The following is a 71,124-nucleotide window of genomic DNA, read 5'->3' as shown; positions in this document are numbered from 1 at the left end:
AAAAAGCAGTTGCTTCAAGATGCCTCAGGAAACTCTGAGTACTAGTAATATTCTAGTTACTCAACTGATGTTAGGAGCATGAGTGTTGATTTTATCATTCTTTTAATTTTACACTTGCAGTAAAAATTGTCTTTTGCATTAAGATTTACTTCACAGTGAAATCTTTTAATATTTATTTACTTGGCTGTCTCAGATCTTAGTTGCAGCACTCGGGATTTTGCTGCATCATGCAGGATCTCTCACGGAGGTGCTCAGACTCTACTTGTGGCGCACGGACTTAGTTGCTCTGAGGCAAGTAGGATTTTAGTTCCCCGACCAGGAATCGAACCCATATCTGCTGTATTGCAAGGTAGATTCTTAACCACTGGACCACCAGGAAAGTCCCCACAATGATATTTTATATATAAAAAAAAGAATAGGTAGAGGAAGAAAACCTCTCCCCCACCTCAAAACATACGGTATCAGGCTAGTCTAGAGGAGAGAATACAAGTTGCTGCTGAGAAGAAAAAAATTCCATGAGACCCTGTGCTTCTCAGTTTCACCACTGGGTCTTGTTAGAACACTTGTTAATAGGCCCACTCCAGGGCTTCAGAGCCAGCAAGTCTGGGTCGGCCTGAGAATCTGCATTTCTAACAGGGTCCTAGGTACTGCAGCAGCTGCTACTGCTCAGGGCCTCACCCTGGGACCCTGTGCCCTGAACCACTGAAGTCACCCTGCCCTACCCTCTGTATTTATTTGACTGTTTTATGAGGTCACACTGTGAGGTCCCACCAAATGCTGACTTCCACTTTCAAAAGCAGTATGCTGTTTTTCTGAACTATGAAAATAAATTTTTTTGTTTTGCTCCAATATTCTTCCCTTCATTTTCAGTTTAAGTTTCAAATGCACCCAATTTACAGGGTCAAAATCATTGGGAAATCAAAGAACTAAAAGATTTTCCTTTTCACCCAGCATACTGAAGGTATTGTATTTATTTGGCAATAACAAATATATGTAATACATCAAAATGAAAGATATTTCATTTTTAAATTTCTTCTGTGGCTTCAGTTACCTATTGAACCACCAAAACAAAGTCTGAAATAAGCCTAATTAGGACAAGTTAAAACACTACTGAATTTCATTAGAGGTCCATATTAAGTGCCCACCGTACTGGTTTACAGTAGTGCTTACTCCCAGGAAGTGAAATAGGAGGGAAGTGGTCAGAAAACACCCTTTAAAAGAATGAAGTTGCATTTGAGGATACAACATAAACTGGTTAGGTCCAAAACGGTGAACAATTCTACTTCTAGTAAACCTTGAGCCTCATTATATGCTCATTATAATATTCAGTTCAGTTCAGTTCAGTCACTGAGTCGTGTCCGAATCTTTGCGACCCCATCGACTGCAGCACGCCAGGCTTCCCTGTCCATCACCAACTCCCGGAGTTTACTCAAACTCATGTGCATTGAGTCGGTGATGCAATCCAACCAGCTCATCCTCTGTCGTCCCCTTCTCCTTCTGCCTTCAATCTTTTCCAGCATCAGGGTCTTTTCAAATGAGTCAGCTCTTCGCATCAGGTAGCCAAAGTATTGGAATTTCAGCATCAGTCCTTGCAATGAATATTCAGGACTGATCTCCTTTAGGATGGACTGGTTGGATCTCCTTGCAGTCCAAGGGACTCTCAAGAGTCTTCTCCAACACCACAGTTCAAAAGCATCAATTCTTTGGCACTCAGCTTTCCTTATAGCCCAACTCTCACATCCATACATGACTATTGGAAAAACCATAGCTTTGACTAGATGGACCTTTGTTGGCAAAGTAATGTCTCTGCTTTTTAATATGCTGTCTAGGTTGGTCATAACTTTCCTTCGAAGGAGTAAGCGTCTTTTAATTTCATGGCTGCAGTCACATTTTGCAGTGATTTTGGAGCCCAAGAAAATAAAGTCTGTCACTGTTTCCACTGTTTCCCCACCTATCTGCCATGAAGTGATGGGACCGGATGCCTTGATATTAGTTTTCTAAATACTGAGTTTTAGGCCAACTTTTTCACTCTCCTCTTTCACTTTCATCAAGAGTTTCTTTAGTTCTTCTTCACTTTCTGCCATAAGGGTGGTGTCATCTACATATCTGAGTTTAGTGATATTTCTCTCAGCAATCTTGATTCCAGCTTGTGCTTCATCCAGCCCAGCATTTCTCATGATGTACTCTGCATATAAGTTAAATAAGCAGGGTGACAATATATAGCCTTAACGTACTCCTTTCCTGATTTGGAACCAGTCTGTTGTTCCATGTCCAGTTCTAACTGTTGCTTCCTGACCTGCATATAGGTTTCTCAGGCGGCAGGTCAGGTGGTCTGGTTTTCCCATCTCTTTCAGAATTTTCCAGAGTTTGTTGTGGTCCACACAGTCAAAGGCTTTGACATAGTCAATAAAGCAGAAGTAGATGCTTTTCTGGAACTCTCTTGCTTTTTTAATGATCCAACGAATATTGGCAATTTGATCTCTGGTTCATCTGCCTTTTCTAAATCCAGCTTGAACATCCGGAAGTTCGTGGTTCACATACTGTTGAAGCCTGGCTTGGAGAATTTTGAGCATTACTTTACTAGCTTATGAGATGAGTGCAATTGTGCGGCAGTTTGAGCATTCTTTGGCATTACCTTTCTTTGGGATTGGAATGAAAACTGACCTTTTCCAGTCCTGTGGCCACTGCTGAGTTTTCCAAATTTGCTGGCATATTGAGCGCAGCACTTTCACAGCATTGTCTTTTAGGATTTGAAATAGCTCAACTGGAATTCCATCACCTTCGCTAGCTTTGTTCATAGTCATGCTTCCTAAGGCCCACTTGACTTCGCATTCCAGGATGTCTGGCTGTAGCTGGTGCTCAGACCATCATGATTATCTGAGTCGTGAAGATCTTTTTTGTACAGTCCTTCTGTGTATTCTTGCCACCCTTCTTAATATCTTCTGCTTCTGTTAGGTCCATACCATTTCTGTCCTTTATTGTGCCTGTCTTTCCATGAAACGTTCCCTTGGTATCTCTAATTTTCTTGAAGAGATCTCTAGACCTGCCCATTCTATTGTTTTCCTCTATTTCTTTGCACTGATCACTGAGAAAGGCTTTCTTATCTCTCCTTGCTATTCTTTGGAACTCTGCATTCACATGGGTATATCTTTCCTTTTCTCCTTTGCCTTTAGTGTCTCTTCTTTTCTCAACTATTTGTAAGGCCTCCTCAGACAACCATTTTGCCTTTTTGCATTTCTTTTTCTTGGGGATGGTTGTGATCGCTGCCTCCTGTACAATGTCACAAACCTCTGTCCATAGTTCATCAGGCACTCTGTCTATCAGATCTAATCCCTTGAATCTATTTCTCACTTCCACTGTATAATCATAAGGGATTTGATTTAGGTCATACCTGAATGGTCTACTGGTTTTCCCTACTTCCTTCAATTTAAGTCTGAATTTGGCAATAAAGTGTTCACGATCTGAGCCACAGCCAGCTTGTGTTTGCTGACTGTATAAAGCTTCTCCATCTTTGGCTGCAAAGAATATAATCAGTCTGATTTCAGTATTGTCCATCTGGTGATGTCCATGTGTAGTCTTCTCTTGTGTTGTTGGAAGAGGGTGTTTGCTATGACCAGTGCGTTCTCTTGGCAAAAGTCTATTAGCCTTTGCCCTGCTTCATTCCGTACTCTAAAGCCAAATTTGCCTGTTCCTCAAGGTGTTTCTTGACTTCCTACTTTTGCATTCCAGTCCCCTATAATGAGAAGGACATCTTTTTTGGGTGTTAGTTCTAGAAGGTCTTGTAGGTCTTCATAGAACCATTCAATTTCAGCTTCTTCAGCGTTACTGGTCAGGACATAGACTTGGATTATTGTGATAATACATAAGTATATGTTAAATGACACACCCACCAGGGCCATGAAGTTCCAAGGTTGACCATAAAAGGCCAAAAAGTAGGCAGTTGCGCTATTCCTGGGAAATCTCTTCCCTTTCCCCAAAATAATTGGAATAATCCTCCCTCTCAGCCCATGAAATTATCCAGCCTATAAAAACTAACCATGCCATATTTTGGAGCCTCTTACCTTCTGAGATGGCCCACACTCTGCCTGTGGAGTGTGTTTCTCTCTAAATAAATCCACTTCTTACCTATCACTTCGTCTCTCACTGAAATCTTTCTGCCATGAGACATCAAGAACCTGAGCTTTATTAAGTCCTGAGATGAGGTGTGCAATCTCAATTAAAAGACTGAGTTCTGGCTGTGTTCAACTCCCGGCCTGTGGATTCAAGCCCCATCTGAGTTATGCAGCTTCAGCAGGACATGTCATATTTCTTTTTTTTTTTTTTTTAAGTCTTTATTGAATGTGTTACAATATTGGTTCTGTTTTATGTTTTCATCTTTTGGTCACAAGGCATGTGGGATCGTAGTTCCCCGACCAGGGATCGAACCTGCACCCCCTGTAGTGGAAGGCTAAGTCTTAACCACTGGACCACCAGGGAAGTCCTGTCATATTTCTTAGTAAGTATCTTTTGGGGGGGGTTGTTTTGTCTGTTTGCCACACTACACATCTTGTGGGATCTTAGGTCCCCAAACAGGGATTGAACCCAGGCAGTGAATGTGCAGAGTCCTAACCATTGGACTGGCAGGGAATTCCCAGTATCTTTAATACTTGATTCAATAAAGATATTCTCCTTTTTTCTACCTTCCATGCTATCTGTTAGCTTTTTTGTTTTTCCTATTTTATTTGCTACTTCAAAAGTTACTGATGAGAAAAATACACATTTAAAGATAACACCTTTCTAGCTCCCTTGTCCTGATACTGGCCAGTCTTCGCCCTGAGCCCCAGCCCACTGCCTGTGCCCTGCAACCAATCACGTGCTGCAAGTGACCCAATGTTAGCTTTTAGGAATCTGGTGAGCCTGTTGCTAAACAGTTGGAGCTTGAAACCTGGCACTGGGGGAAGATTTACACTGAAAAAATAGGGGCAAATGCTAGACCCTGGAGTCAGTTGTTAACAGTTATTAATACTTAGAGTACCACTGCCTACAAACCTACAGAAAAAAGAAAGGAAAGAGGGGAGGAAGAAGGGAGGGATAGAAAGAAAGAAGGAAGGAAGGGAAGGAGGAAAGATGAGAGCTTGGGAGGGAGGGAGAAAGAGGGAAGAAGGTATATCTCTGAAGCCAAGGTTTATAAACACGAGGAACAGCAAGCCTTCTTGTGGTTGTTGCCAGAATTGCAGAGGATGAGGGGAGATGGCAGCATGGTCGATTTCATCCTGAACACATTTTACATAAGGCTTCAGAAGGAGAGTGCTGATCGTTTAGTTCAATGTCATCTGTCTTTGAGCAGACTTTCCTCAAACCACCCAAGGACGTCACTTAAATATTCCTTTCTCAAGAGCTAGAAATACCTTCTTAGGAAGAGTAAGCTTTCCTTTGTGATAGTATAGAAGGACTACATTACTTCTTTTTAAGAATATGTTCCCTATTGTTTACTGTGGGCATGTTGCAGCAAGGCAGTATGCCCTGAAATTGTCTCTGACCTTAGCTGTCCAGTGAATCCATATGAGGAAAGCAAACCCCACCAGGCCACCCCCCAATCAATCAGTTCAGTTCAGTCTTCAGTCATGTCCGACTCTTTGTGACCTCATTGACTGCAGCACGCCAGGCTTCCCTGTCCATCACCAACTCCCGAAGCTTGCTTAAACTCATGTCCACCAAGTCAGTGATGCCATCCAACCATCTCATCCTCTGTCATCCCTTTCTCCTCCTGCCTTCAATCTTTCACAGCACCAGGGTCTTTTCTAATGAGTCAATTCTTCACATCAGGTGGCCAAAGTATCGGAGCATCAGTCCTTCCAATGAATATTCAAGGTTGATTTCCTTTAAGATTGACTGGTTTGATCTCTTTGCAGTCCAAGGGACTCTCAAGAGTCTTCTCCAATTCTCCAGTGGTTTCCTGCTGTATCTAAAATAAAGCCCTAATTTCTCACCAAACCCTATAACTCTGGGTCCCATAAATCCTGCTGGTGCTCAATTCCTACCCTCCCTGCCCACCCCTCCCCTCCCCTGCACTCTCCTATTCATTAGGCAGGTGTCTATTCCAAGGCCACTTCTTAGTGGGGTTGAGGACCTGCTTTTTTCTGGGGATCTGCTCTAAAGCAGTGCCCACCCACCATCTGACCCTCAGTCACATCACCAGGTTAGTTTTCCTCTATCTGTCTCTACCTGGAATCACCCTGATTGTTTCTGCGTTTAACTGTCTGACCACCCAGCAGAATGGAAGCTGGAACTCCGTGTGAATAATGCCTTTGTCTGTCTTACTAGCAATGTTTCCCATATGAAAGGCCCTGGCATTGAGAAGGCAACAGATGTTCACAGACAAAGGAACTGGAAACCCTGCACCCACCCAGCCTCCCACCTGGGGGGGTGTAGGGTAACCAGCTTTCCCAGTTTGCTTGTAGCTGTCCCTGTTTTCACTTGGAAAGCCCTTATCCTGGGCAATGTCTCAGCCCCAGTCATCCTCTAACTGGGTTATATATTTATCTAGAATTACCTTCTGGAGTGATTGTGAAAAGTAACTTAAAAGACACATATTTTTTTATATATAAAAGCTTCCTCTGAAAACAGAATTTAACTTGCAGATTATCCTTTAATACTCTGTGAAAAGAAAAGTTATTCGAATTAACAGAATTAACCTATCTTAGTATATTCTTTTGGAGAAGGCAATGGCACCCCACTCCAGTACTCTTGCCTGGAAAATCCCATGGATGGAGGAGCCTGGAAAGCTGCGGTTCATGGGGTCGCTGAGGGTCAGACACAACTGAGGGACTTCACTTTCACTTTTCACTTTCATGCATTGGAGAAGGAAATGGCAACCCACTCCAGGGTTCTTGCCTGGAGAATCCTAGGGACGGGGGAGCCTGGTGGACTGCCATCTATGGGGTCGCACAGAGTCGGACACAACTGAAGTGACTTAGCAGCAGCAGCAGCAGCAGCAGTATATTCTTTTGTATTTGCCTTAGCACTTAAAATATAAGTGCACCATATTGTTTTTTAAAAAACGATCATATTGCATTTCTCAGGTAGTGTTTTTAATTTTAAATGTCACTGCAGAAATAACGTGTTACAAACACTGCACACATGACTCATGGCTGGTAGGATTTGAAATTTCCCACTTGAAGTCATTTATATTCTTAAAATAAGTTTATTCTTATGTTTCTTTTACATTCTATCTTCCTGATAAGAACTCAAAATGTTGCATTCTTTCCCATTTAATTTTCCAAAAAAATATGCTTTGGCATTTCCATTTCTCCTTGAAACTGAAAGGAAGAAGTGATGGTCTTCAGAGGCAGAAGTGATTACACTGAGGACTCTGGCTAAGCTATCAAAGTTATCTAAGTTGGGAAAGGATTTGTTGGCCTTCTGCTTATGTTTATTGGAATGATGCACCAAAGGCACCAAACTTTTCAAACGGTAAATTTTAAATCTCTAGTGAATTAAAATGCAACCACGTGCAATCTGAGACTGCTCAAAGTGTGCAGAAGAGCTGTGATCTTTACCGTGTTGCTGAAAATGTGTTAGAAGCCAGAAAAAAATACATCGGACTGTTATTTGTATCAACCAGTAGATGAGGAGACATCTACTGGTGAGCGAAGAGAGATCAGAGGCCGATGGCCACTGAGGAGATCGGGTAGTGATGTGGATAAACATCAGCCTCCCTGTTCTCTCCAGTCCTCACCCTCACCCTTGTCAGGCTGTCCACCTGCCCTCTGAAAGCAGGAAGAGCCAACAGGTGGGGAGGGAGCACAGAGGCAGCTTGTGATCTGCTCCAGTCTACATTGACCTTTGATCTTGTGGAAGGAACTGCCTCTCCCATGTCCCTCCCCTACTGCCGGTCATATTCCAAGGCCAACAAGAGACTGCCTAATAGACAGTCTTAAGTGACTTACTAGACAAATCTGTGAAGTCACCGCCTTAGTTTACACCCATGGTGTTTCTTATGTACAATCCAGTGAGCACCCACACCCTGAAATCACAGAGGAGCTTTTTAAGAACACAGGTTCCTGGGCTCCACTGAATCCGAACCCCTGGGAGGGTCCCCAGGAACCTACATTTGTAACATGATGGTTCTGGTGCACACTAGGGTTGAGGCTCAGTGATCCTTGATCTTCAGAGCTTAGCTAACTTTCATAAATCCCCCCCACACCCCACCAAAGACATCTGCCATCCCAGCCCTGCCCATGGACAGCTCCCTTCCAACCTCCTTCTCTGTGGAAATACCCATGGGTCCTGAGGATCTGAAGTGAAGTGCACACAAAAGTGCTTCCCTGGCCTCATCTCCTGAAAAGAAGAGCCTGTTTCCTGAATCAGTGTCACGTATAAAATAGCACACATGTCAGTCTTCTCTACAGGACTTGGGCTTCCAGACTTGAAGAGGTCAACTTAATGTTGGCCTGTCCTTGAGCCTGGTTTCTCTGGCAGACAGACCATGAGCCATTTGGCAGGAGGGGCTGTCTCTGTCTCTTGCACAAACCCCAGACCCACAAGCCAGACTCAAAGCTGCCTGGGATGGTGCCGCTCTCACACTCTTGCTGACATTCTTCAGTTTGGCAGTACCCTGGTAGGTGTTTTTGGAAGTAAAGCTTCACTGGACGCTGAGAAAAAGTAAATATTAAAGCATACCTAAGTTTAGCAATAACTAATTTATTATATGTAACTATGGCACATAATGATGCCAGACATATTGACATATTATACAGCAGCAGACTTTAAAACACAAAAAGATGGATTTAGATAAAAGCACTGCCTAAGTGCAAATAGGGCTTCTCTGATAGCTCAGCTGGTAAAAAATCCGCCTGCAATGCAGGAGACCCTGGTTCGATTCCTGAGTCGGGAAGATACACTGGTGAAAGGAAAGGCTACCCACTCCAGTATTCTGGCCTGGAGAATTCCATGGACTGTATAGTCCAAGGGGTCTCAGAGTTGGACATGACTGAGCGACTTTCACTTTCAAGTGCAAATAGGTTTTAAAATGTATGCAATTTAAACTACTATATAGTGATTACAAATAGGAATTCGGTTGTTGTCTTTATAAATGTTCCTACTTATTTTTCTGGTTACCAGAATCAAATTTTGGACTAGCTTATTTTGGACTATCTCTAAATGCTTCCCTGGTGGCTCAGCAGTAAAGATGGATGTTTGCAATGCAGGAGCCGCAGGAGACACAGATTCAATCTCTGGGTCAGGAAGCTCCCCTGGAGGAGGGCATGGCAACCCACTCCAGTATTCTTGCCTGGAGAATCCCTGTGAACAGAGGAACCTGGTGGGCCATGGTCCATAGGGTCTCAAAGAGCTGGACATGACTGAAGTGACTTAGCACACATGTACTAAATGCTACAGCTGCTATCATAAAAGCACCAAGAACTGTAACAATAAAACAGTGAACAGAGATTTCTCTGGTGGTCCAGTGGTTAAGACTCTGTGCTTCCATCCCTGGAGGGGCCACGGGTTCCATCCATGGTCAGGGAACTGAGATCCCACATGCTTCAAGGCATGGCCCCCAAAATTAATGAATTAAACAGTAAAACAATGAACACTGTCTGGGATAGAAGAAGGCCCTCAGCTGACATCAAGGGCTGCCCACCTGCCTCCATGACACTTAGATGATTGAGTTCCCATTGATACTACCTGGGAAAGGGCATTGATCTTCAAAGTTGGCTCCAAAGAGATGACCATCCTCCCCACAGGGCCCCTCTCCCACCTGGCTACTCATTATAAAGCCCAAACCAGCTGTCTCCAGTTTGAGAGCAGCCCCAGCCACTCTCCACCCTCCCAGAAGGTTCTAGACTGGCAAATCCCAACTAAGCAGCAAGCTGGAAGAAACTCAGAGTAAAAGGCATCATCTGGACAGTGAAAATAAATAGCAAGAAATTCATATACTTATCAGAGTCCCTCACAGCCTTCCTCAGGGCACACTGACTATTCTCACTTAAATTTGTGTAGCCATTTCTGATCACAAATAGTGTTAGAAGGAAACGTATAGATGGGGACCAAGGAAACTGCTTAAATAATAAAAATAAATTTGTCAGTGATCAGGCAAAGAAAAACAGGAGATATTCAGTACCTACTACAAACCAAGCATTGTGTTGGCCCTGGAGATATAACTGAGCCTATGAAGTCTTCACAGAATAGAACCTCACATGTGTTCTCTGCCTGCGTTTTATCTGTAGAAAAACTTTAAGTCAAAGAATGAATTTAATCACAGAAGTGAGAAAAGGCAGAAAGAAGAAAACTGCCAAGCATGACAAAATAATAATACTCTAGTCATTAAACAAAGTCAAGGACGTTTAGTTCTGCCTGAGGACTATGAATAATATTCTGAGGCATATTCTTCGAACAGTTTTGCAGATATAGAAACTCCCATCAGGTGGGAGGAGTTAACTGTGTGCTGCCCACAAGCACGAAGACTCCAGACCAGTTAGAACTAGAAGGTTGATGATGTTGACTCCCAATTACCTCAGTTTAGTTCAGTTCAGTTGCTCAGTCATGTCCGACTCTTTGCAACCCCATGGACTGCAGCACGCCAGGCCTCCCTCTCCATCACCAACTCACAGAGTTTACTCAAACTCATGTCCAATTACCTCACCACCAGCCAGTCAGAAGAATGTCCATGAGTTGATCATGCCCTGCTCCTTGAACACTGTGAGACTCCTCACTATCCACACTCTGGGGCCGGATCCACAGTCTTAAGGGCATGAGGCCATTGTGGCCTCCTTTGTCTGGCAAAGCTATTTCTTTCTCAGTTCAGTTCAGTTCAGTTCAGTCGCTCAGTCATGTCCGACTCTTTGTGACCCCATTGACTGTAGCACACCAGTCTTCCCTGTCCATCACCAACTCCTGGATCTTACTCAAACTCATGTCCATCACGTCGGTGATGCCATCCAACCATATCATCCTCTGTCATCCCCTTCTCCTGCCTTCAATCTTTCCCAGCATCAGGGTCTTTTCCAATGAGTCAGTTCTTCATATCAGGTGGCCAAAGTATTGGAGCTTCAGCTTCAGCATCAGTCCTTCCAATGAATCTTCAGGACTGGTTTCCCTTAGGATGGACTGGTTGGATCTCCTTGCAGTCCAAGGGACTCTCAAGAGTCTTCTCCAACACCACAGTTCAAAAGCATCAGTTCTTCGGCCTTACCTTTCTTTATAGTCCAACTCTCACATCCATACATGATTACTGGAAAAACCATAGCTTTGACTAGACAGACCTTGGTTGGCAAAGTAATGTCTCTGCTCTTTAATATGCTGTCTAGGTTGGTCATAGCTTTCCTTCCAGGGAGCAAGTGTCTTTTAATTTCATGGCTGTAGTCACCTTCAGTTCAGTTCAGTTCAGTCGCTCAGTCATGTCCAACTCTTTGTGACCCATTGACTGTGATTTTGGAGTGACTGGCAGTGATTTTGGAGCCCCCCAAAATAAAGTCTGTCTACTTCACCCGAAACTCTGTCTCCAAGATTTAACCTAGCATGAGTACACAGAGGCCAAATTTCAGCAAGAGACAAAAATGAGTAAGGCCTTGTTCTTCCCCTCATCCTAAACACAATCTGCATGTTAAGACTAACACACAAATGATTAGCTTTAATATGATGAAAACAAAATAGCAATTACATTAGTACAGGTACCAAATTTGACCTAACTTCAGCATAAATGGCATTTGCTGGTATGGTGTTGGTGACTCATATAATTGTTGGTCAGTCTAGACAATCAGAGTCTTCCCTGGTTCAGTGGTAAAGACTCTGCCTGCAATGGAGGGGACAAAGGAAATGTGTGTTTGATCCCTGGGTTGGGAAGATCCCCTGGAATAGGAAATGGCAACCCACTCCAGTATACTTGCCAGAGAAATCCCATGGAGAGAGGAGACTGGCGGGTTACAGTTCAAGGTAGCACCAAAGAGTTGGACATGACTGAACACACATGCAATGCAGCTAGACAATCAGCCCTCGTGGGAGACAGAAACCAAAGCAACCCCAAAGATCTCAGTAACTAGAACTGCTATGCCATCACCTAAGGTTGCTACCATTCCAACTACCTTCCATCTCAAGATTCACTTTCCCAAAAGAAAAAATGTTGTTGTTCTAAATTGCATTACCAACTACTATGGTCAGGGAAACAAAGTCCCATAGTCTGCAGACCAAGGCTTGCCTCTCCTGGAGTAAGAACTGAAGTGGGAAGTACCTTGTCTTGCCAGTACTCATGTAGACCCATCCTTCCATACAGATCTCTGCCTTACCAAGAGGCCTCTGACTAACATTTTGCAAATACCACCTACACACTCACCTGCTCCCCAATGGAATGCAACCCAAAATGAAATCCATTAACTGCATCCAGGGTAAGATATGGTACCGGGTTGGGGTTACACATTGGGTTATGTTGCTAGCAAACTGGACACTTGGTTGTGGCTAAGTGAATTGTATAAATAGAAGTCCCTGTTTTTGAGTCCAAGGTAGCAGTTGACTGATTTGTTGGTTGGTAAGTCACTAAGTCATGTGTGACTCATTTGTGACCCTATGGACTGTAGACTGCCAGGCTCCTCTGTTCATAGGATTCCCTAGGCAAGAATACTAGAATGAGTTGCCATTTCCTTCTCCAGGGGATCTTCTTGACCTAGGGATCGGACCTTCATCTCCTACCTTGACAGGTGGATTCTTAACCACTGAACAACCAGGGAAGCCCCCAAAGTAGCAGAAGAATTTGTTAATAATTAGTCATTCAGTCCACCTAGCTGTTAAGATCTGTCCTATAGAAAGAGCCCTCTGGTTGGCATTCAAATTGAGCACTGTATTCTTGGATTCTGGGCCTCTTCCAAGCAACTCATTCTCATGTCCCTGTCCCACATATTCTTGCCTGCAGACTTGCCTTTCAGTCCTTCCAAGATCCTGACCAATGATAGGATCCATGTAAAGGATGGAAACAAGCATGAGGGAGGAACCTCACTCCTCTCTTGTCTTCTCTCTCATTGGCCACTTTTTTCCTTTTTGACTATCTGCCTTCCCTGTCCCATGAACTTGGACTGCCCAAGGGACCACAAGGCTAGCAAAAGCAGTAGCTGGTAAGTGGTCATCGGTATTGTACCAACTACTCCAAACAGAGAACATGAAAAGAGGAACCCCACATCCAAGTTTTGTTAAAATAGAAAATGCTGCCTGTGTTAAAACTGTAAGGATGTATACTCAACTTGCTCCTGTCCTATAAGAATGCTGATCCATCTTCAGTCAGGGGTGGTGAGTTCTCACTGGTGCTGAAGAAAGTCTTTAACCTCTGTTTGGTCTCTTAACTCATTTTTGTTTTTTCCGAGAATAGGTCCAGGTCTAAATCTCAGACCATCTTGTTCTGCAGGCTCAGTGGATATTGAGATGTTCTACTCAAACAACGCCTACTTGGAAAACATTTGTCCTTCTCTGTTATCCATCAGAGCCACCTAAAAGGGATGCAGTGCTTCAGTTGTGCATTTCTCTTAAGTTCAGCCATATCCTTATACCTTATTGTTTAATTTTTCATTTATGATTCTCAGTCAGTCTGTCATAGGACCATATGCTTCATATGTTCAGACTAAGAGAGAAAGAGTGGAAATTTAGGCAATCTAAGAGGTCGAAGAGGGGGAACAGGATGATCCCATGTCTTCCAGAAGCTCCCTCCTGTTTTCAGAGACTCAGCAGGCCCAGCTTAATATTGACCACCTCCATGTGATGCTGCAGTGTTGTGGGAGGAGGTCATTGAGAGGTCATGGCTTCTGATTGATGTGAGAGCAGGACCCTGGCAATCAGAGCTTCCTTACCCCTTCCCTGTTTTTGGAACATATGTACACTCCACCCACCATTCCCACAGTTGGAGCTGTTTCAGAGATTTAGCCTTGAGAGAGCAATGTGTTGTCAAGACCATCTGGACTAAATATGAGACTGAACCCAGATAAGGCTTCTCTACAAACTCTTAAGATTCTTGTAGGCAGGTTGAAGGCCTACTGCTCTGTTGCCACATGACAGCATCCTATTTAAGTTTCATTGATTATTAAGGCTGTTACCTACCAATCTGGAATGGTCTGCCTCTTCCTTCAGTCTTTCCCTGCCCTCTGTGTATGGGGGCCACTTTGCAAACCAACAAATGTTCCTGGGCACCACTACCATATGGCCAGGTGAATCAGCTGTGCTCAAGTAAGGATGGTAGCTTGGAGCCCTGGGATTCATAATCAGAGGGAACTCTGTGCCCACAACAGGTCCGTGTCTGTGTGCTTTTATTCTGACCATTTACATTCCTTCCTCTATATTTTATGACAGGATTCCTGGCCCTGTAATGTCCCTTTGTTTGAGCCAGCATTTGGTCTAGGCTTATGTTAGCCAACACAGGAAATTATTGCAATTGTAACCAGCTGCAAGCCACCAGTTGAATGCAGAACTCCTAGTAAGGACATCAATATAAGCAATATCAGTACTATCCAAAATCAAGTTTTGCCCTTCCTAGTCTCCCACTCTTGAAATTTCTTTCCTCAAGTATTTATTAGTAAACTCTTGCAATGCCTCCTCTTTCTTACTCTGTTTCTGTGACACACATACCCACACACCATATACCACACCCTCATCACACACACAAAACACAACATACTCACACCCCAGGCAGGTGAAGTATGAATCCTGGGAAGCTAAGAGCTGGGGGAAACTGTTTTTCTGTAGAAGAGGCAGCTTCTGTGAGCTAGAGAAGCAGAGGGTAAGGTGGTACCTGAGAGGACTTGGGGTCCTCTGAGTCTTCCAACTCAGCCCTGATGACACCAGTACTAATTTGGGGAACCCATCCTTTCCAAATTAATGCTGTAACTTTCAAGGAAGAAACCTAGTGAGATAGCAGATTCAACTGGCACTTCAGTTCAGAAACCTATAAAACCCAACCCTGAGGTTTGGTTTTTCAGAGATATCAAAGCCAAAGCATCAAGGATGCTTCCAGGATCCAAAGAAAGACCCCCGGGTTTATCTCCTGCCTCACAGGGGAACTGAGATTCACAGTGTGCTTTTCTCATTTTAAATCAGTGCCTGAGTCCAAAGCAATCCTGGAATCCTGTGATCTTGGCAGTTCCCTTCTCCTTTCACAGGTCTCGAGTTCCATCTGGAAACCCAGAGCCTCAGGGAGCTGCAGGCAAAGGCTGAACAGGCCGGCTCTCCACTGTGCCCTGCCATAAGTAAGGGTCAGCTTCACAGAACAGGAGCTGGGGCACAGCCCCGCCTCAGGTAGCTGTCAATTCTGATGTCTCACATTTCCTCCAAGGTCCCACAGGCCTATAGCACACTCCTGCCAAAAGCCCCCCCTTTTTTTTTTTTAATTAAAAAGTCTTTATGGTTGTTTAGAGCCTAAATCTATAAAACTAAATGACTGCCAGGTCACTCACAGGATCCAATAGTAGGAATGGGGCAACCAGGGATTTGGGGAAAGACACCCAGCCCCCACTGTAGGGACATCACCACTGGACAACTTGCTTCACTGGTATGCAGTCCCGCTCAACATCCAGACTCCAGGCAGGAGACAGGATGACTTGCTTGCATAGGGCCATGTACTCTTCAGGCAGTTGAGGGTTGGGGTCCTAGGTTCTGTAGCCAGAAATAAAAGTTGTGATGGGACTAGTGGGAGAGAATTAATAGAAAGATCTATGGATACAGAAAGAAAAGACTACACTGATTCCACTTGGCTTAGAGAGAGGAGTGGGAAATTGACAACCAGGAAGGAAATCGGGACCAAAACATTCCTCAAAAAACTCAAGTAATAATCCTGAGACCATGGGTAATAAACCTCAGTCAGCCCTAAGCTAGCGATCAGAACCACTGTGATTATGGGGAAGGGCACACTCTCCACGTTGGTGTGTCCCATGGGTGGGTGTGGGCTGTAGAACCAAGCAGCTTGGGACATGGAGTTGACAAGTTCTCAGTCAGTGCTGTTCCCTTAGCCTGGCCTGGGTCACACACTCTGGCAGCTCCCTTGGGGACGCCCTAGCAAGGTCAGAGCACAAGATGACAGATAGCGTGTCAGGGGGTCACTAAGGATCCACAGAAGGGTTCTTCTACATACAGAGAAGTGGGGTGGGGGGGGGGGACTGAGATCATTCTGTCCTGTGGCTTCCTCATTTCTTCTTAGATTTATTGTCATCCCATTGGTGACAGAAGTCAGGCTCTGCAGACCCAGAGCCTGTCCAGGGAAGCCAGGTACTTCCATATTAAATCTCCAAAATCAATGCTAGTTGTTTTTTGGGTTTTTTTAAAATATTTATTTATTTCACTGTTCCAGGTCTTAGTTGCAGCATACGGGATCTTTAGTTATAGTAGACAAACTCATACTTGCAGCATGCGGGATCTAGTTCCCTGACCAAGAATCAAACCCAGGCCCTCTGCATTGGGAGCATGGACTCTTAGCCACTGGACCACCGGGGAAGTCCCTATGCTAGTTTTAACTTAGGAACTTCTAGGGTCACATACAGTGACTTTTATTTTTTATAAAACCATGCTTAAATGTATAATTCATTCTGATATTTAAAAATGTTTTACCTTGAAATAACTTGAAATTTACAGGAAAATTGCAAGAAAAATATAAAAAACTTCCCTATTCCCTATACCCCCAAATCACAATTTTTCACATTTGATCATATTTGGTTTATCATTTTCTTTCTCTTTCTTTATATACTCACAGACACATTAAAGAATGTCCTCATACTGAGGAAATTACTGTATTCATATGTGTACACCAAAGTGTTTTATATACAAAATATACATAGCATGTAAGATATGTAGATATAGTATAACAGTACATCCATATTTAATTTTTTTTAATTTCTTTGGCTGCACCAGGTCTTAGTTGCAGCATGTGGGATCTTCAGTTCTGTCTTGCAGGACCAAGTTCCCTCAACAGGGGTTGAATCTGGGCCCCCTGCATTGGGAGCATGGAGTCTCAGCCACTGGACCACAAGGGAAGTCCCAGTACATGCCTACTTTTGAACCATTTGAGAGTAGGTTGAGGACATGCCTCTTGAGAAACCTATATGCAGGTCTGGAAGCAACAATTAGAACTGGACATGGAACAACAGACTGGTTCCAAATAGGAAAAGGAGTAAGTCCAGGCTGTATATTGTCACTCTGCTTATTTAACTTATATGCAGAGTACATCATGAGAAACGCTGGGCTGGAAGAAACACAAGCTGGAATCAAGATTGCTGGGAGAAATATCAATAACCTCAGATATGCAGATGACACCACCCTTATGGCAGAAATTGAAGAGGAACTCAAAAGCCTCTTGATGAAAGTGAAAGAGGAGAGTGAAAAAGTTGGCTTAAAGCTCAACATTCAGAAAACGAAGATCACGGCATCTGGTCCCATCACTTCATGGCAAATAGATGGGGAAACAGTGGAAACAGTGTCAGACTTTAATTTTCTGGGCTCCAAAATCACTGCACATGGTGATTGCAGCCATGAAATTAAAACACGCTTACTTCTTGGAAGCAAAGTTATGACCAACCTAGATAGCATATTCAAAAGCAGAGATATTACTTTGCCAACAAAGGTCCATATAATCAAGGCTATGGTTTTTCCAGTGGTCATGTATGGATGTGAGAGTTGGACTGTGAAGAAAGCTGAGCACCGAAGAACTGATGCTTTTGAATTGTGGTGCTGGAGAAGACTCTTGAGAGTCCCTTGGACTGCAAGGAAATCCAATCAGTCCATCCTAAAGGAGACCAGTCCTGGGTGTTCATTGGAAGGGCTGATGCTGAGGCTGAAATGCCAATACTTTGGCCACCTCAGGCGAAGAGCTGACTCATTGGAAAAGACCCTGATGCTGGGAGGGATTGGGGGCAGGAGGAGAAGGGGACAACAGAGGATGAGATGGCTGGATGGCATCACCGACTAGATGCACATGAGTTTGGGTGAACTCCGGGAGTTGGTGATGGACAGGGAGGCCTGGTGTGCTGCGATTCATGGGGTCACAGAGTCGGACATGACTGAGCACCTGAACTGAACTGAACTGAGGACATGCTCCTTTATCTTTAACTGAAGTATGTATTTCTTAAGAGTGAAGACACAATTTACCTAACCATAGTGAAGTGAAGTGGAGGGAAAGCCACTCAGTCATGTCCTACTCTTTGCGATCCCATGGACTGTATAGTCCATGGAATTCTCCAGGCCAGAATACTGGAGTGGGTAGAAATTCCCTTCTCCAGGGAATCTTCCCAACCCAGGGATCGAACCTAGGTCTCCCACTTACAGGCAGATTCTTTACCACAAATAGTAAAAAATATTCTAACCATAGTATACTTACCAAATTCAGGAACTTTAACATCAACACTTTATATGATCTACCATCCTTCAAAAGTCTCAAAAATGTCTTCTGCAGTTTTTTTTTCTCTTTCCTGATTCAGGATCACATACTGCATTTAGTTGTCATATCCCTTTGGCTTCTTTAACCTGAAACTGTTTCTCAAACGTTGTCTTTCTTATCAACACTTTTTTAAAAATTTTTTGGTTTATTTTCGGCTGTACTGGGTCTTCACTGATGCACGGTCTTGTCTCTAGCTGCAGCAAGCAGGAGCTACTCTCTAGTTGCAGTGTGTGGCTTCATTGCAGTGGCTTCTCTTGTGGAGCATGAACCCTAGAGTTCAGGCTCAGTCGTTGTGGCACATGGTCTTAGTTGCCCCACAGCATGTGGGATCTTCCCCATCCAGGGGTCAAACCCATGTTTCCTGCATTGGCAGGTACATTCTTTACCACTGCATGACCTGGATGCAGTGATGTCCCCATTTCTGAGTCTGTTAAGTATTTCGGGAAGTCACTTTTGCATGGGGTTTCCCAGGAAACCCCATATTAACTATTTTTAATACTGTTGTTCATTTATTTTAAAGACCCATCCATTTCCTTTTGATGTCTCCTCCCCGGGAGATTCAGGCTGTGTATTTTCGGCTTAAGTGGTGGCGTGACCTTCGCAGGGTTGCACATCTGAAGACACGTGATTTCCGTCTGCTCTGTATGGGTGATGTGCCTTTGATGACTTGGTTAAGGTGTTGTCCAGTTTCTCATCTTCATAAGTAGAATTTCCCCATTTGAAATTAGTTAAGTAAATTGTGTGGAAATTTGTCACACATTTTACCAAAGTGTCAGAACAGATAAAGAAAAACTTTTTGCCTATGATTCGGTATGCAAAAATGACTTCCCGAAATATTTAACAGACTCAGAAATGGGGACATCACTGCATCCAGGTCGTGGATTCCCAGAGGCACAACTGTAGCTCTCAGCGCTGTCCAGAACCTTGTAATGCTCAGATAAATGAATGATCACCCCAGTTGTCATCCTCCTCTTCTTTTTAAAGATCTTCACAGTACCATGACTAAGGTTTGTTGCTCATGACCCCAGGATTATTGGGTCTTTTTGCATTTTCTGAGGGGAACGTTCTTCCAGAATTTTCTTCCATTTAGCAAATCCCCACTCCTCACCCTGGAAGCAACAGACATCACTTTTTCCCTGAAGTTTACCTGGGGCCATCCCCCCTCCACTCCAGGTAAGATAAATTTACTCCTCCTTCCTCTCCACCTCCAAATCAAAACCTTTGTGACCACATAGTACAATATTTCAGCTGGGAACTAGTAGAAAAATCTGTTTAACTGAGGGCACTTCTCAGCCTTCAAATGTGAAATTTTTCTGTCTTGAGGGAAGATTTGCATGAGTTAACACAGGATACACCCAGTACCTGTGCACACAGCCTAGCAGTCTGCATGCAGCCAAGTTCCAGGAGGCTCTGCCCCTGTGCTGCTTCTGCTAAGTCGCTTCAGTTGTGTCCGACTCTGTGCGACCCCAGACGGCAGCCCACCAGGCTCCCCCGTCTCCGGGATTCTCCAGGCAAGAACACTGGAATGGGTTGCCATTTCCTTCTCCAATGCATGAAAGTGAAAAGTGAAAGTGAAGTCGCTCAGTCTTGTCCGATTCTTAGCGACCCCATGGACTGCAGCCTACCAGACTCCTCCATTCATAGGATTTTCGTGCAGCTCCTGGGAATAGAAGCCTTTCTGTTTCCTCATTTCTTGTTTGTAGGGAGTAGACTCCAGCCTCCACCACCTTCCCTGAGTCCAAAAGGGTAGATTAGAACAGTTGCTAATCAGGGAAGGGAAGGGATACAGAGACAACATTGGGGCAGCCAAGAAACAGTGCAGCCCTGGGGCAGGGTCCTGGTTCTGCCTCAGTTCAGTTCAGTTGCTCGGTTGTGTCCGACTCTTGCTACCACATGGACTGCAGCATGGCAGGCTTCCCTGTGTGTCACCAACTCCCGGAGCTTACTCAAACTCATGTCCATTGAGTCATTGATGCCATCCAACCATCTCATCCTCTGTCACCCTCTTCTCCTCCTGCTTTCAATCTTTCCCAGCATCAGGGTTTTTTCCAATGAGTCAGTTCTTCGAATCAGGTGGCCAAACAAAGTATTGGAGTTCAGCTTCAGCATCAGTCCTTCCAGTGAATCTTCAGGACTGATTTGCTTTAGGATGGACTGGTTTGACCTCCTTGCAGTCCAAGAGACTCTCAAGAATCTTCTCCAACACCACCATTCAAAAGCATCAATTCTTTGGCCTCAGCTTTCTTTATAGCCCAACTGTCACATCCATATATGACTACCAGAACAACCATAACTTTGACTAGACGGACCTCTGTTGGCAAAATAATGTCTCTGCTTTTTAATACGCTATCTAGGTTGGTCATAGCTTTTCTTCCAAGAAGTGTCTTTTCATTTCATGGCTGTGGTCACCATCTGCGTTGATTTTGGAGCCCAAGAAAATAAAGTCTGTCACTGTTTCCATTGTTGCCCCATCTATTTGCCATGAAGTGATGGAACTGGATGCCATGATCTTAGTTTTCTGAATATTGAGTTTTAAGCCAACTTTTTCACTCTCCTCTCAAGGGATACATATAACAATATATTTGAGTTCTTTATAGAACTAAAGGGGCTTTCCTGGTGGCTCAGACAATAAAGAACTCACCTGCAATGCAGGAGACCTGGTTTGATCCCTGAGTTGGGAAGATCCTCTGGAGAAGGGAATGACTACCCACTTAAGTATTCTTGCCCGGAGAATTCCATGGACAGAGGGGCCTGGAGGGCGACAGTCCATAGGGTTGCAAAAAGTGAGACAGGACTGAAGTGATTTAGCACGCAGCCCAACATAGAACTAAGAGCTCAACAAGTAAAAGATATTAGCATTACAGAGAAGACCACCTGAGGCCAGATTAAAGGAGTGCAGGCTCTGCACACCGAATCCTTATCAGCACCTCCTTCCTTGAATGATTGCTAAAAAATTTCTCACTAAATCCTCCTGGGTTGGTACACACAGTTTTTCAGGGCACAAGTCTGTGTCCCCCTTTGCCTGCTAAAGCAATAAAGGTATTCTTTTTCATTTCATCCAAAACTCTGTCTCCAAGATTTTATTTGGCATCAGTGCACTTAAACTTGTGGTCAAGTTTTTGGCATCAAGACCATGAGGTAAAGGGTGTCCAGAGGCTGTGCCTCATGGCTGACCAGAATGAGATAGCCCTATATTTTAGCAGGGATTTTCAAACGTAAGAAGTGTACAGATCCCTTTTGAAAGTAAATAGATCCCCTCAACTACCAGTGTTAACTTTACATCCATTATACTAGGGGGGAAAAAAAACCCATTTTTATTATAATGTTACTTAAATACACAAAATAGAATAAAGTTTAAAACTTTTATACAAAGAAAACAAAATGCTAAATGCAAACTAAACTAATTTCAGTTTAAATAGAAATTAAATTGACTTAAATTTAATGTGATAATGTTTCGCTGAAACCAATCATCACTTCAACACACTATGATAGCACTTAAAATGGGTTTTTTTCAGGCCAGCATGATTTACCAATCCCATTGGGCTTTTTGATACTTCATATTGTGATACTGTGATTTATGAAAGCAATACTTATTTGGTCTTTGACCCTGTTCCTGGCACAGATCTCCTTAAACCCTAGCACTTGCCATGAGAATCTCATGAACTGTATAAAAGGCCAAAAAGATACGACACCAAAAGATGAGTGCCCCAAGTCTGAAGGGGGTCCAATATGCTACTGGGGAGGAGTGGAGAATTACTAGTAGCCCCAAAATGAATGAAGGAATTGGGCCAAAGTGAATACAATGCTCAGTGTGGATGTGTCTGGTGAAGAAAGTAAAATCCAATACTGCAAAGAACAGTATTGTATAGGAACCTGGAATGTTAGGTTCATGAATCAAGGGAAATTGGACATGGTCAAGCAGGAGATGGTAAGAATAAGCATCCTAGAAATCAGTGAACTAAAATGGATGGGATGGGTGAAATTAATTCAGATGACCATTACATCAATTACTATGAGCAAGAATTCCATAGAAGAAATTAAATAATCCTCATAATTAACAAAAGAGTCTGAAATACAGTACTTGGGTGCAACCTCAAAAGTGACAGAATGATCTCGGTTCATTTCCAAGATAAGCCATTCAACATCACAGTAATCCAAGTCTATGCCCCTACCACCAATGCTGAAGAAGCCGAAGTTGATCAGTTCTTTGAAGACCTAGAAGAAATCCTAGAACTAACACCTAAAAAAGATGTCCTATTCATCATCAGGGATTGGAATGCAGCAGTAGGAAGTCAAGATATACCTTGAGTTAAGAGGCAAGTTTGGCCTTGGAGAACAAGATGAAGTAGGGCAAAAGTTAACTGAATCCTGCCAAGAGAATGCACTAGTCATAGCAAATACATTTTTCCAATAACAAAAGAGATGACTTTACACATGGACATCACCAAATGGTCAATATCGAAATCAAACTGATTACATTCTTTGTAGCCAAAGATGGAGAAGCTGTATACAGTCAGCAAAAACAAGGCTTGGAGCTGACTGGGGATCAGATCATCAGCTTCTCATAGCAAAATTCAGATTTAAACTAAAGAAAACTGGGGAAAGCAATAGGGCAACCAGGTATGACTTAAATCAAGTCCCATATGAATTCACAGTAGAGGTAATGAATAGATTCAAGGGACTAGACCTAGTTAACAGTGTGCCTGAAGCACAATGGACAGAGGTCCATAATATTTTAAGTGGAGAACAAAACCATCCCCCCCCCCCCAAAAAAAAGAGCAAGAAAGCAAAGTGATTATCTGAGGAGGCCTTACAAATAGCAGAAGAATGAAGAGAAGTAAAAAGCAAGGGAAAGAAGGAAAGGGGCTGCTAAGTCGCTTCAGTCGTGTCCGACTCTGTGTGACCCCATAGACGGCAGCCCACCAGGCTCCCCTGTCCCCAGCAGTCTCCAGGCAAGAACACTGGAGTGGGTTGCCATTTCCTTCTCCAATGCATGAAAGTGAAAAGTGAAAGTGAAGTCGCTCAGTCGTGCCCGACTCTTAGCGACCCCATGGACTGCAGCCCAACGGGCTCCTCCGCCCATGGGATTCTCCAGGCAAGAGTACTGGAGTGGGGTGCCATTGCCTTCTCCGAGAAGGAAAGGTACATCCAGTTTAACAGAGTTCCAAAAAATAGCTGGAAGAGACAAGGTCTTCTTCAATGAACAGTGCTTAATAATAGCAGAAAACAACAAAAGGGGAAAGACTAGAGATATCTTCAGGAAAACTGTATATGTCAAGGTAGCATTCCACCCAAAGATGGGCACAATAAAGGATAAAAGTGGTAGAGACCTAGTAGACGCTAAGGAGATCAATAAGAGATGGAAAGAATACATGGAAGAACTGTATAAAAATATCTTAATGAACTGGATTACTATGATGGTGTGGTTAGTTACCCAGAGGCAGACATTCTGGAATGTAAAGTCAAGTGGCCCTTAAAAAACACTGCTGTTAATAAAGCTAGTGGATCTAATGAAATTCCAGGAGAACTATTCAAATCCCTAAAGGAGAATGCCATCAAGGTTTTGCATTCATTATTATGTCAGCAAACCTGGAAGACCCAGCAGTGGCCACAGGACTGGAAACGGTCAATCCTTATTCCAATTCCCAAGAAGGGTAGAACCAAAGAATGTGCTAACCGTCAGACAATTGCTTTCATCTCCCAGGCTAGTAAGTTCAATTCAGTTCAGTTCAGTCACTCAGTCGTATTCAACTCTTTTTGACCCCATTGACTGCAGCACGCCAGGCCTCCCTGTCCATCACCAACTCCTGGAGTTTACTCAAATTCATGTCCATTGAATCAGTGATGCCATCCAACCATCTTATCCTCTGTCGTCACCTTCTCCTCCCACTTTTAATCCTTCCCAGCATCAGGGTCTTTTCAAATGAGTCAACTCTGCATCAGGTGGCCAAAGTATTGGAGTTTCAGCTTCAACATCAGTCCTTCCAATGAATATTCAGGACTGATTTCCTTTACGATGGATTGGTTGGATCTCCTTGCTGACCAAGGGACTCTCAAGAATCTTCTCCAACACCATAGATCAAAAGCATCAATTCTTCGGCACTCAGCTTCCTTTATAGTCCAACTCTCACATCCATACATGACTACTGGAAAAACCATCGCCTTGACTAGATGCACCTTTGTTGACAAAGTAATGTCTCTGTTTTTTAATATGCTGTCTAGGTTGGTCATAACTTTTCTTCCAAAGAGTAGTGTCTTTTAATTTCATGGCTGCAGTCACCATCTGCAGTGGTTTTGGAGCCCCAAAAATAAAGTCTGCCACTGTTTCCACTGTTTCTTCATATATTTGCCATGAAGTGATGGGACTGGATGCCATGATCTTCGTTTTCTGAATGTTGAGCTTTAAGCCAACTTTTTCACTCTCCTCTTTCACTTTCATCAAGAGGCTCTTTAGTTCTTTTTCACTTTCTGCCATAAGGGTGGTGTCATCTGCATATCTGAGGTTATTGATATTTCTCCCAGCAATCTTGATTCCAGCTTGTGCTTCATCCAGTGTTTCTCATGATGTACTCTGCATATAAGTTAAATAAGCAGGGTGACAGTATACAGCCTTGATGTACTTCTTTCCTGATTTGGAACCAGTCTGTTGTTACATGTCCAGTTCGAACTGTTCCTTCCTTACCTGCATACAGATTTCTCAGGAGGCAGGTCAGGTGGTCTGGTATTCCAATCTCTTTCAGAATTTTCCAGAGTTTGTTGTGATCCACACAGTCAAAGTCTTTGGCATAGTCAATAAAGCAGAAGTAGATGTTTTTCTGGAACTCTTTTGCTTTTTCGATGATCCAGCAGATGTTGGCAATTTGATCTCTGGTTCTTCTGGTTTTTCTAAATGCAGCTTGAACATCTGGAATTTCTCGGTTCACGTACTGTTGAAGCCTTGCTTGGAGAATTTTAACCATTACTTTGCTAGTGTATGAGATGAGTGCAATTGTGTGGTAGCTTGAACATTCTTTGGCATTGCCTTTCTTTGGGATTGGAATGAAAACTGACCTTTTCCAGTCCTGTGGCCACTGCTGAGTTTTCCAAATTTGCTGGCATAATGAATGCAGTACTTTAACAGTGTCATCTTTTAGGATTTGAAATAGCTCAACTGGAATTCCATCACCTGCACTAGCTTAGTTCATAGGTTCTTAATAAATCATGATCTGCTAGAGTCCATTAAGTGTCTTTGCTATTCTTAGCCATTTCCTTATTCATATTATTTTAGAGTCAAGTTAAGTCCTTTGAATGTGGTACTTTTATTGGAATTAGACTAACTCTACAATCTATTTGGAAATAATTTATATTTTAACCATACTGAGTCTTCCTAAGCAAGAACACAGTATATTTGCCCATTTATTCAAGACTTCATTTATGTTTTTCAAAGTTTCATAATTTTGCATATCCTTTATTAGGCTTATTCCTAGGTACGTAACATTTGATGCTGATACATTATTTTTAAATAGGTTTTCTAGTTATTGTTTCTGGTGTACAGGAATGCAATAGACCTTGGATATTAATCTTATACATATAGATGATTACATCAGTCACAAACAATTGTTTCTCTCTTACTAATTTGTCTTAAACCTCTCTTAATTGTGCTGATTTTCAAACATTGTTCAATCTAATTGGAGACAATAGAACATTTTAAAGAGAATGCTTCCAATGTTTTCTCATAAGAATTATGTTTTTTACAGATAGATTTACAAGGTTAACAAAGCTTCCTCTTACTTCTAATTGCTAAGAGTGGTATCACCAGTGAGTGGTAGGTTTACTAAGAGTTTGTATTATAGGAGTAATTAATTTTAGCAATTTTTTTCCTGCATCCATTGTTGTTGTTTTTAAGTCGTGTGCGACTCTTTTGCGACCCCTTGGACTGTCAGTGGGATTTTCCATGCAGGAATACTGGAAAGGATTGTCATTTCCTTCTTCAGGGGTTCTCCACACAGGAATTGAACCTGAGGCTCCCGCTGCAGTGCAGGTAGGTTCTTTACTGCTGATTATAGGAGCATTGAATTTTAGCAAACTTTTTTCCCTGCATCCATTGGGAGGATCATTTTTTTCTCCTTTACACTGTTAATGTGGTGAATTAGATCAACAAATTTTCTAATATTAAACTATTCTTACATTTGGAGATAGTAAAATCATCCTTTTAAGAAACACAATAGGATTCCGTTAGCCAGCATTTTATTTGAAATTTTTACATGTATGTCTTTGAGTGAAAGGGACATCTACTTTCTTGTGTTTTTTTTTTGAATCAATATTATTCTTGCCTAATAAATTCTTATAGAGCAGAAGACTTTATTCTATGAAATAAACTCTTGGTAGAACTTGGAAACTTGGTAAAACTTTTCTGTAAAGCCATATATGTCCAGTGGTTTTTCTTTCTTGAAAATTTAATTTGAGCTGAAATATTCATGTCCCATACATACAGCTCACCCTTTTTAAGTATATAGTTCAACGTTTTTTCCTGTTCACCCTTATGCAGCTGTTACCATACAGTTGGACTTTCAATTACTGCTCTAGGTTAATTGGCATAGGACTCTTCAGTTTTTCTCTGGCTTCTTGAGCCAGTACAGGAAGACAGGTAGGAGGAAGCAGATGAAGGAAAGACAGAGAGACCAAGTAGAAAACAACTATTAGAGAAAAAAGAGGAATCACTAGTGTAGAAATGACATGGTGCTAAAATATTTTTAAAGTTTTTCTTGAGACTCTATACCGTGTACTGATATATACAAAAATGTATTATCTCAGAGTGAAATGACATTTTATTTGGACTCTCTTTAAAGATATTATAGGGAAAAGGGGAAGAGTTGAAACAAGATGGGCCAATGTTAACAGCTGAAGGTGAGCAACTGGTCTATGGAAGCTGATTTTATTACTATTCTGCTTTTCTGTTTGAGATTTTTCACAGCAGTCTCTTACATACCTCTTAGTAAGATTTTCTTTCCTAAGTTCTGCCAAAAAGTTAGTGATTTCCTTAACCGTCTCTCATAAAGGTTTATTTATATCTTTTTTTTTTTTTTGGCCCTGATGTTTGGCATGGGCAGGATCTTACCTGCCCCACCAGGGATCCAACCCCGTATCCCCTACAGGAGAAGCTCAGAATCTTAATCATTGGATCACCAGGAAAATCTCTTTATTCTCAACTTTATTATTACGGCACATTATTATGTTTAATTATTTAGGCATACATTACTTGAAAATTAATTGTTGCTTGAAAATTAGGGAGTGGAGCACAAGGAACCGTTACGTGCCGGGTATAAAGTGGTGCACAAAACAGACATGCCTGCCACAGTGGTTTACTGGAAGATATGTTATAGAGCGGGTGGGGGCACAGTACCCGAGTGAGCGTGCAACTGCTGGGCAAGAATGGAGAGGATTGGGGACGGTGGGGACTTCCTCCGAACAGGTGATGAAGACGACTTTCGGAACAGGGAATCCTTAGGCTGAGAGTCAAAGGATAAAACGATCATCCCGTGGGAGGGAAGCAGTGGCAGGACAATGAAGCTCTTACCGGTACTGTGCTGCACTACCCACACGCTCATTGTGGAAAAAGTGAAAAACACTTTCTTCTTGGCCACGGGGCATGTGAGATCTTAGTTCCCTACCAGGGATCTAGCTAGGGTCCACGACATTGAAAGCGCATAGGCCTAACCACTAGACCACCAGGGAACCCCCTACAAGTACCTTAATTTTAAATTAGATTTCAAGAGTAACAAGCCAAAGGAATTTTTACAAATCACTTTTAATACCGTCGTCCTCTACCAAACATCATTATTTTAGTAATTTTTATTTTCCCATACGCTCGCACACACGCCTATCTATAGAGCTGTCAGAATGTGCGAACGGCGTGGGAAGACAATTTTCCCCTAACAGAGGTCTCTGGGCAACCGCCTTGCACCGCACCCCCGCAGCACTCTGGGGCGAGGTTCCGGGATACTCCATGCGGCCTCGCCGCGGTGGGGTATTCTGACGTCTTTCTCACGTCCCGGCACAGCTTTGGCTTTCCGGATCTCTACGCCACAGAACGGCTGGGCGCGCCCGGGTTAAGGCTCTTCCCCTCACTCTTCCCTCTTTCTCTGTCTTTCCCTCAGTCTAGGGCTGCCGGCGGAGAAGGCAATGGCACCCCACTCCAGTACTCTTGCCTGGAAAATCCCACGGATGGAGGAGCCTGGTAGGCTGTAGTCCATGGGGTCGCTATGAGTCGGACACGACTGAGCGACTTCACTTTCATGCACTGGAGAAGGAAATGGCAACCCACTCCAGTGTTCTTGCCTGGAGAATCCCAGGGACGGGGGAGCCTGGTGGGCTTCCGTCTATGGGATAGCACAGAGTCAGACACGACTGAAGCGACTTAGCAGCAGCAGGGCTGCCGGAATTCCTCACCTCCCACGTACTTCAGTCACGTAGCACCGGCAGCTGAGGGTGCGCCGACAAACTAACGACAGCTCTACAGGCAGCCCCCTCCCACTCCCGGGCCTCGCCAAACCTCGCGATACCATACCCCTCCCGCAGCCTGGCTGTCCAAACGGCTCAGCGGACCTGGAACCTTCTAAACCCCTGCGCACGCGCCCTATGGCCCCTAACGTCCTGGTTCCGCCCTTCCATGGTCACTCCCTTCTCGTTAGGAGCTCCCCGCCCCCACGCCACGCCAATCATCACTTCTTTCCTGGGACGACCTCGCAACAGGCCTCTGATTGGCTAATCTTGTGCAAACGCCACAGAAAGGCGGTGACGATAGGCTAGGAGCCGGTTGCAACCCCCCCCCCCCCCGCAGGATGCGCGGAAGGTGATTGGTCGACATCGTTACCCAATCAGCGGCGGGCTGTCGGATTCAAACCTGGCTCGTTCGGCTTACGGTCGGTTGGTCTCAGTCGAGTCGTTGCCTTCACCTGACCCGGACGTTCCCTCACCTGCGCCCTGTCTTCGCGCCGCTTCGCTCTAGTCAGCTGCTGCCCACCGCCCACCTGCAGGATGGCCCATAAGCAGATCTACTACTCGGACAAGTACTTCGATGAACACTACGAATACCGGTGAGCAGGCCGGACAGCCTACCTCGGCCGCGGCCTCGGGCGAGCCTGAGCTGGAACTCCGGTCAGGGGAGAGAACCTGGGACCCAGAGTCGGGGTCGAAGAGCTTGGGGCTGGGGTTAGGGTTGGGATCCGGAGGTCAGGTCGGGGGCCAGCCGGGAGTCGCTGTTGTGTTGGGGTCGGGCCGCCGGGGTGGGAGCGCGCGCCTCTCCTCGTCTGGCGGGCCGGCCCGGCCGCCTTCCGCTCTTTGTTCCTGTCTGTGAGGGGGACGAAGCTGGAGCGCAGAAGGGGCCGCTTCTGGTGCAGAGTTGCCGCCCTAAAGGAAAGGGACCGAGGGCCTAAAGGGGCCCGGCGTGGCTGAAGCCTGGCGCGGAGAGTCGACGCCTGCATAAAAGCCCAGCTGTTCCTAAAAATTTCGGCCTACATGGCATTCAGGCAAACGCCCCCCACCCCAGTCACAGCGGGCGAGGGGCGGTCGGAAGGGCGATTTTGGTCAGGTAACGTCGCCAGAGAAACTCTTTTGAAGTTGATGGCACTAAAAATTAGTTTGTGGGGGAATCCCCCCCAAAACGAGCTTGCTTGGGATTTGAATGTGTAGTGTGGGTATGGCGACTTTGAGCGGGTGCTGGTGCGTGGTAACCTTGGGTTAATATTGAAGGGGCTTCCATTTGAGACTAAATTGAGAACTCGAACGACTTTGGGGCATTTTTTTTTTCTGTTAGTTTATATCGGCCAAATTTTTTGCTTTGAGGCTTTTGTTTTTTGTTTTTTTTTTGGCTTCTGCATCATTATGTGCTGGAACTAGAGCGTAGTTCCTAAATGTGTTAGATAAGCAAATTGGATTGTGGGAGGAAAGGAACTCTTAACACTTAATGGCCTTAACGCTTACCGGAGACTTAACTAGGGTGTGGCTTCAAACACCAGCTCCGCCCAGTCCTCCAGGGTGGTGACTAGGACGCTGCATCCTGGGAAACTGCTAACGTGTAGGCGGGGCCAAACAGTGACCTTCTTTTCTGTCTGCTATCCTTTTAGATTTCCAAGAAAGCTATCTGAGTTAGAAAGCGTACATTCAGTAACAGCGGGTCGGTCTCCTTTTTTCCCTCTCTCCCTAATGTCTTGTAAATCTGTATTCTCTGGAGAAAAATTGATGATTTCTCTGGGCAGCCTTGCAGATTAGTAATACCTAATTGCATTGGAAAAGTCTCTTTGTTTGAAGTCAATTGTCTTATTTTTATATACTACACAGTTCTAATCCTGTAATGTGTTGATAATAATGTTCAGTTATGTGATGCTGACCAAGAATTCAGCTGGGGATATGCAGTAATGGACAGAATATAACTACAATCTTACTAAAATCTGGATTAATATTTAATCCAGTATTAATTAAAGCTGTTGTTTCTTGACCAAGCCACTTTAAACTTTTATGGAACAGGGCAGTAATCTTCAGAGAAGGAAATTTAATTGTATCCTGCAATGTTATCTTAGTAGCTCCTTTGTTGTTTGTACTGTTATTGCCTTCTTTACCTCGACACCCTCCATGAAAAGCACTTGGTACTGACAGTTAACTTTGGGGAACAATTCTCCTTATATGTAGTTAGAAAGTGTGAAAGTGTTAGTTGTTCAGTCCGTGTCCGACTCTTTGTGACCCCATGGACTGTAGGCCACCAGGCTCCTCTGTTCATGGGATTCTCCAGGCAAGAATACTGGAGTGGCTGCCATTCCTTTCTGGAGGGGATCTTCCTGACCCAAAGATCAAACCTGGGTCTTCCACGTTGCAGGTAGATTCTTTACCTTCTGAGCCACCAGGGAAGCCCAATATATACCCATGCAGGGGGAAAACAAATACATGTAGATTCTCCATCTGATTGAAGCTACTTAGAGATTTTTCCCTTGTCATCAAATCTTGATGATGGTTAGACTATTTCTATGGTTTATGGTTAAGGTAGGGATGTGACTTCCACTTAAACATAAAATATTGCTGTATTTTGTAGGGTATACATAAGATGTGTACAAAAGCACTGTCCATTTCTCTTGAGACTAATCAACAATTAGGTAGAAGATAGAAATCAGGTAACAGGTTATTTGCAGCTCTTACAATCGGGGACCATTCTCAATTTATGATTACTTCTGTGGTCTTAGTGGAGAAGGAAATGGCAACCCACTCCAGTACTCTTGCCTGGAAAATCCCATGGATGGAGGAATCTGGTAGGCTACAGTCCATGGGGTCACGAAGAGTCGGACACGACTTCACTTTCACTTTTCGCTTTCATGCATTGGAGAAGGAAATGGCAACCCAACCACTCCAGTGTTCTTGCCTGGAGAATTCCAGGGACCCGGGGAGCCTGGTGGGCTGCAGTCTATGGGGTCATACAGAGTTGGACACAACTGAAACGACTTAGCAGCAGCAGCAGCTATGGTCTTAGATGACTTCTCTTGCTCCCTGATCACATCAATCTGCTTTGTAACCAACAGGAAGGCGAAAAATGAAAATGGGCATGCTCTTTTCTTTTTAGGATGCTTTCCATAAGGTGCATATTTTCTGCTTTTATCCTATTGGTCGATTTAGTCATGTGATCAGAGGTAGCTGCAGGGGAGGCTGGGGTGTTTTGGATAACCGTGTGTCCCACTTAGTTTTTGAGGTTCTATTCCTGAAGAAGATTGAGACAATTAGCAAGCAGTCTCTATTAGGGAAAAATGTTAATCTTAAATAAAATGCTTTGTACTTTTAGAGTACATATTCTAATTTCTAATTTGAACACAGGCCATCAAAAATAAGAATTAAAGGTGGTCGAACTACTTAAGTAGTTCTTAAGATTGATGCCAGTGATAATGTAACAGGGTTTCTTTTTTAAGTGTCCTAAAGATGGATGTGTAAAGCAACCATAATTGTAGGAAAGGCATATCCACATAGAGTACTAATATTTGGCTATATTTTTTTTAACAGACATGTCATGTTACCCAGAGAACTTTCCAAACAAGTACCAAAAACCCATCTGATGTCTGAAGAGGAGTGGAGGAGACTTGGTGTCCAACAGAGTCTAGGCTGGGTTCATTACATGATTCATGAACCAGGTAAGTTTTTAGAGAAGCATTAATTGACTGAAAATAATAGTGGTTGTTGAAAATCTGTTAGTAATACTGATGTTTCAATGATATCCCTAAGTAAGTGATATCCTAAGTAAGTGATCAGCTTGACTATTTTTGAATGACTTCCTAGAGAGGGTTCTAATTTTATAGTAAACAACAGTTTACATAGTGAAAAGAATGTATTCTTGTATCTGCAAAAATAACCTATGAAGTAAAAAAAGAAACAAACAGGTTATTCTATTTTAAAATCTGTGTCATTGCTAGTAGTATCTTGAAGTATTTTGCCGTAAATATATTTAGAATTCTGGTGTCTATTTGAAAACTAAGAACTTAATTTAGGGTTGTGTGTCTAGGAGTTCTATGTATAGAAACTGGTGCAATTTGAAGTGAACAGTTTTCTAGATTATTGGTAAACTATTAGTAAGCTAGACTAAGAAACTCCATGGTGTTTGGGGGTTATCAATAAATCTAAGAGGATTTATTGCTTTGAATAAAATTTGAAGGCATAGAAGCTGAATTAAGTGTGATGGTTTAGTCACTCAGTCATGTCTGATTCTTTGCGACCCCATGAACTGTAGTGTGCCAGGCTCCTCTGTTCATGGGATTTCCCAGGCAAGAATACTGGAGTGGGTTGCCATTTCCTTCTCCAGGGAATCTTCCTGACCCAGGTCAGGAATCGAACCCAGATCTCCTGTATTGCAGGTGGATCTTTACCAACTGAGCCATAACTTAATGATATGAATTAGATAAAGCTAAAGCTATCTTGATTTATACTTTTAAAGAAAAGCATCAGCAGCAAAAACTCAAACTTGTAACTATCTTGGGATCGGAGCATGTAATTATATTAAAAAGGTCTTTCTCCAGATAATACAAAGCAACTGAGGACCTTACCTGTAGGTTCCTACTCAGTCCTCCACCTACTGAAACAGAATCTACCAGGAGGGCCCCTGGGACCTACGGTTTTTTAATGAGGTGTTAACTGTTTTCCCCTCAACAGATAACCTTTTTCTTTACTTTTCATTGGAATTGAGATTCTAAAGATAGAAACCCTTCTCAAATGACTTCTTTACTTTCCTTTTCTCCAGAGTGTGTAAAATTAACTGGGGGGAAATTCTCATTGTTAATGTTGATTTCTTGTTTATTGTTGATAGTAACTTAAAAGCAAAATTTCAGATACCTTAATAAATAACATCAGTTGACTGTGGATTTACTTTATTTTGGTTCAACTGAGAATTCTTATAATTTTTTGTTGAAGGAATGAAAATTAACCATATTAATATAAAACATTTTGTTTCCACAGAACCACACATCCTTCTCTTTAGACGGCCTCTTCCAAAAGATCAACAAAAATGAAGCTTATCTGGGGATCATCAATTAAATCTTTCTCAAATTTAATGTATATGTGTATATAAGGTAGTATTCAGTGAATACTTGAAAAATGTACAAATTGTTCATCCATACCTGTGCATGAGCTGTATTCTTCACAGCAACAGAGCTCAGTTAAATGCAACTGCAAGTAGGTTACTGTAAGGTGTTTTAAGATAAAAATTTCTTCTAGTCAGTTTTTCTTTTAATATAAGTGCCTGTTTGACATTATCTGTTACTTTTGTTAAATAAAGTTTGTACGTTGCATTTATTACTCTTTGAAGTTACTGAGGTTTGTTTTCTTAAGGTTAACTTGGGACTGTTGAGGATGTTGGATGATTTCAGTTTTATAGTCCTGAGGAAATAAATTCACTTCAAAGAAATAAAATGTTAAGTGGGTTTAAACCTATCAGCTTGGTTGTGATTCCGGGTACCATTTAAATTCACTTATGAAGATACTAAGAACTAGGGATAAGTTTGATAGAGCCAAGGTAGATTTTATAGCTCTGTTGTTTAGTTCCTAGAGAATTGTCTTAGAATCTCCAGGTGAACAAAAAGAAACCCAACTTAATACTCTGGGTTACTTCACTTATTTATGTAATTACTGCCTTGGGAGAAACCACTTAACCCCATTTCTCTTCTCCATGTGCCAAAGGGGGATCATAGCATTTTTAAAACTTCTAACATGGTGTGCATTTTGTGTCCAATTCTTTTAACTGCTAAGGAAATATTTCAGTTAATCCAAACACAGGCTTTTTATCGTCATTGCTAATGCTGAAGAAACCTTTTAGCTAAGCTGCCAATAAGCATAAGACCCCCAGTATGCTGGTCCTCTGTACACACCTCTCTTTGAAAAGGGTAGTGCTTTCACATAATAAGCACGATAAATATTTAGGGCAGTGTGGTGATGGGCAAGAGCCTAGAACTTACTCCCATCCCCATGGGTCCACTGGCTCCAGGTTCAGGGTTGGGCCAACAGAAAAACTTCAGAATTGTTAAGTAAACTTGATTGTATTTAGCACAGACCAGCATACTGCATAATGCTCAATCTCCAGCACTGCTTACTGTCAGATCCCAAGCCTCATTCCACCCTGGAGGTTTTGACCTGTGAGAGGCGCACAGACCACCAGGAGATGAGCTGGAATTGCCTGCATTTACTGCTTGAAATACCTGGTAGTCACTCAACAGAAAGTGAAAGTGAAGTCGTGTCAGACTGCGACCCCGTGGACTGTAGCCCGCCAGGCTCCTCTGTCCATGGGATTCTCCAGGCAAGAATACTGGAGTGGGTTGCCATTTCCTTCTCCAGGGGATCTTCCCAACTCAGGGATTGAACCCGGGTTTCCTGCTTTGCAGGCAGACGCTTTATCCTCTGAGCCACCAGAGAACCTACAATTAGCCTCCAGTTTAGGATGTTCAACCTAATTAACCTCTACTGGTCAAACAGCTTCCACTTTTCACCAAGTAAGCAAAAGTTCTAGGATCTGAGCTCCCCCTCCCTCACTCCGTTTCCCAGGCACCGCCCTCTACTTCCCATTCTACCTACCACCACCTGCCCTAGGATTGCTTACTTCCACCCTGCTTGTCCATCTCTTCCTCTCCCAGCACATTTCCTAGTGGTCAACAGCCCTTTGTTGAACTGAGCTGTTTTGAAATTCTTTTTCGTGGTTACTTCCAAACTGCTCTGCTGCTGCTAAATCGCTTCAGTCGTGTCCGACTCTGTGCGACCCCATAGACGGCAGCCCACCAGGCTCCCCGTCCCTGGGATTCTCCAGGCAAGAACACTGGAGTGGGTTGCCATTTCCTTCTCCAATGCATGAAAGTGAAAGTGAAGTCGCTCAGTCGTGTCCGACTCTTAGCAACCCCATGGACTGCAGCCTGCCAGGGTCCTCCGCCCATGGGATTTTCCAGGCAAGAGTACTGGAGTAGGTTGCCATTGCCTTCTCCAAACTGCTCTAGGCTCCTGGAAATGTAAGATGCCAAATCTTGACTTTCTCCCTTTGTAGGTCCACAAGGTATGCGGTTTCCTTAAGGCCCCCAACTCCCCACAGACCCTTCTCTAGCTCCAGGTGCCCGCCACCCCGTGCACCGACCCCTCGTGCGGGCCTGGCTAACCACATCCCGCGGTTTGTCCGCTATCTTTGCGGATACAGCCTCAAGTTAACTCCAAACTACACGCGCGAGGATGCAGCTTCAAGTACTCACCATGCCAGTACCTCGCGCAGGCGCAGAATTGCCGCCCCGCGCACTTCCGACCGGAAGTAAGGCGGGCCGAGGCGCGTTTTTGTGACGCACTTCCTGGCGTCCTCTCCGAAGGTGGAAAGGCAGGGAGGAGGACTGTCGCCCTTCGGTCCCGCCAGCCGACGGGGCGGCTATTGCCTCCCCGGCCGGACCTCTTCCCAGCCGCCCGCCATGGCATCGGAGGGGCGGCGGGAGCCCGCGGCCGAGGTGAGGATGGCGGCCCTGGGCCTCCCAGAGTGCTGGCCTTGCGCGGATGGGGTGGGAAGTGGATTAGCGTGGGCCGGAGGCTGGTTGGGGACAGGGCGGGGGATGTCGGGCCGGGCGGCCGCGATCCCTAGCCCCGGGCGCGTCCACACGGCCCGCGGTTAAACGAAATGAGGAAGGACTCCGTCAACGGGAAACTGCCACTAGTCCCGAGGCTGCGGAGGAGCTGCGCGACCGTGTATCCTTACCGCATTCGTGCGCAGGAACCATTTGTTTAAAGCTTGTGAATACGTTTTCTGAAGCGGAAGTCTTTGCTCGACTAGCTAAGAGTAACCTCTAGCAGGAGCCCTGACTATCGCAAAAACCGGCTTTCACAAGAATGAAAAAACATGATTATAAGTTGCTAGTGAAAGTATATTTCTCAATACAGATCTAAAAACGGAGAGAAAAATCCAACCAACGTTTTATATTCATATTTCAAGGGCTTGTGGCGATACAAAGATTTTCTGGCAAAACTTGCTTTTGGTTTTTAATAAGACAGCCTTTATTGGTTCGCTGAGTGAAAAGCAGCTGTTCTAAGTTCCTTGAGAAATTTAATAGAACCAATAAAGTCTAAGGAGCATGTGCGTTTTGAGTGCTACAGTTAAGTTTGATAGTTTGTTATCCTTTAACTCAGTCGAGAGGTAAACTACTGTATTCTACCTTAAAGATAAGGAAACGTCACTTGTAGTTCTAACTCTGCAGTCTGGGTTGACTTTTATTCCCACTTTAAATGGTTGTCCTTATTTTCTATTTTTAATATTTGATAGACTGGCTTTTCTAGTGAAAAAGGGTTTGGGAAGAAATTGCTAACAAATTCTTGTATTTGCTGGGCAGATATATTTGAACTGCAGCACTGGGATTAGCATTTCTGGGGCTTTGAGATGGGAGGGACTCTTTGTTGTTTTTTTCCCCACTTGGTTGATCTTAGAAAGTTTGTAACCATAACCCTCTTTTTCTCCTCAGGGCATCAAGTTGTCAGCAGATGTCAAACCATTTGTCCCCAAATTTGCTGGGCTCAATGTGGGATGGTCAGAGTCTTCAGAAGCGCGGGTTTTCCCCAGCTGTGCAGCCACCCCATACTATCCATGTGTCCAAGAACTAGCAGTGCCTGAGTAGGTATTCTTCCCAAAGTCTTGCCTTAACATGGGGACCTTATTGCTTGACTTTAATGGTAATTAGACTGGAAATATTCTGCAGCTATCACGTTAACGTTTTCAGAGCAACTGGAGAAGATGCTCCTCATCCAAGAAGGAAATGTACAGCACAACTTAACTGTGTAGCACACGAAAAACTGAAGATTCAGCTCTCCTTTTTTTCCTCCATATTCATTTGGTTATTTGGGGCAGAGAAAATACGGAGACTGCGTTGCATTTATTAATGGGGAATGCAAGTCTGTTGTGCCTACAGTTTAAAACTGTATCATGTATTTGTGGGTGATGAAATGGCAGGAACAAGTGGGTGAGAGCAAACGGGGCAAAGAAAAGCCCAAATAAATAAATAAACATGCTCCTCAGTTTTAGGGTGTAACATTGAAAAACGCTGCTCAGTGATGGAGGGGGGCTAGCAACCAGGGCTGCCTCTCTGTGCAGATAAAGTGTTTGGAAATTGCTGAGGTTTGCTTTTAACTGTTTTGCTTTATAACTGTCCTGTGGAGATGGATCCTACAAATTTTTGGTTATAAATTCTTACAGATTTGAGCTGAAAGAAGGCTTATTTTGTCCTTTAAATGTTGTTTTTCCTCCCCGGGATTTATTCTGTAGGTAGTTACAAAATGGTTTCCATTTATTAGCTGAAGGTAGAAAAATAAGTGTTAAGTCTTTCACATGATTGTGTGGATTATTTGTAGATTTATTTTTAAGGCATGAATCACCTTTATGCTTATGTGAAAATCCTTATCTTTATGTTTTGTTGTTTTGGGTCAGACTTGTTACCTTTTCCCCCCATACCTGCATGGTGTACCTGAAAATAGTTTATACTTCATATAAATTCTAGAGCTGTGTTCACAAAAATAAAAGTTGGAATAAATAAAATCATTGGATTGTCTGGTATGTTTAGGAAATAAGAAAAGTTATATTTTTTGACTAAAATTGAAGTCCTGACAGAATATGCTTGAAAGTGTTTGGTAGGAATGCCAAGTTTTCCATTGTAATTTCTTCCTTTGTAATAGGAAGGTTGACATGGGTCTCAGTTAAGTCATTTCCTACCTTGAGTGGGCTCACATGATAAAATACAAGCTGTATCTCAGTCTGTGATAAAAACTCTTAAGCCATCTGCTGGGTAAAATTCTAGTGACCTAAAATAAAGGTGGAAAACAGTCATACAGCTAAAGCAGCATTCTAGCTATAACACGTTGAGACTAATCAGAGGCTTAAGGATGCTCGATGCTGAATTTTAAAATTATGCTTTTTTAACCCCTTATTCCCTTATAGCTTTGATTTTTTTTTTTTTTTTAATATTTATAACCACTGAAAAGGTTGACTGACCATATTCCTGCCTGACAAGAAAACGATTTAAGGACATTGGAGTCATGAAACCAAAGAGCAAGCTTAGAAAGAATGAGAGCCTTTAAAGTGGGGATGAAGTGGTGAGACTTTACACAGTGAAGAAGTGATTATCTAGTTAATTCTAATATAAGTTAAGAGTTGTTTTGCTATAATCAGATTTTGTTTAAATGGAGATCTCTTGCGCCTTGAAAAAAGGACTGAAATTTTCTATAACAAACATGTTCTCTTTTCTACTTCTTCTGCTGTAGCAACCTAGTTCTCTGTGTCCTTAAAGGAAGGAGTGACCTTTTGCTGAATGTCCACCTCTAGTACTTCTAGCAGTGCATGCCAAAGGACTCATCTATTCATTTGGAGTTCATTAGCTAAAGGCTACTATATGGAAAAGCACTAGTTCCTAAGTGGGGGAAGGCCTATCTCATGAACTATGGTGGAGATGAAAGAAAACACACTATCAGTCTCCTTCAAGTTTATGTTGTAGGCAGGACAAATATCATTAGAAGTATCCTAGTATGTAGAATGGCCATGTTTGGGAAGTACTGAGTATTTACTGGTATAATGGACAAATAAAGGTTATGCAAACAAAGTAAGTTCTCTGTTGCCAGTCATCCTCCCCAGAAAATGATTTTGTTGATTGTCATAGTATGTGCTTTGTGACAAATCCTGTGTAACACAGGTGTGAGGAAGTGTGTGTTTTGTTTGGGAATTACTGAATACATTCATTTCATGCTTGCCAAAATCCATGAGTTTGGCAGGGAGATGTAGTGTTATTTCTACACAAGAAAAACTGAGGCTATAAATGTTTGTCCCAAATTTCTCAAGGAGATAGCACCAGGATCAGAATTAGCATTCAGTCCTTCTGACCTGAGTTCAGCTGCTCTTGCTCTTGGTATCTTGTAGTATAATGTGAAAATTACAGTGCCAGTGGTTGCTTTTAGGTTAAAACTCTCATTTGTGAGAACTGGGGCTTCCCTGGCTCAGTGGTAAAGGATCTGCCTGTAATTCAGGAGACCTGGGTTCAATCCTTGGGTCAGGAAGATCCCGTGGAGAAGGGAATGGCAACCCACTCCAGTATTCTTGCCTGGAAAATCCCATGGACAGAGGAGCATGGTGGGCCCCATGGAGTCTCAAGAGTCGGACACGATTGAGCATCTAAGCATGCACATACGCTATGTGAATTAGTGGTTCTCCACAGTGTGGCTCATGTCAAGTTGGTGGGTGGAGGAGTGACTGGATTCCTGACAGGTCAGAGGGGACCGGCTGCAAGATATTTGGGAGACAGTAGAGAAGTAAGGTCCCATTGTTGAGGGGAGCCACTAGTCCACTGGCCTACATGGTACAGCTGAAAAGTTAGGTTTGTTGGATAGGAAATAGAGAACTTTGGGAGTATTTTGGGTGGGATCATGATAATCACACCTGGTTTCTGGCTCAGCTTTTAAGGAAACGGGCTTGAAGGTTTTGATTGGGTTGGTGGTGGTGGTGGTTTAGTTGCTGAGTCATGTCCAACTCTTGCGACCCCATGAACTGTGGCCTGCCAGGCTCCTTTCTCCATGGGATTCTCCAGGCAAGAATACTGGAGTGGGTTGCCATTCCCTTCTCTACTAAACGGGGCTTAATGGCATCGACCTCACTGGGCTGTGAAGGGGCTCAAGGGAGACAAAGACTCCTAAAGTTCTCAACACAAGGCTTGGTACCCAGGAAGTTTTCCACACACAGTAAGTTCACTGTGAGCAATGATCAGGAACACTCCTGGGGGCCTGCAGTATTCTGATTGAGTTAGGCACTGGAAATAGAGAACAAAATACAGGGAGACTTTTCTGCAGTAGAAAAGTGTTCTTACGGGTTTTGGTGGGAAAGATCCTAGCTAGTTCCAGTTGGAAAGATTGGGGATCGTTTGTGAGAGCATAAGTTGGCAGCGGGGCTGGTTTGGGGATCGTATGTTTTGGATCTGTGTGTGCTGGGTGGGTGAGAATGACCTGTAAATTGGAGATAGAGGCCTAGAGGTGATAAAAGTGCTGGAAGGCGAGTATGTTGAAGTGAAGTCCTGAGCAAAAGGAGAGGTTCTGGCTCAGAGTGAGTCTGACAGGTGAAATGGGGAGAGTGTGGTGGGAACCATGCCACGGAGGAACCTTTGGAAGATGAGTGAGAGCAAGGAGAGGGCAGAGGTGGTCAAGTCCAGGCTAGTGGAGCTTTTCAGGTGGTGTGATAGAAGTAGATACCATGTAGTAGAGGTTAATGAGATTGACAGGAAGGAGGTCGTGGGAGACTTGGCAGCTGTCAGTGTGTTACAGGTCTAGCCTGTTTATAGTGACTCCTTTCCTTCATTGCAGACTCTTACTTGTAGCAGAGTAGAAATACAAATTCTACTAGTTGGTGCCTATGCTTGTATCTCCTGACATTCGAACAATTGGAAGATCATATGGGGTGTCTTATCCTTAGCTTGGGAGAAGGCAATGGCACCCCACTCCAGTACTCTTGCCTGGAAAATCCCATGGACGGAGGAGCCTGGAAAGCTGCAGTCCATGGGTTCGCTGAAGGTCGGACACGACTGAGCTGCTTCACTTTCACTTTTCACTTTCATGCATTGGAAAAGGAAATGGCAACCCACTCCAGTGTTCTTGCCTAGAGAATCCCAGGGACGGGGGAGCCTGGTGGGCTGCCATCTATGGGGTTGCACAGAGTCGGACACGACTGAAGCGACTTAGCAGCATCCTTAGCTTTGACTCTTCCTACATTTCAGTGGACCCTACACTTCAGGATTTCACTGATTTGCTACAAATAATTCAAAGCCCTCGAAAGTCATGGAAACACCTGCTGGTGCTTATTTGTGGGAATGAGAATACTGTGATTTGTATTAAGTCAGTTGCTTAGCGTTTATCATTGTATCAACCTTTGTTGCAAAACGGTTGAAACCTCTGGCCTTATACTAAATTTGCCACACAAAAAAATCAGTGTTAAATTATAGTTCACTCCAGCCTTGCGACTTGAGCAAGTTGAGGCAGTGGCAGTGTTCACAGACAGTTCCATCTTATTAGCAGGACATGTAGTTCCTGGACCACGTTGTGCACAGTGTTCCCAGCCCCCTGAGTCAGTAGAGCACAGGATATGGCAGTGGGCTTGGAACAGGAAAGGGGCTGGGCAGGCTGTCTGCGGGTGCCCAGAGGCCTCAGGGAGCAGGCCCCTGGAGGTTGTCAGGGTGGAATTTGGATGGGCAGTGGGGGCTCTATAAAAGCTCCCTCTGCCAAGAGAGTGGTCTGGATGGCTTAAATTTTGGTCAGGGTTGCTGGAGTGAGGCATTTCCGAATATTTTGACAGCATGAGAGTGGAAAGCTGCTAGAGCATCCTTGGGCTTTTCTAATATTCCTTGTAATAGGGTCCTGTTATGGAGGTTTCAGCTGCGTAATGAAAAAAATGGAACTAGTCAGCATCTTTGTTTGCAGGTTAAGAAGTGCTCACAGGTTTTATTTGGTTTTTAATTAGAGGTATTTCAGTGCTAGAATGAATGACCTCAAAAATAGTATGTTTAAATTTTGTTTATTATAAAATATTAAGCTTCTTGGTTTGTGGTATGAAATCTGCAACTAAAATTTACCCTTTTTATTTAGACAGAAACTCTATACCGATGATATGGCTTTTGGAGCTTCAGCTTTTCCATCTCAGTATTTCTCTGCTGAGATCCCTCTTCATCCATATGCCTACTCTCCCTACACCCTTCAGTCACCACAAAATGTTTGCCCAGTGCCCGGCTCCCCATATGATGACAACCAGCCCAGTTGTTTTGGAGGTTTTCAAAGACTGAAGCCACGAAGTGAGCACACGTGCCCTCTCTCACAAGACACAAAAGCTGTGTTTAAGGTCTGTAAATGTCTTGGTGTTGTTGGCCACTTTAGCATTTAAAACATAAAGAACAGGCCAGTTCTTGCATGTTATTTAAGGTATTTAAAATTTCATATGGTTTAACCTTTTTAAAAAATGATTGAGTTGTAATTATGAATTTGTGGATTCAAACCTTTATTTTATAGTGATTGTGTTCTTAAAAATGTTATTTTTTAATGTTTCCTGCAGAAGAAAACCTATGATGAACAGAAGTTTGACAGTAAGAAAACTGATGGACCTGTATCATCAGATTTAAAATCAGTCAAAGATTCACCTCATGTGTCCATTCATGCTGAGAATAGTTTGAAATCAGGTAAAAATAACATGCTCTGTGTATTATATTATTCTACCCTGTCTACTCCCAGAAACATTTCTGTTCTTTAAACTGTTTTTGTGGGCTTATTATTCATCATGAAAAACTGAGGCAATCAAGTTTCCTGTGGGATCCTGGAGTTTATCCAAAGATGGTATTACACTGTCTTATGCAAGAACTTCTGTAAAATCACATAGCAAGTAGGTGACAATCAACCACCTCAAAATACTTGTTAAATAGTGAATTACAGCCATATCCTTGTACTGTATTTGATCATGTTGATCCCTAAAATAGCTTCTCTGGTTTTCTATTGGAACACTTTTCAGTAGGGGAGAGAGTTGACTACAATTTAAATCCCATCCTGAACAATACCAAACCCAGGGCAGGATGGTTATTCAAAGGACATGTCTGTTCTGGGCTTAAGAACTGCTGTTCCAGTCTCTGGTTGAAAGTTAGTGATTATACATGATACCTTGGTTTTTTTTTCCTGTAAATTATTTACTATTGCACCTTGATCACAGCCATCATCTATTTATGTAATAACTTAAAACCTCTGTAATAGTGTACTTACTGGAAATGGTTTGTCATTTATTTACATGTGTAATTTACTGTTATTTGATACGTAACATTTTCTCTTTGTGTTGATGTCATTTATAAATCCTCTGGTATATGGTAATGTGAAAGAAGAGTTGAACAGTTAACTGGAATAACTCTAGCCTTATAATTAAACAATTTTTAAAATGCTGGGGCTTTATGGAATTGTAACCTATGGCATCATTCATTTGCATTTGAAGGAGAAAGGTGGGAGAGGTTATAAGTTTAATTCTATTAATACTTGTTTTCCTCTAGTTCGTTCCAGCAAACTAAAATATGGAAAATTTATTATTTAAAGGAAATTCGCAAGAGTCCCCTTAATCTCACAAAACTCTAAAGTGTGTTTTGAGAATAATTGAAATGCCCAGCTGCACAATCAGGTTAAGGTAACTATTTCATCCAGTTGAGAATTACTCCTAAGATTTGCAGCATGTTGCTTTTTTCTGCTTGGTGACCCCCATGGTCATTTATGTTTTCCACTGTTTCAGAGGTTAACAACGCTACCAAAAATCAGGCTGTTTGGACAATAATATGTTGTTGCATCAGTAGCAATAGACTTTCTACACTGCAACTGAAGTGTGAATACAGGTCATCAAACAACCTCTGAATTTTTACCCTTACTTTTAATTCTGTAAATGCAGATGGTTATTATAAACGAACAGACAGGAAATCCAGAATCATTGAAAAGAGTGGATCTGCCTCCAAACCTGAGTTTGGATTTACCAGGTTGGATTTTCCTGAACTGCAGAGTCCAGAAAACAGTGAGATACCAAAGATACAAAAGCAGCCCAAGTGGGGGCCTTTACGCTCCACCTCTACTGACATTTCTCTTCTCAGAGAAATGGGGACACCCTCTGCAGTATTATCAGAGGTGAGTGCAGCCTCCTGCTCTTTGTTCCCCTTTCTTCTTTTCTCCTCAGTGATGGACAGTTACGCAGGGACATCACCTGAAACACTGCATACACTTCACATCGTGGGGTGGCAGGGGCCTCCTAAGTGCACTTAGGTGACTCTCTGTGTTGTTGGAGCTGTTTATGGCCAGGCTGTAACACCTGGTGTTGCTCTTTCCAGAGAATCACTTAGCAAGTGTCTTCATCTCTGGTGGCTAGGAAGCATTGCCATGCCTCAGGAGGGGAAGATTCTGTCGTTGGTTCAACTGAATTCCATAGCCCATTGTGAAAATGTTGTTTCTACCATTGCATTATGATAACACTTTGCAGTACAGAGAAACGAATTTTTTTTTAATTAAATAGTAATGTTAGAACTGTACAGTGTAACTTCTAATTTTCCCAGGCAGTTTTATCTGCACCTCTGTCCTGTCAATGATACAGAAAATCTCACTGCAGTAAGTGTTAAATTGCACTGTATTCAGTATTTGATCTCAAGTTTTAGTCCATCAAATTGAAGCATTTTCCTGTCACACAGATTTTGAGATTTCCAGGAAAAAATTTTGTTGGATTCTAGTTGCTAAAATGCCTTTTGACAAATTGAGGCCCATCCCTGTGTAGAGGCAAGGAGAAAGAAGAAACAATGAGGAAAACAGAGCTTCCCAGTTCGTATACCTTTTGAATGGAGAAAGAATTTACATTTCCTGTCCTAGTGCTTCTTTTGGGTGCCTGGATACTGAAGCCTCTGAAGACTTGGTGGTAGTGGCTTATATAATGTGCTGAAAAGAAGTCATCCCCAACATGTTGACCCTTAGGCTGTCCCACCTGGTGTTTTCCTTTTACATGGTGGCGATAAGTAAGGCTGATTGACTGATATAGAAAAATCACAGTTTCATGTAGCAGTTGTGTGACTGTTTTTTGGGCCCTGGCTGGGTGTATGGAATAGCTGAGTAGTTGAGGAGCTCCATGCCTTCGTCGTGGGTGGTCAGTGGATAATTCCAAGCCTGTGAGCTCTCACGAAAGTACAGGGTACATAGGGTCCAGGGTGGCTGGGGCGTGACTGACGCTTAGGTCACACTCACTTGCTGTGTGTACTCCGCATGTAGACGAGTAGGACACCTCATGCTGTGTGGGGAGGTTTACACACTCAGTGCCTTATGTGTTCACACTCGTGAATTATATGTGGAGTTGTTTTGTTTTGTTTTTCCTCAACTTTGCCATAAAAAGAAACTTTTTTTCCTTCATGGTGTTAGTAACATGACACCAGAAAAATATTAAGAAAAAACAAACTGTCTAAAGTTGTACAGCCAAGAGCAAACCATGTTTGGCACTTAGTCTTTTTTTAATGTTACATTGTTGGAATTGAGGGGCATTCCCTTCAATTAAGAATACATATGTACAAGTTTGTGTTTGAATTTTTTAAAACCTTTATGGTAATCTTCCCATGTCATTAAATAGTTTTTGGACATACAACTTACATTGAATCTTTGATATTAATACATGTAATTTACTTAATCATTCTTGAATAGGTAAGCCATTTCTAGTGTTTGATTGACTTTGGTGAGCATAAAAGTTAAGTTTACTCAAAGAACAGGCTGCATTTTAATCATTTATTTTCTCATTTGATGGATTTTTTACTTGATTACTTAACATGTTTATATACTGTGTCTATCTGGAATCCCTTAGAGAACACAGCAGCCTACAGATGGGGCCAGAAGAGAATGTTTCTCAGAGTGTAGCCACTTGCACAGAGCTATGCTGATGCCACGTCACCTCCTCCAGAACTAGCCCAGTGTTTTGGAAGCTGAGAAAAGTGCCAGTAGAAAGGGGAATGGCATCTTTCTCTTTGCCTAACTCCATACCTCCCCATGCCTTTGGAGTTTCCAGAAATGCTTCATTTGAAAGTAAAAAGTTACTTCCCGAGTGGCCTTTGTCTTGCATTTATTTGAGGCAACGTGCTGAAATTATCGAGATCCTATTTAGAGGTGGGGCCTCAGGCCCCCAGCAGATTGAAGCAAACAGCTCCACACTCCCTCGAAGGGGCAAGCGCTCTAGGTGACACCTCCTGCAAGATTTGTATGGGGTGTCAGGCAGTGATTTGGAATTTGCAGGTTAGCAAGTGATACCTGCCGACTCAGGAACCCATGCTTGCTCTCTGGAGGGAAGTGGTGTGTCCTTGCCTGGGGAAGTCCTGGGGCAAGAGGGCCCAGGGCTATGTAGGCATTTCCAGGCTCTTAGTGAGCTCTGCTGTGGGGCCAGGAATCAGCAGATGTCCCTTGGAGGATTTTACTGTATTTTTGTTTTTAATGAAAATGGTGGCTTTCTGCCCTAGTTACGGAGCATGTTCTTTCCATGGTTCTGAAGCAGCTCTTTGAGGTTGCCAGGTTTCTACTAGGTAGAGAAGTGGCACAAGGCGTATTCAGCAGTCAGCAGTTTTAGCTGCTGCACAATTGTTTTTTTTTTTTTTGACTAAGCTTAGATGAAATGGTAAAATGGGTGAATTTTTGAAGCATATGAACTTTAGAATTGATTTTAAAGCCACTTAGTTTATCATTTTCCTTTCACCTTGGGTGCTGCTGGTCACTTTGAGGTCTCTCTTAATGTACTCTCTTGTCCCCAAGTGTCATTCGGTTCCTCTTGTTCCATGCATGATGGAGCTTTCTGTCTATAAGAGAAAGTACACATTAGAAGACTTGTATTTGTTTTTGTGGACATTTTCAGGGATTTTTTTTTGAGCTTTGGTGTGGGGGTGTGATGAAAACAGCTTTTCCTTTCACAGCAGGCACTTTGGCTTTTAAGAATCTTTGCTGACTTGGAAATTATTAAGTTAATGTGATACTGTGTGTGGTGTGATCCCATTATTGAGATCCATTTAAAATGATACACAGATGTTTATCTCCGAAGCGACGAAACGCTAAGATGCTAGTAGCTAAGCTGTAGATGGGTGGTTTTTCCTCTGGGGAATGAGATTTGGCAAAAGAAAGTAATTTAACTTTGCACGTTATGTACTTACATGTTTGGAATTTTTAATTAGCCTATATTTTGCAGATTTTAAGAATGGTGAAGGAGGCTATATGTTTTTAAAATAATGATTATTTTTAGTTTGAACTAGTAAGAACACAACTGGTTTGCTTTTTAGGGTGAAATAGTGGTGAAAAATAATAATCGGACTGAGTCTGTAACCGATAATGCTGTTACCAGTCCCTCTTCATGTACGAGAGGTAAGAGTGGCTACCAAATACTATTTTAGAAAAATCAGTTGTCTATTCTCTTAGTTTATTTTCAGGCTAGTGCTGTTGAAATGTTTCTGTTTTAAGGCCTTCTTTGAGGAAAGGAGTTGATGGGTTGTTGATAAACTGGCATCGTTGTTAGAAGATTGAAGTGAAGTGGGTAAGATCCCACTTCCTTGCCCAAGGAATGTAAACTACATACAAGTAAGGTGTTCTCAGTGAAATGTTCGTCAGGCTGAGAGAGACATTTTATGAACTCAGGAATGACCACTTTCTTATACCAGTAGTTCTCACAGTTTTTGGTCTCAGGACCCCTTAATACCCTTTGAAACCCCGAAGAGTGTCTGTTTATTTGGATAATTGTCAATGTTTGTAATATCTGAGGGTTAAAACTGAGAAATACTAAAATACTTACTAATTTACTTAAAAGTAACAATAAACTTATTACAGGTTAACATAGCACATTTTAATTTAAAAAGGTAGCCATTTCCCAAAGTTAAAGTCAGGAGAGGAGAGCAGCCTTTACATTTTAGCAACTCTTAACACCCAGCTCAGGAGATCTGCTTTGGCATTCAGCTGTTTCACTGTTCTCTGTCATACTGTCCTAAACCCCACTGTACTATACCTCTCTGAGCAAGAGAGTAGGGAAGGCAGATGACACAGTCCTGTTATCAGGAAAACAGTTTTGGCTGTGGATCCCTGAAAGTGTCCTGGGAGTCTCAGAACTTTGAGAACTGCTGGTCTGTCCTAGCCTGGTGCAGAAGTGAGATATTCAGAATGAGTTCAGTAGATTCTGCTTTTGAAATTTTTGTGGGTAATTTGTCCTAACAGAAGATCTTTTTACACAATTATTCTTGATTTATGCACAGCTGTATTTCCTATGGTGTTAGCATGTTTGGTACATATGTGATTCAATACAAGATCCTCACTTCAACAGCTGCTGTGAAGATGTGTAGCTGTATGGTGACAAGAGCAGTTTCTCCACTGTGAGGTGGCCACAGGCTGCTGACGTGACCTGCCTGTGTCCTGATGGATGTCCTTTTGTTTTGTCTGTGTATAGAGTTTCATGGGCACCTAAGGAGTAGTGTTGCTGTACTTATGCCTGTGTTCTAAAAAGAAATAAATTACCAGTTACTTTGGTAGCTGAAGTCTAGTGATCTTTGACTTCTGATGTTTAAAAGTACACATCAAGGTTAGTAGGGCCACAGTCTGATCTTCAGCTCATTATTTCTGTGTTTGCCATGTGGATGTATTGTGGATTATTATTTTTTAATGGAAACTATTGTTTACTGCCCGCACCCCCAGGTTAAAAAGAGCAGATCCTAGGATAGTCAGTCCCCCTTTCAAGTTAATTCACCCTGCATGTTCCAAGAAGAAAAGCAAATTTAATGGAAACTGTAGTTTGCTAGAGTGTTCTGAACAGTACCTTAGTTTAACTATGCTCTTGAGTACTTCATGTAATGCATGCTTGGAATTTCTAAGGAATTTCCTTTTTACTGTTGGGATTGTTCAACAATTTTGGTTATCTTTGAGCAGAATTATCTTGGACACCAATGGGTTATGTTGTTCGGCAGACATTATCTACAGAACTGTCACCAGCCCCTAAAAATGTTACTTCCATGATAAACCTAAAGATGGTTGCTTCACCAGCAGATCCTAAAAATGATAGTATGTCATCTTCTGAAGTTTTATCTTTGGAGCCTTCCTACAAAGAGAAACACGTTGTCCATCTTACTGAAAAGGTATGCGTCACACTTTGTTCGTGTTGCTCTCCTGTGCCACTGGGTAGTCTTTCTCAAAGCCTCACTGAAGGTGTTTCATTCGGTACTGTAGGCACTAATCTGAGTTGGTTGTACTTGAGGTCTTATTGTTTTTTCAAGAGGGACACAAGTATTTGACGGGCACAAGTGCTCCCTTTTAAAAATGAGTGAGGATGTGTGTTTTAGACCTGTGGTCTTAAAATGTCAGTGACTATTTTGAATTCTTTAAAAGAGAGATGCTGGAAGAAACTTATGCTCTGGTATTTAAAATACTGCAGTCTTTTGTCTGTTGAAGTTACATTGCTACAAGTACTGATAGCAAAATAATTGTATGCCCCATTTTGCTATTATCTAGTATGCTAATTGATTCTTGGTAACTTGCAGCCTACTTACTGTAAGATAGCATTTCAGAATTCAGTTTTTCCTTTCAGTTCAAATAATTTTAAGCTGTTATTTTTCAATCTCTAGATTTGTTTCTTGAAGAGCGTTTTGTAGGGGAGGCTAGATTTTGTTCTTGATTTTCTTTCTATACTGATACATTATTTTAGATTGAAATATGGGGTAGTATTTGTTTTGTACTGGTTTCCTATCATTTTGAGTATTGGGATACTTTTCAGTATCCAGAGTGTCTTAGACCACCCCACACAAAAAAGAACTGTGTGTTTATACTTGGTTGATTCAGGGAATCTGCGCTGGGGACAATTAATGGTGAAATTAGACCGATGTGCCTGTTCCCTGCAGCTTCATGCCCATACTTCAGGAACACAGGAGGTGGTGGTGAGACCCCCTCCAAGTAGACACAGACTGGCCAGCTCCAAGGCCCCATTGACTTCTGGGCACAGGTTACACAACAGGCCACCATGTTACCATCTAAACCAGCTTTTAACACTCTAAGAGTTAACAGATTTTGTTTTATTTTCCTAGCATCTTAAAAAAATTTTTTTTAATTTCTTTTTAAAATTTTTTAAATTATGAAATTATGGTAACACATTTACAAGAGACTAGGAAAATACAGAACAAAGTTATATATAGTTCCCACTATAGATTACAATTGTTTAAGTAGATAAGATTTTTAGTTGAAGTTTCAGTATCAAACTTTCAGAAATTAATGGAATGAATGTACAGAGAAGTAAGAGACTATGCTAGACCTAAATAAAAATGATTTTTTAATTAAAGGTGTAAGAGAAGTTTATTGTTAAGAAGTTCCAAAATAAAGATTAGAAAATGAAAATCTCTGGTAATCTTATAACCCAGATCACTTTGCATTGTGGTCATAATGTTTTGGTTGTTTTTTCCCCTTCCCTCTAAAACTTTTCTGTGTTGTGAGTTTTTATTACTGAAAAAGCACATGTAATATTACTAAAATCTAATTATGGAAAAGGTCCTTGTCCTATAGCCCTTTGGTCCTCACCCCTCCAAGAGCCTTTATTAACAGCCTGCTGTCGGTTCCACCTTTTGTTGTGTTGTGCTCAGTCTCTCAGTCACGTCTGATTCTTCACGACCCCACAGACTGTAGCCCATGGTGCTCCTCTGTCCATGGGATTTTCCCAACAAGATTACTGAAGTGGGTAGCCATTTCCTCCTCTGGGGAATCTTCCTAATCTGGGGATTGAACCTACATCTCCTGCAATGCATGCAGATTCTTTACTGCTGAGTCACCTGGGCAACCGTCTGTTCCACCTTAGGGCTCCTGAAAACATAAATACATAAAGAAGTTTATTTGGTGTAATTTTTTTTCTTTTTTAAGAACAGAAATGGGATAATTTTATACGTATTACATATGAAAGTTGCCTTTTTCACTTAACAGGCTACCATGGATGGCCCCTCTGGGTTAGTAGATAAATATTCTTTTTAATAGCCATTGAGACTTTTTACCTCTGAAGGGTGAGGTCTCATTGGGGCAAAGCAGGGTCTCAGACATTAAAAATGTTTCATCTTCTTAGAGCCGCCATGCTATTGGAGAGAGACTAGCCGTCTGCAGACCAAGACAGAGTTTGTCAGATGGGATTATTGCTCCAAAGAGGATGGAGAGTGAGAGGTTAGGTAGAGGTGGGATGACTCTTGAGCTAAAATGAGGAAGTAAATGGTAGTCTGGATCCAGCTATGTGAGTGTTAAGTGCAAAGGGCCTGAAGCTAAAGCGTACTTGACCTGACTGAGGAAAGGCCAGGGGGCTGAGTGGAGAGTGAAGGTGGTGAGGTCAAATTCTGCAGGTCTGGGATGAGCCCAGACAGAGTCTGATTCGCAGGCTGCATTGGTGATCCTGAGGTACAGTCAGGTTTAGGATCCATTGGGCTGTCGTGATGGAAGTGGCGCACCTGGACTTAGGACAGGACTTCAGGTGGACATCAGTGGGGTCATTACCATGGCCTCCTCAAGCTGCAAACTTGGGTCCAGATCCACCTGTTTCAATGCAGTTGGATGTGGCATCTGCTTTAATGGATTTTTTCCTTCAGAATCATTCTACCAAATGCTGGCTCTTTGGAAAATAGGGAGTAAGTCTGAGTAAAGTTGCCATGTGGTTGTACAACTTGGTATCTTAATTTTATTCTGATGCATGGAATTAAAATGTTTACTGAATGCGCTAAAAACCATAATTTTTGCTTTTTTGTTTGTTTGTTCTTGTTTTGTTGTTGTTGTTAGTCCAAAGCATCACAAGGTGGCAATCCTGAGCAAAATGAAGCTTCAAGAAAGAATAAGAAAAAGAAAGAAAAGTCTAAATCAAAATATGAAGTCCTGACAGTTCAAGAGCCACCAAGGATTGAAGTACATTTATATTTATTACTCACATTGTATGATATAATAAATGGGTCTTCCTTAATAGAAATACAGGTTCATACTGGTTGCCCAAGTAAAAAAAGTCTCTAACATTTTTAAAAATAATTGTTTTCCTAGTGCTAAAAAAAATAGATATCACCCACGTTCTTCACTCCTTCAATCTGGTGTCTCAAGCACAGTGCCCATCTCATAGCAGGCACTCAGTAAATATCTGAAAAGAGTGGATGAATGGTCTAGAGACAAAACTGCTTGTATTGAAATTTAGTGGTGTATATGCCATACTACTAATATATACCATACCCCTCAGTGTCTTCTGACCTGTTTTTCCTTTGCTTTGGCATGCTTGCTTCTGCAGGGCCTCCTTTTCTATCTAGATGTCTTGCTATAATGTGCTCCACTATAGAGAGAAACTTACAGTACCATAAATCTGTTGTGGGCCCTGGTCAAGAAGAGAATATCACGAGCTTCCAAAAGTGTGCTTTAAATTGTCGTCCTGTGATACTCCAAGAATGTCCTTGTTCTCCAAGGAGCCATCCTGGATTCTGATTATGTTTCTCCTGGGTCAGGAATTACCAGACTCAGCAGCCTGGTGCTGACAGGAAGGGTCTTAGCAGTGCTCTCCAGGCCACCAACTTAGGGTCAAGCCCAAGGTGTTCCCATAAACTTGAGGGGCTCCCAGGGCTTTTGAAACATTTCCTTGAGAATAATGGGATTGCCTGTTTGAAAACCTGCGACTGCATTAGAGCATTATTGTTTGGGCCAACAAATAATTCATGTTTCCGTCCCTCATTTTTCACATAATTTCTCCAGGGTGCCTAAAATATTGACAAAAGTACGTAAAATATTTTTAAATGATTTAAATATTGTTTAGAGACTTGTTTATTTTTTCTAGCCTAGGATCAGCACACAGGACAGGATGCTTAAATCTCCTGTGTCCAAGTTGATGGTTTCCCCAAAGAAAACATAGTTGAAGGATGGTGCTTGAATACTCTTGTGTCAGGATGGTTAGAGGCAGTTCGTAGACTGCTTGGTAAACCCATCCTTGAGGCCCTGCACTCTTTGGGGGCAGGGGCATTCAAACTGCAGTCTTTAAGTTTGTTCTAAAAGTGAAATAAATTAGTTTTTTTTTTTTTTTTAATAATACCTTTGAGCACTTCTATAGGAGATTTTTATGGAAAGAAAATACAAGCGAAGAAAAGACTGTAGTTGGGCTTATTTGATTCTTGTGATATGTGAAGAGCTAAAGGGTATGTGGTTTACTTAGGATGCCGAGGAATTTCCCAATCTGGCAGTTGCATCTGAAAGAAGAGACAGAGTAGAGTCACCGAAATTTCAGTCTAAACAGCAGCCACAGGTAATTTTTAGATTGAAACCACAATTGCTTTAGGCTTAACTTTTCTTGCTAAACTAAAACTCTAAAGAAAGCCTCCTTTCCAGACTTCTTCCTTTATGGGCACAGGTGGTTTTGTTTTGATTCATTTCTTCATTGGGGAGCCATATCCAGTGTATTGAAACAAATTTGCTCTTAAGCCAGAACTGCTTTGTCACTTTCGAAATTAGATGATTGGTAACTGCTACTGCTATATCAGAAAAGAGGGGAACACATACTGCTTGTCTAAGTTTGATTTGAAGAAAAAACATTAACTTAGTGTATTCAGGAAATAGAAGACTCCTTTTGTGAGGCAGTTATATCTGACAGAAGCATAGTCAAGTAGTCAGGATCAGAGAAAGAGATGAATCTCCGTGTACCTCAGCCCCACTGTGGATTCAGGAATGAGTTTGTAGTTCATAATCTAGATGGGGAACTTGTGTACTTTGGGCATTTTCATTGTCCTTTTGCCTTTCAAAGTGGGGTGGTTATTTTCACATTTATGAAGAGTAAGATTCTTAACCCTGTAACTTTGCATTCCTGTGTTGTAATTTGGCCATCTTCCATCCCTGCAGAGGTCTCTAGGTGCCGGTGCTGTGCTTAGCATTCCCCTCTTGCTGTGAGTCCTCACCCGGTGTGACTTTGGCATTAGGGAGGAGAAGAGTGGCTGGAGGGCAGGAGTGGAGGCACTAAAGCACAAGCGACAACATGCCCATACAGCCTTTATGTAGTCTCAAAACCCGTGTCACAACGATTTCAGAAATAACTCTTATTTAGAGTATATCTGACTTTGTGCCTAAATTTAATACTTTGGACTGTGTACATTTTTTGCTGTGCCCCCATGATTTCATGATAGTTTTGCTCACTTAGGCAATTGGAGAGCAAAAGGTGCTAATAAGGTACTAACCAAAAGGTACTAACCAGCTAGCCTCACACAGACTTTGTAGCCAGGGACTTTATTCCAGCCTTTGTTCCTTATCTGTAGATGTATGCTGTTATTTATTCATAATGGAGATGCAAACAGAAATATCAATGGTTTAATTAAACCAGTGTTATGAAAGGAGAAGAAGGAAATAAGCAACCTCAATGGTAATATTGGCAGATAATTTGGAATTGATGGGTCTTTCCTTTAATTACTTTTAATGTCAAGATTTTTATAGTCTCTGTATCTGTCTTTTTTTATCCTTAATTACATGGCTTTTTGTTATAAAATGAAAAGTACAGTTTGTAAAATAAAGTATTATGAGTAAACTTCTGATTTTTAACTTTTTAGAATAATTTTAAAAGTAGTAGAAAGAAAAGCCAGATTCCAGTACAGTTGGATTTGGGAGGAATGCTAACCGCACTGGAAAAGAAGCAGCACTCCCCGAATGCAAAGCAGTCCTCCAAACCAGTGGTGTTCTCAGGTAAGAGAGCTTGTTCATTTCAGACAAATGATTGACGTCTTTTTCAGGAAACTATTTTGTGACAGTCTTCTCTTGTAATCAAAAGTTGAGCGAGTGAAAGTCGCTTAGTTGTGTCCAACTCTTTGCAGCCCCATGGACTATATAGCCTGCCAGGCTCCTCTGTCCGTGGAATTCTTCAGGCCAGAATACTGGAGTGGGTAGCTGTTGCTTTTTCTAGGGGATCTTCCCAACCCAGGGATCGAACCCAGGTCTCCCGCATTGCAGGTGGATTCTTTACCATCTGAGCCACCGGGGAAGCCCAATCAAAAGTATTGATATATAATCAAAATAGTGTAGTGCTGGAATTAGGATAGATGTAGACCAGTGGAATAGAATTGAGAATCCAGAAATAAACACACATATCTGTGGCCAGTGAATTTTTGATTAGGAGTGTTGAGTTTATTAGAAGGACAAAGAACAATCACTTAAAAAATGGTACCGGGACAACTGTTTTAGCATTTCCCCATGCTAAAACAATAAAGTAGTAGTGTTAACCTCATACCATATACAAAAATTAACTCAAAATGGATCACATTTTAAATATGAGCTAAAACCTTGAAACTGTTAGAATAAATAAAACAGGCTAAATCTTCATGACCTTGGATTAGATGATGAAGTTTCAGAAAGGACTCCAAAAGCACAAACAACAAAAGCAAAAATAGGTAAATTGGATTCATACAAATTAAAACCTTGTACCAAGTGATGTTAACAAGACAGTGAGTAAACAGCTTGCAGCATGGGAGAAAATAAAAATCATGTATTTTATAAGCATTTAATATACAAATATATAAGAATTCCTACAGTTCAGTAACTCCTATTACAAAATGGGCAAAGCTCTTGAAAGACGTTTCCCCATTAGAAGATATACATATGGCCAGTAACACACGACAAGATGCTCAACACCATTAGTCATTAGAGAAATACAAGTTAAAACTACATGGAGGTAATTCTTCAAACTTACTATGATAACTAATCAGAAATGTGGAAAATAACAAGTGTTGGTGGGGATTTGGAGAAATTGGAACTGTTGCTGATGAAAACATTAAATGGTGTACTTGGAAAACAGTTTGGTGATTCTATAACGCTAAGTAGAGTTGTCACATGACCTAGCAGGTGCACTCGTCTGAATGAATCCGAAAGAATTAAAAACAGAAACTCAGTCAGTTACTTGTACACCAGTGTTCATAGCAGCATTATTTGTAGTAGTCCAAAGGTGTTAGCAGCCCAAGTGTGTATCAACAAATGAATGGGTAAACAGAAGGTGGTATATACATATAATGGAATACTCGACCTTAAAAAGACAGGACATTCTATCATAGAAAGAATGTAGATTAGAGCTTACCAGGGGCTGAGGCGAGTAGGGAATAAGGAGTTACTGTTTAATGGGGACAGATTTTTCTTTCGGGGCATGAAAAAGCTTTGGAAATGGGTAGTGGTGATGGTTGCAACAATATTTTGAACATGTTGATGCCACTGAATTGTGAAGTGAAGAATGGTTAAAATAGTGGGTTTTATATGTATTTTGGAGAAGGAAATGGCAACTCACTCTAGTGTTCTTGCCTGGAGAATCCCGGGGACGGCAGAGCCTGGTGGGCTGCCGTCTTATGGGGTTGCACAGAGTCGGACACGACTGAAGCAACTTAGCAGCAGCAGCAGCATATGTATTTTACCACAAAAATTCTAAACTTAATTAAATGTGATGGTTTTAAGAAATAGGTCTTATTAAAAGATGGGTTTTCCACTTGATGTGATGACCTGGTGAAAATCTTGTAAGTGCCCTGTGCAGGTTGTATTTTATTTTTGCTGCATTTGGTAGAAATGAATTACCTGCTTGTCCATGGGAACACAGCAGGTGGCAGTGTTAACTCCCTAGTGATGTAGTCATTTTCTCTGAATCATGCCTGAGAGCCAAGACAGTTAAAATTGGTAATATGTCATACAAAGAAATAATGCTCATTTGCCACCATAGTCTTGTAGATATGTTTCCCTCTGAGGTGATTTAAAAGTGAAAAATAGGATCCAAGGAAATGATGAAGCTTACTTTTTTTTTTCCCTGAAGCATTTTAAAGCAATTCATCATGTAATTTTACTTATAAACCCCTCCTTCTGGTGATAATTTTATTATGGCATCAATCCTAGAAAGGATAAACATAATTTGTTTCCTCAAGGGAAGGGAAATATAATATTTTTGTTTTTTCCAAAAATTTTCAAGCATCTGGAAAAGCTGAATAAAATCATGCAGTGAATACCCATGAACTCACCACCTAGATTATACAGTTGTTCCTAATTTTCCTCAGTCACATAACTTTTCCAGAGGTCAGCCAACTATATCCTGCTGGCAGTGAGTGTGTATGTGTGCTCAGTTGTGTCTGACTCTTTGCACACATACAAAGAGTATGTGTGTGTGTGTGTGCACTGTAAGCTCACCAGGCTCCTCTGTCCATGGGGTTTTCCAGGCAAGAATACTGGATCGAATTGCCATTTCCTACTTCAGGGGATCTTCCCGACTCAGGGGTCAAACCCATGTCTCTTGTGCCCCCTGCGTCAGCAGATGGATCCTTTACCACCACACCACCTGGGAAGCAACCGGATACTTGAAAGTTCTATTAGAACACAGCCAGCACACATTTATTTAAGTATTACCGGTGGCTGCTTTTGAACTAGAATGGCATTTGAGTGTTGCAATACACGTCTGCTCATTAGCTTGAAATATTTAGTTTCTGGCCCTTTAAGGAAGTTTGCTGATCCCAATCTATCCATCAGTTTATCCAATATCAATTTATTTGTATTTTGTTTTTGCTGCATTTCAAAGTAACTTGCAGACATCAGTATATTTTACCCCCAAGCATGCATATCATTAATAGAGTTCAGTATTTGTGATTCCTATTTTCCTTTGGTGGCAAAATATGCATTTAATGACATGCACAGATCTTAAATGTATCATTTTAAGAGTTCTGGCAAATACATAACTTTGTAACCCAAGCGTCTGGCTGTGTAGAACATCATCATCACCTTTGAAATTCCTGCCCCTTCCCATCCCAGTCAGTCCCTGCTGCTACTTGAAGGCAGCCAAGGTTCTGATTTTTTTTTTCCTGCCATACACTGTTTTTTCCTGTTCTAGAACTTAATATAAATGAAATCTTAGTTTGTTGGTGGAGGTGGGAGTTTTTTGAAGCCAAAAATTCTAAATGCTGTTTCTCATATGGATTATTTTATATGGGCTGCTGAATGGTATAGTCAGAAGTTTCCTAAATAGCCTTCTCATAGGTATAGCAGAAGTAAGTCTTAGTCAGTTTCATAGTGACCTTAATTAAAAGCCCAGAGTACAAATTTAAAATGTGTGAATGCAGTTAATTTAGTCCAAGTATACAGTGGCTGAGGCACCAGTTGACAACGTGTCCCTGAACCCAGTATTTCTTTTTCATGCAGTATCCCCAGGACTGCCAGCAATGGCCCTACTGGGAGCAAGCTGAAAGTGCAGGTTCTGGGAACACCTCTGATGTGGTATACTTAGAACCACTGGGGATGGGATGGGCAATAGGTGTTTTTTAACAAGCACACAGTGGGACTTTTGGTTTTGTTTTGTCCTGTTTTTCACTTTTTGTGGTGGAACATTTAAAACATAGTCAAAAGTAGAATATGATGAAGACTGCCACCATATGCCCATTACCCAGCTCCATCAGTTACCAACATTTTGCCAGTCCCGTTGAATCTGGAACTCTGTTATTTTCCCCTGAAGTACTTGTAGACATCGTGTCATTTAACCTGTAAATACATCAGTCAGTATCTCTAATTGATGGTGATTTTATTTTTAATTGATCTATTCTGCCATTCTCCCTTATAATAATAATAAACATTATTTTTTTGTTAGCATCTTGTATCCAGTCTGTATTTAAATTTTTTTCTCAATGATTTTGGTGATTTTTTTCATTTCAGGATCATACATCACATGTATGAATAATTCTTAAATGTATCAAAGCTTAGGATCACTGCCTTCTTAGGTATTCCTCCTTCAAAGTTACTTTGCTCAGTGTCTGTTTGGGAAAGGTCTGCAGTGACCTTTCCAGAAAAGTCAGGAAAGTGCTTGGCCAACCTCTGATTCTGAAAAATGTAGCTTCTTGAGGAGCCGGCAGGGAAGCATGTGAGCTACTAACTGAATGTTCTAGACCTCCAGCCAAAGGTAAAAGCAAGAAAAGTGAGGGAACTACCTCTGAGGCTATATAAGGTGGCTTTTTTGCAGCTAGATTCAAGTTGGACCTTTTAGATGGAATTGTACATGAAGTCTGAGATAATTTGGCAAGAAGTAGGGGCCCTCAGTCAGATGATATTTTTAAGTAGCTTGTTAGATTGTAAGGTTGGTTATTGGGTTGTTGGATTTTGGTAGTATTGAAAGGATGTTTTGGCCACAGATCCCAGTAATGCCCAGATACTGACATGTCCATCATCTTTCTTTTTGACATCAGTAATGGAACCATTCTTACCAGAAAAAGTAAAAATTAGTCAAGAGGAATTCAGAGTTTCTCTTTATTTTTAGATTAGCCAGTACCAAATACTCCTAGAAGGGGCCTTCTTGCCAGAACACAGCTTAAAGGCCTTTGGTGACTTATATCTATTCTGGAGCCCATGTTTGGCCTTCCCAACTGGCTGATCAGATTAATGAGGAGGTGAATGCTTTTATCAGCAGCATAGGGCAGAGTAACCTTGGCCACCTACCAGTGTCTTTAAGATGTATTTCTGGTAGACAGCTTATAGTCGGAGCTTTCTGTTTAATCCAGGCTAAAAATCTCTTCCTTGTTGAGTGGGGTGCTTTGTTCATTCATGTTTAATGCTGTTGTTACTGTGGTTGGATTTACTGCTGTTACTATTTTTTTTTTCTGATTCTTTCATGTCTTAATTTATTCCTCTGTTCCTCTTTAACTGTTTTCATTTATGTTAAATAAATATATAGTACCATTTTGATTCCTTTGATTTTTTTTCTTTTACTTAAAAAAATTAATTTTCTTAAAAGTAAGAAAGTAAGTAGTTGCTTATAAATAAATAAAAGCAACAAATTCAGTCCTTGTTTACCTAGAAACATTTATATTTTAGATTCATTTTTTGAAGGATAGTTTCACTGGATATTGAATTCTTGATTGACAGGTTTTCCCCCTCACCTTGAATGTCATTCCATTGCCCTCCTGCTTCCATTGTTGCCAGTGAGATGTCAGATATTACTTGTCTTGTTGTTGCACTTTCTGTGATGAGTTGTTTTTCCCTTGCTGTTTTTGTTTTGACCTTGAGCAGTTTGACTATGATGTGTTTATGTAGGAATCTCTGTATACATCCTACCTTTGGTTGAGTAATATTTATCCTATTTTGAGTTTGTCAATTGAAATATTCATTGAATTTGGGAAGTTTGGGGTTATTATTTCTTCAAAATATTTTCTTTTCTCTTTCCTCTCCTGGCACTCACATTATATATATACTAGTATATTTATTGTTGCCCCACAGGTCTCTGGAGGCTCTTTTAAAATCTTTTCTTTAAATTGAATGGTTTCTGTTGATTTATTTTCAAGTTCATTGATTTTTCTACCATCTCCAATCTTCTGTTGAGCCTCTCTCCTTTATTATTTGTATTTATTGAAATTCTGGGTTTATTATCTAGTCTCACAGTTGCCTTCATTTCTTGGTCAGCTGGGGGCACTCAAAGACAGTTTCTGTTAACTTCCTTTTTTCTTTAGGGTGGGTTATACTTTCTTGTTTCTTTGAAAGTTTCACAATTTTTTGTTGAATACTGACTTTTAGTTAATACATTGTAGCAACTGGTATTTTATATTTTCCTTCTGAAAGTAGTAGTTGTGATGGGTGGTTTTTGTTTTGTGTAAGGAAATGCCTGGTCTGAGTCTGGTGGCTGCCTTCCCCACAGTGTGTGATTGCTGATGTCTCTGCTTAGTAGTTTTTGTTTTTGGGTCGCTTTTCCGGGAGTCACTCCTGTGTCTATGCAATAGTTTAAAAACATGTACCAAAATTAAGGAGGGTGGGTAAAATATATTTGGAAACATACTGACGGTAGTTGAAGCCGGACAATAAGTACATGGGTTTGTTGTTATACATTCTCTTTTATTTGGTGTGTGTTTAGAAGTTTTCCTAATTAAAAAGTTGGGGGAAAGTAGGCACAAATTAACTATTCCCTTGGAACAGGAACAAGATGGGAAGTAGAGCAGAACCATAGTGTGCAGTGGAAGTGTTCGGAGCAGTGATCGTGATCATGTATTTACTCTCTGCAGGGAATTTAGGAACGTATGTCTAGAAAACTCAAGAGAATCAACTTGAAATATTGCTAGGATCTTAAAGGGCCTTTTAAGATAATAAGGTAGAAGGTATACATATATATACTTGAGGTAGAAGGAAGCCAGTGGCCAACTTCTGCAAAGGCAGGGTAAGCTGAAAATGGTAGAGTAAAATGGGCAAGCTACCTGGAAAAGCTCTTCATCAAAAAATGAGACCCAAACACATCATCAGACTTAGCTGGAAAATGTAGGAGGTTTGATTATGGGGATAGGAAGCTGGTTCCCTCAGGGACAGTTTGATGGGGACGAGGAAGGATGTGGGGATGAGTGGGTGGCACAGGGAGCCCCTGAGACAGATCTGCAGCGAGCCTGCCTCTGGAGCCTGGCAAGTGGTGGGTGGCAGCCTGAGCTGTGTGTCCCTACTGTGTTGCAGTTGGGGCAGTGCCCGTCCTCTCCAAAGACTCCATGTCAGGGAAGAAGGGCCACCGCCTTGCCCAGGTGAAGACCCCGCACAACCCATTAGACTCCACCTCCCCCATGATGAAGAAAGGGAAGCAGAGAGAGGTCCCCAAGGCCAAGAAGCCAACCCCGTTGAAGAAGGTGTGTGGCGTTTTGTTTGAAATCTGGCGTGAGTAAACTTGTAGACTGCTGTATCCATTCTGCTTCTTTCAACTCTTAGGTTTTTAGATTTTTAACATTTACTCTCATTTGAACCTGCTCTTAATCAAGATGCATGCATGATTCTCTGAAAGATGATCCCTCGCTCTCCTCTCATGGTGTGCAGAGCACCTCAGCTGCTGGAGAGGGAGTCCTTATTTATTCATTTCATACTTTGGAGTGACATGGACAGAAATCCAGAAATGGGGGGAATCTGTTCTCATTTACATTTTTTACCCTCATCCTACCCCGAGGCGTTGTGTCTGATGCTCTGATTTGGTAAATATTGGACACTTCCTGCCACATGTCTTTGATTTAACTCTCAAAGCAGCCTGTGGGGTATGGTGAGTCTCAGATGGAGGAAGGTGTGTCTTGCCTGGGGTCAGATTGAGCTGCACCGTTGCATCAGAGCCCAGGTCTCATGTGCTCCTCTGTTTCCCCAGGGGAGCCTGCTGTTGCTGGGCCATGGGTGAGAGGATTGGGCTGCCCACAGGGAGGGGGCAGGCGGCGGGGGGAGTGAGGGCACAAACAGGTACAGTGTCAGCCAGCTGAATGTGGATGGCTTATTTCACAGAAGAGCTTATTTTCAGATGTGAGTGTTTAGGTGTTTCAGTCGTTTATTTAACTTTAAAGATTATTTTGAAAGAACGGCAAGAGAGAAAGCAGCAGCGTCTCCAAGAAAATGCTCTGAGCCCAGCTTTTCCCAGTGACGATGTGCAGGATGTGCAAGATGAAGAGAGTGGCGGTGACGACCAGGTCCTCAGGCCACCTGACATGTTAGGTATTGAGTTCCATTGGTTTGCTTCTTAAAGAATCCCTCAGCAGGAGTAACCATGTACACAGCCAATTGTCTGGCCTTTGCCCAGCCCCGGTCCCTGTGTGGTAAAAGCAAGTGGGCCTTGGGCCTTGGGAATGCAGATGTTTTTCAGTGTCCTAACTTGACAGTAAGAGGACCTCTCTGTGAACAAGTGGAGCTTCTGGTGCCTCTGCTCTTTGGGGCTGTGACAAAGGGGTGAAGCCCCTGAGCCTGATATGTGTGATAGTCGATGGTCCTTGCAGTTTGAAATGGCCATGAGAATTAACACCATTAACTGCAAAGCTGCTTGCCCACAAGTGTGTGAGACATGGTGTCGTTCCAAAAAATGGGTTAAGTAAGCTTCTTATTGAATTATCCTCTCAGAGCAGTACACAGATCATACCCAGTTCAGAAGCAGAATGGCCCCCAAGTCCCCATGATTCTGGTCCAAGGCCTCACCCCTGTCTGCAGTTCACACATGAGCTTTCAGGCTTCATTCCAGTGCAATCTTATGTGTTGTTCTGCCCGGCAGTATGTCTGTGGCCTATAAAAGTAGTTCCTGATTGTCAGTGCGGCATAGCATTCAGGTGTACAAACATGCCAGGTGGCACGTGGGTGTTGTGGGAGTTGCCACATGGGCTCCGTTAGAAGCAGAGATGCTGTGGCAGCTTGGGGTGTATATAAGAAGTGCGAGCACACCTCCTGCTGGCATTTCCCTCTGGTGCATCTCCAGCTTAAGTCCATTGCCATCCAGCCTAGAGGCCCCTGCCACACAGGCTGCCCAGGGTTTTATGAGCTGCACCCATGGGTGGCGGAGAGGCCAGCCGCTGAGTCTGGGTACTCTGGCGACGCTTTTGTGGAGGCGCTGTCGCATTTCCTGCCCCAGGCCCCTCAGTCTGTGCACCGAGCCCTGCGGGGGCCCTGCTGTAACTTCTTTCTCTGAAACTCCAGGGGAAACGAAAGAGTCTGTGTCCTGTGTTCCTGTGGTGGAGAGCAAGTCAGAGGAGCAGCCGGGAGCTGAGCCCCAGAAAGAGACAGAGGCCTGCCCCAAGATCCACAGCCGGCGGTTCAGGGAGTGAGTGAGCTGGGGCATTGGGCTCACTGTGGGACCTGGGGCACTGTGCTCACTCTGATCTTGGGCCTCGAGTTCTTTGCCCGCCATGCTCAGCACAGTAAAGCGGCCAGGCTGGGCCATGGTATTGTGTCCTGGTGGAAGGTGGCTAGGACCTGGTCTTAACACATGCCAGGGCTACATAATCTGCTCACGAGAGGTCTCTGTCCTCATTCCATGATCCCAGAGGTGCCCTTGAATCCACTTTTGTGATTGGGAACGGGTAGTAAGGTGACAGCTCATGATCTGAGGTCCCTTTCTGTGTGTAATTTCTTAGGGTGCTCCACCTCTTTCCCTCCCACTTTTCTTCAGGGTAGACTCTGCAGATGTTTGTCTTCACGAGGAGAGGTGCCTGGGAATGGCTGCCCAGAGGATGTGGGGCCCAGAAGTCTTTGTCCCTTGTGGTTGGGGGTGGGGAGGATGCCTCCATCCATATCTTTTCTAAAATTCTGTCAGTCAGGAACCAAAGCATGATTTCTTGAGAGGAGCTGAACTGCCCACACCCCGGGAGCAGCATGCCAGACTGTCACAGCCAGAGGAAAGGTGACCGTGTCTAATGTTCCTTTCAGCTACTGCAGCCAAATGCTCAGTAAAGAAGTTGACGCCTGTGTTACGGACCTGCTGAAAGAGCTGGTTCGTTTCCAAGATCGTATGTACCAGAAAGATCCAGTCAAGGCTAAGGCCAAACGCCGACTTGTGCTGGGGCTGAGGGAAGTCCTCAAACATCTGAAGCTCAGAAAGTTGAAATGCATCATCATCTCTCCAAACTGTGAGAAGATACAGTCGAAAGGTAAGGGTACCGTTTGGTCCCTGGTGTGTGGCTCCTGCAGTACATGCCCTCTGGCCGCCACACCATCAGCCACTTGGGTTGGGGACCTTGGAAGTGCAGTTTGCTTCATTTTCTTTTAGTTGAGTTTTTTTTTTATTTATTTTTAATTGGAGGATAATTGCTTTACAGTTTTGTGTCACACATCAGCATGAATCAGCCATAGGTATACGTATGTCCCCCCATCTTGAACCTCCTTCCACCTGCCACCCCAAACCATCCCACCAGTCTAGGTTGTCACAGAGCACCAGGTTGAGCTCCCTGCATCATACAACAAATCCCCACTGGCTGGCTGTTTTACATAATTGTTTCCAAAGTTCGTTGGCTCACCAAGTGATCACTCTGAGCAGCTGGGCCCCTGTGGTCTTCACAACATGGCTCAGGCTGGCCCATGCAGACCAGAGAGGGTGTGTCACCTTGTGCAGCGGGCCAGGTGCTGTAATGCTTTCCTCAGAGCTTGAGGGTGTGGTCCCTCGTATCGCAGGGATTTCGTGACTGGCAGCTAGGCAGTCTCTGCATTGGGCTTTTCCTCAGTGTGTGACTAACTCGTCTGTTCGCTTATTGAAAGTGTGGGTTTGTCCAAGCCCTTGGCCATCTTACTGATGCTGGAAGGTTGGTTCTCTTTTTCAGCACGTGATGTGCTGGGTGAGGTGACCGACAGACGGATGTCTGACATCTCCCTGGCCCTCAGCTGACCCACTTTGTGTCCTCCTTGGGATGCGCAGTAGAGGGGCTGTTAGGAGCAGGATGCCGTCACTCAGACGCTGGTCCTCCATCTTAGTCTCAACATTCAGACTCCTCCTCTGGTCCCATTGCTCTCTCCCATGGGGTAGAGTTCCACTTGGCTGGAACAGTGCTTTCAGGGAACCAGTCCAGATCCCAGTGCTGAATCTTTCCTGTTGCTGTTCCCAGTCTGAACACTTGAGGTTTCCTGACTTGTCTGCAGCATCCAGGGGCCCTTGGGCAGCAGCTGCACCTGCTCATGGCCAGCCCTATGGACTCATCCCCATCCTAGCTGGAGGCAGATCCCGTCCCTGCCGTTGGAGAGGGCTCTCAGGTTCGTCCCTTTGGTTGTATGCTGGCGGTGTGTCCCGACCACAATCCCATGGCAGACGCTGGGCTTTACACGAATCACCCCTCAAGCTCTCAGCCAGCTGCCTGCCCCCCCACCCCCCTCCCGCTTAAAGTAGTGGGTGCTTCAGGCATTCTGCAGCTCCTCCTCTGGGGCCATTCTAGCTCTGTGGCTCCCATGCAGCTGTCATCCTGGGGATGTGTCTTCTGGTGGGCTGTGGTGTTTGTTGGCTCTCACATACTCCCTTGTCTTGGGGCGTGTGCATCCCCCCGTCAGTGGCATGAGAAAAAATGGGACATCTAGAAGATGGTGCTTGAAATCCAGTCTTTCCAATTTCTGACCTTTGTTTCTTTTCTCCCTGCTCTCTAGAAGCTTGTGGGAACTTGCCTGTGCCCAGGGTTCTGAGAGGTGGGACGGCTTACAGGCAGTGCTCAGCCCTGGGACACGCTGCAGGGTTTGTGCTCTGAGTCTCCCTCCTGTTGGTCCTCTCTCGGCTCCCCCTAGAACTGTGTTGCTCGGATGCTGGGTCTCCTGCACTGTCGTCCATCCCATTCATTTATTTACCATGAAGTGATGGGCCTGGATGCCATGATCTTAGTTTTCTGAATGTTGAGTTTTAAGCCAGTTGATGGGCCTGGATGCCATGATCTTAGTTTTCTGAATGTTGAGTTTTAAGCCAGCTGTTTTACTCGCCCTCATCAAGAGGCTCTTTAGTTCCTTTTTGCTTTCTGCCATTAGAGTGATACCATCTGCATATCCAAGGATGGGTGTGCATTTGAGAAGTTGTTCTTTTGAAAGAAAATTAGGTAATCATATGTAATTAGGTACCAGGTGATAAGAGATCTTAGAAGATTTTTTCTTTCTCCTGTAGATGTTGTGTGTTCCCTCAGGAAGTGGTCAGTTTGCAGGGGACCCGGGGTGGGGCCACACTGCCTCTAGGGCACACTGCAGCCCCCACAGGCAGGCATGCTGCTTCCTCTCAGCCTCCCCCGGTCTTCCGGTGATTCTGTTAGCATTTTCTTGTGAGGCAAGGCTGAGCATCTTTCCACTTGTTTAAGGGCTTGGCATTTTCTGTGAATTGTTGATTATTTGCCCATTTGTCTTTCAGGATGTCAGTCTTCTATGTTCACATATACTTTTTTTTTTTAATAATAAAGCCACTTTGGTTAAGAATTGTGAATGTTTTTCCAGTTTGTCAAGTGCCTGTTTTTCTTTAAGCCTCTTTGGCCATTCAGAGATTGGGTGTGTATATGTGGATATTTTTTATTCTTGTTTTTATTGCATCTAGGTTTTATGTTATTCTTCAACCTTCTTACTCCAGGGTTATTAATTTTTTTTTAATTCAGTTTTTTTCCTTGTTCTTCTATGTTTTCATTTTTATTTATTTAGGTAGAATGCATTTCAGTCTGAGATGGATTTTTGCAGAGGTTGTCTCTTTGCACCTTCTGTGCTTCAGGGGACTCTTGCCAGCCTGCTTAAGTGCCACACATTCGGGTGATTTCTAGGCCTTCATTCTGTCACCCTGTATCCCATAATTTATATTCTTACAGTTCTATAGCAAGCCTTAATATCTGGAAATGCTGGCCTGACATTAATTTCCTTTTTCAAAAGGCCATTTTCATTTTGTGTTTTTTGTATTTCTCAAAAAAAGTCCCACTTAGAGTAAGTTACAGTATAAAAAGTTTGAGGTTTACATAGCATTGACATATGATCATATTGGTTCGTTCCATCAGATGCCATTGGCTTAGATTTTCTTTTGTGTTTCACGGGCATGTTGAGGCTGCTTTGTAAATCACTCACATTTCTTGCCACATTTATCCTCACCTGTTGTAGCCTCTGGTTGCACTTGTACGTGGAATGACCTCTCCCGGAATTCAGCGTTCTAGCTGGCTGATGTTTGCACGTATATGGGTGGTTTCTGTGTTACTTACGCACAGGTGCCCAGATGTGATTCTCTTGTTGGTAACAGCTTGTCGGTGTTGCTGGTTTCCGACTGTGTATGAGCATCACTCACACACAGCTGCTTCACCCTCTCTGCCTGTAGTGCCACCCCTCCCCTCCCCACCCTCCTCCTGCCAGGCTGTGTCTCACTGGGAGGCCGGGTAGGATCACTCAGGGACCTCCCTGGGCTCCGGGTTTCCATCTTTTTAAGTGGGTACCACCTCCCCTCTTAGGGTTTGTGAGGATATAGGAGCCAATCCACCCAAGGCCATTAGACCCAGACTGGCACACGGTATTCAGCAAACATGGCTAAGGCTTTCTTGTCCCGTTTCACACAGCGCCAGCTGCTGGCTTGATGTGGACGTATTTTATACTGATTTATTGCTTTAGAAGTGTCTCGAACAGTTGATTTCTTCCATGTGGCCAAGAGTAACAGTGTACTTCCACCACAGCGACTGGCTTTCCTGGTGAAACCTGGCCTGGGGCACTGGCTTGAGTGAGGAAGTAGCCGGGAGTATCAGCCTCCATCGGGAAAAGCTCTGGCAGCCAGTGTCGCCAGTGCGCTCCTGGGATGCCTCCCTTGTCATTTCCCTTGTCTTCTGAGCAGGTGGGCTAGACGACACCCTGCACACCATCATTGACTACGCCTGTGACCAGAACATCCCCTTTGTGTTTGCTCTCAACCGCAAAGCTCTGGGGCGCAGCCTGAACAAGGCTGTCCCCGTCAGTGTGGTGGGCATCTTCAGCTACGACGGGGCCCAGGTGAGGCGGGGAGGGGTTGCTGGCCTGTCTTGCCCTGGGAGGGAGTCAGGGGGGACGGTGGTTGTCTGCACTTAACTGGCAGAGTAGCCCTGAGCTCCAGGGGCCCCAGTCTTGAAAGTGGTAACCTCGGTGGCCTGGTTTCCTTAAAAACCCAGAAGTGTGATTCCAGTTTCGCTCTGGGCTCACTGGTGTCACAGAGGAGCCTCAGGAAGGCCTGAGGGCAACACCCCTGGTACCTAGGCGGGCATCCACCCCCCTTTCCCTGTAGAGGGTGCCTTTGCCAGTTTGCAGGTGACCTCACTTGTACTCTGGTTTCTGCTCAAGGACCAGTTCCACAAGATGGTGGAGCTGACGATGGCAGCCCGGCAGGCCTATAGGACTATGCTGGAGAACGCGCGCCAGGAGCTGCCGGGTGAGCTCGGGCCCTGCGCCCCCGCCGGCCCGCCCAGTCAGGGCCCCAGCTGCCCTGTGGAGGACAGCCCCTTGGCCCCCACTGAAAAAGAGGAGCCACACTACAGTGAGTGCTGGGGGAATGGAGTTGGGGCCCATCGTCCTCTAGGTCTTCATTGATGCTGATTGAACAGGGTGCCCAGGAGAGCAGCATGGCTACTGTGGCAAAACTAGCTGCAGAATGCCGTGTTAAGCCCCAGCCCTTGTTAAGAGGTGGTCTCAGATGTGGGAGGGGAGGGCTGGTCAGTGGGTATCTCAGACAGAGCTTCCTTGGGTCACATGGCACCCAGAGGGCAGCTGTGCAGACACCTGGATCCCTGGCAGGTGGTTGTCAAGGCCGGCATGCACCAACCTGCTTGATCCTGTTCGCCAGGGGGAGGTTGCAGTTGGGGATTTTTGCTTGAGTCCTTTCCAGGCCCCACTTAGGGAGCCAGTTTGCTGGGCAGGCTGTGTGCTGCTTGCTTTCCAAGAGACTTCCCTGACTGTGGTGGCTCAGACGCTAAACAGTCCCCCTGCAATGCAGGAGACCTGGGTTTGATCCCTGGGTCGGGAAGATCCCCTGGAGAAGGAAATGGCAACCCACTCCAGTACTCTTGCCTGGAGAATCCCCATGGACACAGGAGCCTGGTGGGCTACAGTCCATGGGGTCGAAAAGAGTTGGACACAGCTGAACGACTAACACTTTCGCTGGCTGACCCTGCCTGTGTGTTTGTGGTGTGCTTTCTTGTTTCCAGTTCAAGTCTGGAGAAACCATGTGGAAGCGTACAGTCGGTGTGCCCTGGAGCTGGAGGAATCGCTGGAGGCTTCAACCTCTCAGATGATGAACTTGAATTTATAACAAGAGTTCATTCCTGTGTGTTTGTGTATTTGAGGTGGGGGTGGGGGGTTGAAAGACTTTGGGGCCTTTTTCTTCTTCAGTTTTTCGTTGACTTACTTGTGTTGTATATGGCTGTTCAACTGGGGAAGTAACCAGCAGTGTTTGTAACTGTCCAAGAGCTGCGAGTCCTGTGGAGGGGCACTCGGTAAGCTGGAGGAGACCCTCTCACAAAGCCTTGGGATGCAGCCTCAGCTCTCTGAGCACAGAATGAGTCTGGAAAATGCTGGACAAGGTGGTACTCAGAGTACTCTGCTGCTGTGGAACCTCTCTCCATTGCAGGACCGCTGAGCCAAGTTGGTTTGTGGAAAGCAGCAGCGGGCTGAGGTGATGTGGCTCGGAAGACGGGGTAGTTCCACCCAGTGTTCCCAGTCCCGGTGACCCGCACAGCCGTGCAGAAGCTGTGCGGATGGGGTATGGGGAATACTTTTCTCAGGATATGGCTTTTTAGCCAGAAGATTTGGGGATACTTGGACGGTCTGCTAAAATGAGCCTCAGAAGGAAAATCAGTTCTCTAACCTGTGACCTTTTGACATGAATATTCCTTTTATTGTTTATTTTTCAAAGAAATGATTTTGAAGTTCCTAAATCTCAGTTTTGATAATTTACAAATATTTTCTTTCTTTTGTAAATGAACATATGGCGAATGTGGTTTCTTAGAGGCCGAAGGATAGAAGTTTACTTTCATATTTTCCTGTAAGTAAGAGGGCTTATTTATTTTGAATAAAGAGTGATTATTTAATTTCACTGGAGACTCTGGTCACCTTGGTCTAATCAGCGCTTCCTACATCCTGATCTGTATTTGGGGGGCATTCTTCTTTAAACTGAGGGGGACCGAGCAGGAAGAGGTTTGCTGCGCTCCTATCTCTTGGATCTCGAAGGTGGTGATTGTGAAGTCTCCAGCCCTTAGAGATCCTGTTGCTGGACCCACCTTGGTCCAGCCTGCTGGTGAACTGGTCACGTGAGAAATGGCAGGATCAGACTTTCACTGCTTTGCATTTGTCACACAAGCAAGGTGTCTTGTGGGCTTTGCAAGTGCTGTTAGTTGAATTCAGTCATGGCAGATGTACTGTCGTGAGTGAGTGGCCTGTGGGAAGCAAAATAATGTGAAGTAATGAGTTGGAAGGGCGTCCCGCATTCTTTACCGTAGTGGTAAAGAATGTACTTGTAATGCAAGAGATGGAGGAGACACGGACTCAATCCCTGGGTTGGTAAGTTCCCCAGGAGGAGGAAA

At 43.2% G+C, this 71,124-nt stretch overlaps 2 protein-coding genes across 8 annotated transcripts; both read left to right on the top strand.

Annotated features, from left to right (window-relative positions):
• Positions 1-29,237: 29,237 nt before the first annotated feature.
• On the top strand, positions 29,238-34,171 carry CKS2 (CDC28 protein kinase regulatory subunit 2). The gene is made up of 3 exons (XM_061426315.1): positions 29,238-29,448; positions 32,390-32,517; positions 33,833-34,171. The coding sequence occupies exons 1-3, from the start codon at positions 29,390-29,392 to the stop codon at positions 33,883-33,885; spliced, it is 240 nt and encodes a 79-aa protein (XP_061282299.1). The 5' UTR covers positions 29,238-29,389; the 3' UTR covers positions 33,886-34,171.
• A 2,016-nt stretch (positions 34,172-36,187) lies between these two features.
• SECISBP2 (SECIS binding protein 2) lies at positions 36,188-70,637 on the top strand. 7 transcript variants are annotated; one of them, XM_061426308.1, is made up of 17 exons: positions 36,188-36,342; positions 37,345-37,493; positions 42,488-42,737; positions 42,948-43,071; positions 44,307-44,536; positions 47,692-47,773; positions 49,319-49,524; positions 52,184-52,306; positions 53,583-53,672; positions 54,961-55,093; positions 61,835-62,001; positions 62,692-62,839; positions 63,806-63,929; positions 64,535-64,755; positions 68,412-68,566; positions 68,891-69,083; positions 69,751-70,637. In XM_061426308.1, exons 1-17 carry the CDS (start codon positions 36,307-36,309, stop codon positions 69,852-69,854), a joined length of 2,535 nt encoding a protein of 844 aa, XP_061282292.1. In that variant the 5' UTR covers positions 36,188-36,306; the 3' UTR covers positions 69,855-70,637. The 7 variants fall into 7 exon arrangements, 6 of the variants coding, with proteins under 6 accessions (XP_061282292.1, XP_061282295.1, XP_061282293.1 ...); XR_009738171.1 differs by lacking the exons at positions 68,891-69,083; positions 69,751-70,637 and adding an exon at positions 65,704-66,433 and having other exon boundaries at positions 66,489-68,503; XM_061426311.1 differs by lacking the exon at positions 47,692-47,773 and having other exon boundaries at positions 49,357-49,524.
• The last annotated feature ends 487 nt before the right edge of the window (positions 70,638-71,124 follow it).

Source organism: Bos javanicus, chromosome 8 (assembly GCF_032452875.1).
Source record: "Bos javanicus breed banteng chromosome 8, ARS-OSU_banteng_1.0, whole genome shotgun sequence".
In the NCBI taxonomy this organism is placed as follows: Eukaryota; Metazoa; Chordata; class Mammalia; order Artiodactyla; family Bovidae; genus Bos; species Bos javanicus.
The sequence above is the reverse complement of the archived record's forward strand: the minus strand, read 5'-3'. Positions and strand labels throughout refer to the sequence as shown.

Excerpts from the sequence above, each read along its gene's own strand:
- CKS2 (XM_061426315.1), top strand. The coding sequence starts at position 29,390 with ATGGCCCATAAGCAGATCTACTACTCGGACAAGTACTTCGATGAACAC. Across the intron at positions 29,449-32,389 it reads GATGAACACTACGAATACCG|ACATGTCATGTTACCCAGAG; the intron begins GTGAGCAGGCCG and ends TTTTTTTAACAG. Across the intron at positions 32,518-33,832 it reads TTACATGATTCATGAACCAG|AACCACACATCCTTCTCTTT; the intron begins GTAAGTTTTTAG and ends TTGTTTCCACAG.
- SECISBP2 (XM_061426308.1), top strand. The coding sequence starts at position 36,307 with ATGGCATCGGAGGGGCGGCGGGAGCCCGCGGCCGAG. Across the intron at positions 37,494-42,487 it reads CAAGAACTAGCAGTGCCTGA|ACAGAAACTCTATACCGATG; the intron begins GTAGGTATTCTT and ends CTTTTTATTTAG. Across the intron at positions 43,072-44,306 it reads TGAGAATAGTTTGAAATCAG|ATGGTTATTATAAACGAACA; the intron begins GTAAAAATAACA and ends CTGTAAATGCAG.